Source organism: Ovis aries, chromosome 22 (genome assembly GCF_016772045.2).
Source record: "Ovis aries strain OAR_USU_Benz2616 breed Rambouillet chromosome 22, ARS-UI_Ramb_v3.0, whole genome shotgun sequence".
NCBI classification, from domain to species: domain Eukaryota; kingdom Metazoa; phylum Chordata; class Mammalia; order Artiodactyla; family Bovidae; genus Ovis; species Ovis aries.
In genome coordinates, this window is record NC_056075.1 from 3,992,187 (window position 1) to 4,064,275 (window position 72,089).

The window sequence follows — 72,089 nt, forward strand, 5'->3', positions numbered from 1 at the left end:
AATGAAAGTGATAGAAGGTAAAATAAATGCCAACTCTAAGTTTAAAGACATTTCAATAAAAATATTAGTACCATCTTAAAAATTATACTAATGAAAAGAAACATGTTATATATAGCATGAAAAGGGTCATTCCTAGAGTGGGCTTTTTGTGCACAGATTATCTGGTTGAATGTTTTGAGATCGATGTTTTATTTTTTAAATTTATTTTTAATTGGAGGATAATTGCTTTACAATGCTGTGTTGATTTCTACCATACATCAGCATGAATCAGCTATAGGTATACATATGGCCCCTCCTTCTTGAACCTCCGTCCCACCTCCTATCCCACACCACCCACCCTCTAGGTTGTCACAGGGCACCTGGTTGAGCGCTCTGCCTCATACAGCAAATTTCCGCTGGGTATCTATTTTACAGTTGGTGGTATATATGTTTCAATGCTACTCTCTCAATTCATCCCACCCTCTCCATCCCCCACTGTGTCCACAAGCCTGTAATCTATGTCTGATCGTTACCCTACAAGTAGGTTCATCGGCACCGTGTTTCTAGTTTCCGCACGCATGTATTAATATGATATTTGTTTTTCTCTTTCTGACTTACTTCACTGTGTATAACAGGCTGTACGTTCTTACACTTTGGTTTTTTTTTTAATTTTTATTTATTTATTTATTTTTTTAATTTTAAAATCTTTAATTCTTACATGCATTCCCAAACATGAACCCCCTCCCACCCCCCTCCCCATAACATCTCTCTGGGTCATCCCCATGCACCAGCCCCAAGCATGCTGCATCCTGCCTCAGACATAGACTGGCGATTCAATTCTTACATGATAGTATACATGTTAGAATGCCATTCTCCCAAATCATCCCACCCTCTCTCTCTCCCTCTGAGTCCAAAAGTCCGTTATACACATCTGTGTCTTTTTTCCTGTCTTGCATACAGGGTCGTCATTGCCATCTTCCTAAATTCCATATATATGTGTTAGTATACTGTATTGGTGTTTTTCTTTCTGGCTTACTTCACTCTTATAATCGGCTCCAGTTTCATCCATCTCATCAGAACTGATTCAAATGAATTCTTTTTAATGGCTGAGTAATACTCCATTGTGTATATGTACCACAGCTTACACTTTAGATCAGTGTTTCTCAAACTTTAGCTTGCATAGGAATTACTTGGACAGTTGTTGAAATGCAGAATCCTAGTTTTACTTCCAGAGATTACAATTCACTAGATTTGAGGCAGGGAGGTGAGTTTGCCTTTCTCTAAAGTTTTCAGTTGATGTTGATCATGCCAGTTTGAACATAAGACACAATCGATGCTACTTTAGATAATTTTAGACTCTTTAAATGTCTGTGTTGTGCTGTGCTTAGTTGCTCAGTTGTGTCTGACTGTTTGTGACCTGGTGGACTGTAGCCTGCTAGGCTCCTCTGTCCATGGAGATTCTCCAGGCAAGAATATTTGCGCTGGTTCCCATGCCTTCCTCCAGGGGATCATCCCAACTCGAGGATTAAACCCAGGTCTCCCACATTGCAGGTAGATTCTTTACCATCTGTGCCAACAGGGAAACCCAGGAATCCTGAAGTGGGTAGCCTATCACTTTTTGGGGTATCTTCCCAACCCAGGAATCAAACCGAGGTCTCCTGCATTGCAGGCAGCTGCTATACCAGCTGAGCTACTAGGGAAACCCCTTTAAATGTCTACTTTAATTCAAATCCACATTTTAAAAATGTGTGTGTGAGTATAATTTTTTCCTCTACAAGCAAATTTCCTTTTTTTCTCTTACATGTAATTTTCTCTGTAAAGAGGGTAGCCTTATTTCTCTTAGAATTAGGTAATAGTAGGCTTTTAAAGTAATTAGTTTGTGTTTGTTGCGGGTCAGCTGTGGTTTGTTTTTCTTTGTCTTCATTTCATTGTATTGTCTGAAAGAATAGCCCCTGTAAGGGACAACATGTGTCTCATTGAAAAGGAAAAGTTATCATTGAAAATATGTATTGACTCTTAAACAATTTATTCAGAAATGACACATTTTCTTGGCCAAAGAAAGTCCTTTGGCAACTTCTAACACAACTGGTAGAAACATAACTTTCCCACAGAATGAGGCATCATAAGTGACTAACCAAGTCAGACACCAACTGGACAAAGAAATAAAATTCTCCCACGGGGAGAGGCAGCAGATATTTCTGATGCTTCTCCTTTTGGAACAAATATTAAACAATTAGTTACTTATTACCTCTGTTTTTTAACCTCTTATTATAGAAATTGAATCATATATAAATATTTATTTTACCAAAGTGAGTTACCGTGAGTATGACTGATATCTTTGCAAATAATCTTTCTCAAAGATCAGTTCAGTTCAGTCGCTCAGTCGTGTCTAACTCTTTGCGACCCCATGGACTGCAGCACTCCAGGCTTTCCTGTCCATTGCTAACTCCTGAAGCTTACTCATACTCATGTTCATAGAGTCGGTGATGCCGTCCAACCATCTCATCCTCTGTCATTGCCTTCTCCTCCCGCCTTCAGCCATTCCCAGCACTGGGGTCTTTTCCAAAGAGTCAGTGCTTCACATCAGGTGGCCAAAGTATTGGAGTTTAAGCATTAGCATCAATTCTACCAAAGAATATTCAGGACTGATTTTCTTTAGGATGGACTGGATGGATCTCCTTGCTGTCCAAGGGGCTTTCAAAAGTCTTCTCCAACAACACAGTTCAAAAGCATCAGTACTTCAGCGATCACCTTTCTTTATAGTCCAACTCTCATACCTATACATGACTACTAGAAAAACAAAAACTTTGATTAGACCAACCTTTGCTGGCAAAGTAATGTCTTTGCTTTTTAATATGCTGTCTAGGTTGGTCATAAATTTTCTTCCAAGGAGAAGCATCTTCTAATTTCATGGCTGAAGTCAACATCTGCAGTGATTTTGGAGCCCCCCAAAAATAAAGTCTGTCACTGTTCCCATTGTTTCTTCATCTATTTGCCATGAAGTAATGGGACTAGATGCCATGATCTTTTGCACTCTCCTCTTGCACTTTCATCAAGAGAATCATTAGTTTTTCTTCCTTTTCTGCCATAAGTGTGGTGTCATCTGCATATCTGAGGTTATTATTTCTCCCAGAAATCTTGATTCTGGTTTGTGCTCCATCCACTCTAGCATTTTTCATAATGTACTCTGCATATAAGTTAAATAAGCAGGGTAACAATATGCAGCCTTGACATAAACCATTCCCAATTTTAAACCAGTCTGTTGTTCCATGTCCAGTTCTAACTGTTGTTTCCTGACCTGCATACAGATTTCTCAGGAGGCAGGTCAGGTGCTCTGGTATTCCCATCTCTTTAAGAATTTTCCACAGTTTATTTTGATTCACACAGTCAAAGGCTTTGGTATAGTCTATAAAGCAGAAGTAGTTGTTTTTCTGGAACTCACTCTCTCTTTTGATTATCCACCCTTTGCTGGCAATTTGATCTGTGATTCTTCTGCCTTTTCTAAATCCAGCTTGAACTGTTGCACCCTGGCTTGGATATTTTTGAGCACTTCTTTGCTAGCATGTGAGATGAGTGCAGTTGTGCAGTAGTTTGAACATTCTTTGGCATTGCCTTTCTTTGGGATTGGAATGAAAACTGACATTTCTAGTCCTGTGGCCATTGCTGAGTTTTCCAAATTTGCTAGCCTAGTGAGTGCAGCACTTTCACAGCATCCTCTTTCAGGATTTGAAATAGCCCAACTGAAATTCCATCACCTTTACTAGCTTTGTTTGTAGTGATGCTTCCTAAGGCCCACTTGACTTCGTATTGCAGGATGTCTGGCTCTAGGTGAGTGATCATACTATTGTGATTATCCGGGTCATGAGATCTTTTTTGTATAGATCTGTGTATTCTTGCCACATCTTCTTAACATCTTCTGCTTATGTTAGATCCATACCATTTCTGGACTTTATTGTGCCCATCTTTGCATGATAAATGTTCCCTTGGTGTCTCTCATTTTCTTGAGGAGATCTCTAGTCTTTTGCATTCTATTGTTTTCCTCTATTTCTTTACATTAATCACTGAGGAAACCTTTCTTATCTCTCCTTGCTATTCTTTGAAACTCTGCATTCAGATGGGTTTATCTTTCCTTTTGTCCTTTGCCTTTTGCTTCTTTTCTTTTCACAGCTATTTGTAAGGCCCCCTTAGACAACTATTTTGCCTTTTTGCATTTATTTTTCTTGTGGATGGTCTTGATCCCTACCTCCTGTACAATGTCAGGAACCTCCGTCCATAGTTCTTCAGGCACTCTGTCTATCAGATCAAATCCTTGAATCTATTTGTCACTTCTACTGTATAATCGTAAGGCATTTAATTTAGGACATACCTGAATGGTCTACTGGCTTTCCCTACTTTCTTCAATTTAAGTCTGAATTTGGCAATAAGGAGTTCATGATCTGAGCCACAGTCAGCTCCTAGTCTTGTTTTTTTTGGCTCTATAGAATGTCTCCATCTTTGGCTGCAAAGAATATAATCAATCTGATTTTGGTGTCGACCATCTGGTGATGTTCATGTGTAGAGTCTTCTCTTGTATTGTTGGAAGAAGGTGTTTGCTATGATCAATGTGTTCTCTTGGAAAACTCTATTAACTTTTGCCCTGCTTCATTCTGTACTCCAAGGCCAAAGCTGCCTGTTTACTCCAGGTGTCTATTACTTCCTGCTTTTGTCTTCCAGTCCCCTATAATGAAAAGGACATCTTTTTTGGATGTTAGTTCTTGAAGGTCCATTCAGCTTCAGCTTCTTCAGCATTACTTGCCAGGGTATAGTCTTTGATTACTGTGATATTGAATGGTTGACCTTGGAAATGAACAGATCATTCTATCATTTTTGAGACTGTATCCAAATACTGCATTTCGAATTCTTTTGTTGACTATGATGGCTAATCCATTTTTTCTAATGGATTCTTGCCCACAGTAGTAGATATTATGGTGATAGAAGTTAAATTCACTCATTCCAGTCCATTTTAGTTCGTGATTCCTAAAATGTCGATTTTCACTCTTGCTATCTCCTTTTGACCAGTTTCAATTTGCCTTGATTCATATACCTAACATTCCAGATTCCTATGCAATATTGCTCTTTACAGCATTGGATTTTACTTCCATCTCATCACATCCACAACTGGGTATTGTTTTTGCTTTGGCTCTGTCTCTTCATTCTTTCTAGATTTAATTTTCCACTGATCTCCAGTAGCATATTGGGCACCTACCAACCTGGGGAATTCATCTTTCATTGTCCTATCTTTTTGCCTTTTCATACTATTCATGGGGTTCTTAAGGCAAGAATACTGAAGTGGTTTGCCATTCCCTTCTCCAGTGCACCACATTTTGTCAGAACTCTCCTCCATGACCTGTCCATCTTCGGTGACCCTACACAGCATGGCTCATAGTTTCACTGAGGTAGGCAAGGCTGTGGTCCATGTGGTCAGATTGATTAGTTTCTGTGATTGTGGTTTTCAGTCTGTCTACTCTCTGATGGAGAAGGATAAGGGGTTTAAGGAAGCTTCCTGATGGGAGAGACTGACTGAGGGGGAAACTGGGTTTTGTTCTGTTGGGTGGGGCCATACTCAGTGAATCTTTAATCCAATTTTCTTTTGATGGGCATGGCTGTGTTCCCTCCCTGTTTTCTGACCTGAAACCCAACTATGGTGGAGGTAATGAAGATAATGGCAACCGACTTCAAAAGGCTCCATGCACTCACTGCTGCACGCAGTGACCCAACCCTGCAGCAGGCCACTGCCAACCCATGCCTCTGCTGGAGACTCACAGATGCTCATGGGCAAGTCTGGATTAGTCTCTTGTGGGTCACTGCTCCTTTCTCTTGGGTCCTGGTACACAGAGATTTTGCTCGTCCCCTCCAAGAGCCTATTTCCCCAGTCCTGTATAAGTTCTGGCAGCTCTATGGTGGGGTTAATGTCCAAGAGGGCTTATGCCATGCCCAGGTCTACTGCACCCAGAGCCTCTGCCCCTGCAGCAGTCCACTGTTGGCCCGTACCTCCACAGGAGACACTCAAACACAGGTCTGTCTCAGTCTCTGTAGGGTCTCTGGGTCTTGGTGTGCAAAAGGTTTGTTTGAGCCCTTTGAGCATCTCTGGTGGGTATAGGGCTTGATTCTAAATGCAGATTTGTCCCTTCTCCCATCTTGCTGGGGCTTCTCCTTGGCCCTGAACGTGGGGTATCTCCTCAGTCCAGCTCCTCATAGCTGCTGCTCGAGTCCTGGGCAGCTGCCACTCCAGTGTCTATCATGTTGCCGGGGCTTCTCTGCCCTTGGACGTGGGGTATCTCCTGAAAGTCATTCCAGTGCCGCCCCAAAGATCAGATATTTATATTTATACAGATGTAGTAAGTTCGCTTGAAAAACATGCTCTTTATTTTCAACTAATAATGCTTTAGCTTTTCAAAGTTTGAAGACAATGGAGCATGACACTTTTGATGAGAATTTGTTATATAACATTTTGTTTCTTCATGTAATTTACTAAAACATTTCTAACAAATCTTAAATACCCAACTAGCATGAGACTGTCTAGATAGTAAAGGAAGGAGAAAAGAGTGCTGCAAGCTGTCATATTTTACTAAGAACAACACTGAATATAGAAGACATTGTCATTTTAAAAGAGCCATTTGCCTTTGCTTTTGACCTTATTATTTTAAATTAATAATGTGTTGGTATGTAACCTATATGACCCTAGTCATGTAAGACATCAGGAAATCACAATGATGTGATGCTATAGGAAGCTGATGAACCCATATCATTAAATTGTAAAAAAAAATAATAATAATGGCTTTCTGCACTACTTCTTCACATACTCTTCACTCTGTAAGTTCTTCAATTAAATTTCAATAAAAATATTAAATCCAAAGTGGTTTTGAATTCCTCATCTGCCTTTTGTAAAATGATTCCGTTTCTGTGCTGTGGGAACTACTTATGTTGCTAAGTATGTTGCTGAATCTGCAACTATAATGAAGTCAACAGTCTGGAAATTTTCTCAGATCTAGATAATTTAATGTAATTTTTTTTTTTTTTTTGCCTTTTCATAGCCCTGTATTTTATTAAGTGCTTGTTAAAATTAGGGTTGACTTCCTTTTTTTCTATTAGACCTAATGTGATTTCTTACAAAATACAATATGACTTACAATTATGCAGAGTTTTAGAATCAGTTAAAAGAGGTTGCTATTACTCTTTTGTTCTCTATTTAAAACATTAGTACACACAACTTAAATATCACCCTCAGAGGTTTGTGAAATTTCCGAGCTTTTTTTTTTTTTTTTTTTTTGACATATCTGAGAAGCTTTGAATCTCCTATTTTTGGCCTGATGAACACAGAATTTCATCACAAAGAGGTTTCTCCTTTTAGCGAAGGTAGTCTACTTCTTCTAAACTCTATCTTAAGGCAGAAATGAAAATGATTATCTATATGAGCATAATAAAACCTCTGTTACTTTCAAAATGGTTCAAGAGGAGGATGTGCCTAAGACAGTACTCCCAAGGAAAATAAGCAGAGAGACACTATGCTGTGTATGCCCTTGGCCTTGCTACTGCTCAACAAGATTCCCCAGAAAGGGGAGCCCACATTTTACAGCTATCATCCAGGGGCCATCTCCAAAATCTGGTCTGGAGGCCAGCAGGAGTTGTGACTGTGGCTTGCAGAATGGTATATATCTTCACACTTTTAAAGCTGCTGCCTGAGAATCTGGAATTTAATCAGCCTGCATTAAATGTTAAATAAGATTCCTCCATTTGGGTCACTGACAGGTCTCTGCCCACCTTCAACAATAAGGCCATATTAAGAATAAATCACGTGGTATATACAACCAAAGAGATTCAAGAGATAACCAAGAGCTATGGCAGGCTTAGTTAAGAAGGACCTGTACAAATCCACTCCTACAAGACTGAGAAAAATAAGTTTTGCCTAATACATAGAATCAAGCACAGAGAACCAAGCAAAATGAGGAAAAAGAAAAATATTTTCCTAACAAATAACAAGACTAAACCTCAGAAAAATATATTTTAATGGTATTTTTAAAAAAAATTGGCATGTAGTTGATTTACAATGTTGTGTTAGAGTCTGTTGTATAGCAAAATGAGTCAATTATACATACACATGTTCCACTCTTTTTTTGTTCTTTTCTCATATAGGTCATTATGGAGTATTGAATAGTTTCCTGTGCTATTCAGTTGGTTCTTAATAGTTATCTATTCTATATATAGTAGAGTGTATATGTCAATCCCAATTTATCCCTCTCCCACTTACCCCATGGGAGCCACAAGTTTGTTTTCTATATCTGTGACTCTACTCCTGTTTTGTAAATAGGTTCATGTGCACCATTTAGATTCTGCATATAAGGGACATACAATATTTCTCTTTCTCTATCTGTCTTACTTCGCTCAGCATGGTAAGCTCTAGGTCCATCCATGTTGCTGTAAATGGCATTGCTTTATTCTTTTTAATGGCTGAGTAACATTCCATTGTATATACGTGACACATCCTTTTTTCCATTCCTCTGTTGACGGAGATTCAGGTTACTTCCATGTCTTGACTATTGCAAATAGTCAAGTGCTACAATGAACATTGGGGTGCATGTATCTTTCAATTATGGTTTTCTCTGGATATATGCCCACAAGTTGGATTGCTAGATCATATGGTAGCTCTATTTTTAGTTTGTTAAGGAACCTCGATAATTTATCCATAGTAGCTATAACAATTTGCATTCCAACCAACAGCGTAGAAGATCTCCCTTTTCTCCACATCCTCTCCAGCATTTATTGTTTGTGATTTTTTGATGATGACAATTCTGATTGATGTGTGAGGTGATACATAGTGTAGCTTTGATAGAAAAAGATCATAATGATACAGAGTCAGAAACTACAAGAAAAAAAAAAAATCAGAGCTGAAGAATACAGTAACTGAAATGAAAAGTACCCTAGAAGAAATCAACAAGAAAGTAGATGATAGAGAAGAATGGATCAGTGATCTGAAAAGAACATAGCAGAAATCACCCAACTGGAATACAAAAAGAAAAATAATTTAAATGAGGATAGCATAAAAGACTTCAGAGACAACATTAACCATATTAGCATTTTCATTATAGGAGTCCCAGAAGGAGAGAAAATAGAGAAAGGAGTCAAAAACTTATTTGAAAAAATAATGTTTAAAATCTTCTCTAACCTGGGGAAGGAAACAGATATCCAGGTCCAGGAAGGACAGACAGTTCCAAACACTATGAATCCAAAAAGAACCACATCAAGACACATTATAATTAAAATGTCAAAAGTTGGAGAGAGAATTTTAAAAGCAGCAAGAGAAAAAACAGCAACTATCAGCAGATTTTAAGATTATATTGGCTTAGATGTGAAATTGTATTCCCAATTCCCTCCCAAAAAAGAGAAGAGGAAAAAAATCTCTGCTTTCCTCCCAAATAATCTGAAAACTCTGCCAGAGCAACTCATAGGATATTTCAGATCACCAGCAAAGAGTTGATAAGAAAAGTCATGAAAATGAATGAGCTCTCAGTGGGAAAAATAGACAAGACAAGCAGAAAGTCAAGGGTGAGAATGCAATGCAAAACAAATACACAAAATAAATTATTTTTAGCTTTAATATATAGTCCAACCACAGATTTAATGTTCACGCAAATTAAATATGGCTTCTAGTAGTCTTCAGGGATCAAAATGCATTTAATAAGTTCATACTGAAACATGAGGAGGTAGGCTGCACCTAGGATTTGTTCAATTATGCTAAATCATAATTGGCCCCTGCTCTGGCACTGCATTGACATAGCATTCATTTTCTCATGTAGCTAGTGCTTATGTGTTAATTCCCTGAGAGGCATGGCTTTGAATGACTTAATTTAATAAAATTAACTCTTTGACTTGCTTGGGTCAAAACAACTACCATTAGCACTAATGCATTTTGAATTACTATAGGGGAGTGTGTCCTAGTGTTCTATGACTAAAAAGCAGGCTTCCATACATAAATAAATAAAATATCTTGCCTTTACTCCATGTCTATAAAATAAATCTCTTGAAATGAAATGTGTATCACTAACTCTTCCTCTCTGTTAGTAATTTTTCGGCTTTGATGGGAGTGATCTCACTGTGGCCTATGTGATAGTCCAGTTTTCATCAACCACTTTGCTACTAATACTTCTTAAGCACCATTTTCAGTTTCCATGTCCTACCAAGATTTTTCATTTGCTAGCTTCTATTTCATACTGCCCTAAGTTTTCAAGACACTTCCAAACAGCCCACTCTCTATGTTAGCAATAGAGTTTGCTCCTGCTTTATGGAGTCAATGCTGTCACAATCTCACAAGTATATTCATTTCAGTATATTCATTTCTGCCTGGAGAGATGCATAAGCTTCTTTTATTTTGTTCTGAATTTCCAAGAGTCTTAACTTCATTTTTTTGAATCTTGCTGCGGCTACTGCTGTTTAGTCACTAAGTCGAATCCTACTCTCATGACCCCATGAACTGTAGACCACCAGCTCCTCTGTTCATGAGATTTCTCAAGCAGGAATACTGGAGTGGGTCACCATTTTGTTTTCCAGGGAATCTTCTCATCTCAAGGAATGAACCTACATCTCCTGTATTGGCAGGTAGATTCTTTACCACTGAGCCACCAGGGAAGCCCTCAAAAGGCTATAATATCTTCTACTATCTCTGAATAAGTAAAGTACACAGCAAAGGCCAAACTTGAGAATGAATGGTCTTACAGTGTGTACTTTGGATATATTAGTTTGCTTGTTCATTAGATGTAACAGTATTGGTTAAGGACCTGGATTTATAGATTTCGCTGTTCTATTTAGGTCTTGGGGTATGAGTGTTCCTGTGCAGAACATGCGTGTAATTTAAAAGGGAAGAAGGACAGAATGTGATTTCCTGTAAGATGTCTCTTCTTCTGAATTCCAACTGAAGCAAAATTATTTTGGAACAACACAATTAATCCAGTTTGTTTATATTCTCAGATAAGAAGATAGATCTTTAGACAAAGAGTTTTGTTTAATGAAAACAACCAGGCTCAATAACAAAATCCATGTTGCTATTCTGCTTAGAATAGATTTGCCTGATGTCATTCCCAAACATCCGTGATTAGGAACACTGCAAGAAAAATAAAATGCAGGACATTTCACAAAATCATAATGGTTTTAATATCGGAAAGCAGCAGAAATTCTATTCTTCCTGTTGCTTTCAGAAGTAGGGTGTTGAACACAGCCATTGTGATTTTAGTTGCATTGAGTCAAAATCACTTATATTACTTTCATTTTTGCTAAATATTATCTCTAGTTACAAACTATATGGAAACTTCCTTGAAAGAAAGGAAGTAGATATTTTGTTGTTGCTAAACAACAACAGTAATATTGTTATTACTAAAACTTTTATCATTTTTCCTAAATATTAAGATTTTCAATATAGATTGATGATAACTGCTTGCTTTGCTGTATTTTCTTTCATAAGGTTCAAGAAGTTCAGTTCAGTCGCTCAGTTGTGTCTGACTCTTTGCAACCCCATGAATCGCAGCACGCCAGGCCTCCCTGTCCGTCACCGACTCCCGGAGTTCACTGAGACTCGCGTCCATTGAGTCAGTGATGCCATCCAGCCATCTCATCCTCTGTCGTCCCCTTCTCCTCCTGCCCCCAATCCCTCCCAACATCAGAGTCTTTTCCAGTGAGTCAACTCTTCGCAGGAGGTGGCAAAAGTACTGGAGTTACAGCTTCAGCATTATTCTTTCCAAAGAAATCCCAGGGCTGATCTCCTTCAGAATGGATTGGTTGGATCTCCTTGAAGTCCAAGGGACTCTCAAGAGTCTTCTCCAAAACCACAGTTCAAAAGCATCAGTTCTTCAACGCTCAGCTTTCTTTATAGTCTGATTCTCACATCCATACATGACCACTGGAAAAACCATAGCCTTGACTAGACGGACCTTTGTTGGCAAAGTAATGTCTCTGTTCTTAAATATGCTATCTAGGTTGGTCATAACTTTTCTTCCAAGGAGTAAGCGTCTCTTAATTTCATGGCTGCAGTCACCATCTGCAGTGATTTTGGAGCCCATAAAAACAAAGTCTGATACTGTTTTCACTGTTTCCCCATCCATTTCCCATGAAGTGATGGGACCAGATGCCATGATCTTAGTTTTCTGAATGTTGAGCTTTAAGCCAACTTTTTCACTCTCCACTTTCACTTTCATCAAAAGGCTTTTAAGTTCCTCTTCACTTTCTACCATAAGGGTGGTGTCTTCTGCATTTCTGAGGTTATTGATATTTCTTCCAGCAATCTTGATTCCAGTGTTTCTCATGACATACTCTGCATATAAGTTAAATAAGCAGGGTGACAATAGACAACCTTGACGCACTCCTTTTCCTATTTGGAACCAGTCTGTTGTTCCATGTCCAGTTCTAACTGTTGCTTCCTGACCTGCATATAGGTTTCTCAAGAGGCAGGTCAGGTGGTCTGTATTCCCATCTCTTTTAGAATTTTCCACAGTTTACTGTGATCGACACAGTCAAAGGCTTTAGCATAGTCAATAAAGCAGAAATAGAGATTTTTCTGGAACTCTCTTTCTTTTTCAATGATCCAGCGGGTGTTTGCAATTTGATCTGTGGTTCAAACACATAACATTTTAATTAAAATATTAACAAGTTAAATAGAAATTTCTTTAATCATATTGGTTTATATAGGATGATAGATTTAGGGTTAGGATTAAATATTAGTAGAACAAAACATTTTATTTTTGCCTGGAAAATACCATGGGCAGAAGAGCATGGAGGGCTACAGTCCATGAAGTTGCAAAGAATTGGATACGACTGAATAACTGACCACATTCAGTTTTAACATACAACACAAATATTCAAGCATACGTTTAATGATATGAAAATAATGTTTATGTAATAATGATTAGATTACTAATTAATATGATAAAGTAATCTACTGGTATCTGTTCTCTGTGTTATTTTGAATTTCTTATTTCAAATTTATCATCTAAAGAACATGGGAATTACTTCACAACATTGATCCAGTCATTTCTCTATGCAGATACAAATAGAGTAGAAGTAAAATGAGGAAAAATTCATATAAATAAGATTTACTTAGAATTATATTTAATTTTCCTTTACAGGACATGAGACTAAAATGAAAGTGTGTTGAGCTTCTGAAATATTATTTCTTAAGATATTATTGTCTAAAGTAGTTTTTGTCTTTTAGAATAGCATTGTTCTTAAAGATCATGTGTATGTGTACATGTAAATGTTTAAACCATAATTTTCAGTTGTATACAGTATGATCTGACTCCTTTCCTATAGAAAACAAAATAAGGAAAAATAGCATGTTGATTCCTCCTATTCTTTCTTTCCTCCTAAACTTTTATTTTCAATTATATTATTCAGCTGCTTCTCAAATCTCTGCATTGGAAAGTTCCACTCCTTAGACATTTAAAACAGAAGAAAAGTTGGTACTGCATTTCCAATCCAGTCTTGTTAGAACCACCAGGCGAATGTACTCACCACTTTCACTTTGGGGGACGCCCATTTGTTTTCTGGACATGGTTTGGCTGTGTATAATATTCTTCAATTATGTATTAGACTTATATTGCTGCCATGACAAATTACAATCAATTTAGTGGCTTTAAAGAGTACAGATTTGTTATGTTACAGTTCTGTAAATCAGTGACTCAGTATTGGTCTCACTGGGCTAAAAATCAAGATGTTGGCCGGCAAGTTTGTGTTTTTCATTTCCTTATTCATTCTGGTTTTGGCAAAATTTACTTCTCTAAGGCTAAAGTACTAAAGTCTCTGATTTCCTTGATGACTCTCAGTTTGGGGTCCCACTTACTTCCTAGAGGCTTGCCTCTACTTTTTGCACCTTTCTTCCAATATCTCAGAATTGGCAATGGGGCATTAAATACTTCCTTTCTCTGTAATCATAATTTATATTGAGCTTTTTTGCTCTATCTTTTCTTAAGCTTTAATTTAATGAATCCATTGTTCTGTTAAGCTCTATAGCACAGAACTGTTGCTGTTGTTCATCCACTCAGGTATGTCTGACGCTTTGTGATGCCATGGACTGCAGCATACCAAGCTTGCCTGTCCTTCACCAACTCCCAGAGCTAGCTCAAACTCATGTCTTTAGTTGGTGATGCCATCTAACCATCTCATCCTCTGTCGTCCGCTACTCCTCCTGCCTTCAGTCTTCCCCAGCATCAGGGTCTTTTCCATTGAATTGGCTCTTCTCACCATGTGGCCAAAGTATTGGAGCTTTACCTTCAGCATCAGTCCTTCCAGTGAATATTCAGGGTTGATTTCCTCAGGATTGACTGGTTTGATCTCCTTGCAGTCCAAGGGACTCTTGAAGGAATTTTCTTTTAATTTTTCATTATGACGTCAAGTTTTAAATGGATCTATTTTAATATATTTTCATGAATGCTATTTGCTTACATATTTAATATATTTGCACGTTGCCATTTATTATTAATATTTTTCTTGCATATGTTGCATTTGACTAATTCTGCCTACATTTCCTTTAAAAGAGTGTGAGTGAATTCTGTGACTCCTTTCTTATCATGAGTTATTTAAAATTTGAAGGTTGGGTTGTGTGTTCTATACATTTTAATGTAAATCTAACACTTGCTGGGTTGAGTATGATCAATACACAGAGCCCTCTGTTTTTTCTTTTTCAGTATATCGGTTCAAAAGTCACTTTATTTTAAATAAAAATCAATCACTTAAAAGTACTGTAAATGTATCTCTCATTGAACCTGTCCTGTGTTCTGCAGTTTCTTTATTTCCCACTAGTGTCTCTGAAGTTGCCACTGTTGCTTTCTTCTCCATCTACTTTGGACTCTCACAGAGAGAAAAAGGCTATTGTATTCATTGGACCATTTCTCTTTAAATTTGCAAGTCTTAAAGAATTTATTAGAATTTTCCTAAATTACCATTTGGGAGAGGTGGGCCAATGGTTGAGAACTATGATAAAAACATCATCATCTTGTGGTCACTTTAATTTCAAGTTTTGAAAAGAGAGATTCTTAGAACTCGCTTCACTCTTTCATATTTACCTAGAGATCAGATCCTTACATTCATCTAAGGACTCATGTCTTTTCCTATCTATTAAATTATTCTTTGATTGTGTCTACTCATGTCTCATTTGTTTCAGTCTCTTCTTCAGAATCATAAATTATCATGTATTAAGCTCAATATCTTTTATCTTATTTCTTAAACTTATTCTTTCTGTATTCTGGTAGAACTTTGTAAGTTTGTCCCAACCTACTGTACTTCAGTTTTCTATTCTATATTGATTTTTTGGACCTGAAACTGATCTGTTATGACTTTGTTTTTATTTTTATTTCAAATCTCTAATTTTACTTTATTAACTTGTCCAATTCTCTTTTCACTTTCTTTGATTCTCAGCCAGTTCACCTTTATCTTTGTCTGGTGTATTATTTTAAATATTTCCTTGTTTATAAACATCCTGTGTTTTTTCCAAATGGAAGCCAATGCAAAGCAAATTAGGTTTAAAACATGTTTCTTTAATAAATATGCTTAAGTAATATATAAAATAGTACTTACATATAAATATTAAATTATATATATAATACTTAGATATTTGTAATAATGTTTATTTTTAGATTATAACTTTTTTCAGAATTGTTTTTTTTTTAATTTCTTGTTTATATAGTTTATCTTTAAGAAAAGTTGTTTATCCATGTAGATGTTTTCCTAATGGCATGTTTGGAAACTTTTTATGAACTAGCCTTAGTACCATTTCTGCCAGTCCCTCTCTAGATCTCTATAGTTGCCAGGTAGACTTGTTCCTAAGACTTCTAACTGGTGATACAGTCTGCTTCATAAAGGAGAGACTATTATGCTCAGTGAAAGCTATATTTTCTTGCTGGGTTTCATATAGCCACTTAATTTTAGGCTTTCATTATAGGATTATTTTAATGCTGGTAATTCAAGATAAAGAAGGATGTTTTATTTATTTTTTAATATAAATTAATTTGTTTTAATTGGAGGCTAATTACTTTACAATATTGTATTTGTTTTGCCATACATTGACATGAATCTGCCACAGGTGAGAAGGATGTTTTAAATGATGTGCACTAAGTATATTCCATGGTTTGTTCTTTCTAAAATCCCTAGCTTCGTATCTATCATGAAATGTTATCTGGGTGCATTTTCAGGAAAGTTTAAATTTATTTTGGTATATCACAGTGCTTCCTCAGTGGGGAAATGTGTCTCTACACAGATAACTATATCTTGATTTCATTCTGTCCTGTTTGATATTTCATATAACATCTCTGTAATATCTGAGATATAGATGATGTTGTTTTCTCAGTTTCAGGGATGACATAGATATTTTCCTATTTTCATATTATTGTTATGATTTCTGAAAAGGTGTCTCTTCTAAATTTATCTTAGCTAAAAGTTATAACAATTTATTTTTCTTGGATACAATTTCAGAAAATTCAAATATGGGATCACTTTTCATTTGAGAAAAGAAGATGATCAAATTCAGAATTAATTTTTTAGCCAACTATTTTAAAACTTGAAACAGAGGCTCCTCTGTAGAAATTCAACTTTAATAACTAGAATGGAAAATAGCACAAAAAAGTTATAATAAATTAGTAGGTTTCTAATGTCAACAAAGGTCCGTCTAGTCAAGCTATGATTTTTCTAGTAGTCCTATATGGAAGTGAGAGTTGGACTATAAAGAAAGCTGAGTGCTGAAGAATTGATGCTTTGAACTATGTTGTTGGAGAAGACTCTTGAGAGTCCCTTGGACTGAAAGGAGATCCAACCAGTCCATCCTAAAAATCAGTCCTGGGTGTTCATTGAAAAGACTGATGTTGAAGGTGAAACTCCAATATTTTGGCCACCTGATGAGAAGAGCTGACTCATTTGAAAAGACCCTGATGCTGAGAAAGATTGAGGGAAGGAGGAGAAGGGGATGACAAAGGATGAGATGGCTGGATGGCATCACCAACTCAATAGACATGGGTTTGTGTGGACTTTGGGAGTTGGTGATGGACAGGGAGGCCTAGCGTGCTGCGGTTCACGGGGTCACAAAGAGTCAGACATGACTGAGCAACTGAACTGACTGACTAATGTCAAATTAAAATTTCTAAACCTATTGCAAAGTGATTTTAAACTTTTATTCTATTACAGACTGAAATGTTTTGGAAATTACTTAAAAATCTATACAGTAGATCTTTTTTTAAAAGCTTCTTATTTGGGTATGACTGAAAGGTCTCTATCAATATATATGGTAATGGAGGAGACTAGTAAATAATCAGATAGTGCAAAGTGCTATCACATGTGAATTGAAATGGAGTGTTGGATAGGAAGTGAATGCTAGGGTGAACAGTATGGTGCACATGATCAAAGAAGGTCTATGTAAGAAAATTGTATTTGAGCTGGTACCTTAATTATAAGGGGGTGGAGGGTGAAGACATACAACATGCAAAATGGCTGGTCTGGATATAAGGCTATAAAATAATTCTGAATTAAAGGAATTCGAGAAGATAGCACATGTGTCATTCATATTTAGCACTGAGTCTCTAAGAAAAGAAAAAGTAAAAACAACAATAATAAAGAAGTCTATATAGTGATTGAATTAGAAAAAGAAGAACCTGACATAAACTACTTTTTCTTCTCCTTTCTTCTCATTCTTGATTTAAGATCAGTGAATTTTCACATTTGTGGAGTTTTCTTCTTTAGGCAGCTGTGGTTTCCTACAGATGAGAATTCAGTAACCCTCACTCCCAGCCTTGATATATAATGATCGTGTGGACTTCCTTCCAAATCTCTTACCTTGAAACATTGAAGATTTCATCACACACAGGGGATAGATGTGCCACTGAACCGTGGGGTCCTCCTCCCACAGCTATCCCTCAGAGTAGGAATTCCATGGTAACCCATCTATTATCAGGCTCCTATATCAGAAGGGGACAATTGTAGCTGATTGTTTTTCATCCAAGTCTTCCTTATTGAGACTGACCCACAGCATAAAAAAGCTAGTCGTTCTTGACCCTCCTTGATCAGCACAAAGTACTTTCTGATCCATGTGTATTCAAAACATCACATTCTAAATCAAAACAGTAACAATGAGCTTACTTCTCCCATGATGATTATGTACTTCAAGCAAATCTATTGTGAGTCATTTGCAGAATATCTATAGAAAAACTATGCTTTGGAAAAACTGGCAACTGTTTATTATGCAATTATTGATCAAATGCAAAACTAAATATACACACAAGCATATGGATATAATGGATATATATTTATACTTAGTTTTTGACATTTAAACAAGTAAACATGTATGTGTAATATGTATGTATTATATATGTGTGTGTGTGAAATGTACATGTATGCGGGCATCTAAATAACTAGTTTAGGGGCCATTGGTAATCAGTAAGTTAAGAATAAATATTGGGTTATTTGACATCTAGTCTAATGTTCTGTATACTTTGTCTGGACTAGTGTTGTTGTGTAGTCACATTGTAATTAATTTAATACCTATGTATGAGTTTTAATTTTTAAAGTTTCAGGCAGGTTAAATAGTAAGGAAACCAAATTCTGAAGATCACGTGCATTAACTGTTTCAGAAAATCAATATGATTTTATAAGATAATCACTAATTATGATAAGACCAAGGATCTGAAGGTTAAGATAAAAGATAATCAGCTTGATGCTAAATAACTATCAGATACAAAACTAAAACATGTCAGTGTAATACAAATGATAAAGAAAACACAATAATTCATGAGAGTCAGGTATAAAGATGAAACCACCACAAGTTCTCCAGACGTCCCCCCCGACCAAGTTAAAACTCCAGCTTGTTTTTAATTTCAGATATGTGGTCAGAAATGCCCTGTTGTAAAGGTATTACTGTATGTTTTTCAAAGACATTTATGATTAATTTTTAAAATTAATTGAGATAGTTAAAAATTGACCTATTTACCTAAATGTGAAAAGATAGGATCTCATGCTATTTTTCTTCTTTGTGCTTGGAAGGGATAATTCTTCCAGTCTGCTTGAATTTCAGCTACCAGTCCTATGAGGAATAACATTATCTCCTATGGTTCTATGAAGGCAAGAAAAATCAAACCAATTATTTCTCTCTAGTGGTGAAAGGTACATTTTCATTGCCCTATAGTTTTCTGAAGATCTGATATCCAATCCATGAGATACAGAATTCTGCTGGGTGTATATTTAATTGAAACAAAAGGAAGAAAATGCTAGCTCAGACTTTAGTTCCTCTGTAGACAAACATAAATTAAACACAGATACTTAAGCACCCTTTAATTCTTCATAGGTAAAGTGAATTTTATGCAATTCACTTAAAATAATAGACAATAATATTTCATTCAACCCATTGACAATGCTTTTGTTGTTTGACTTTATTGTTTGTAGCTTATATCTACAAAATATAATTTGAAATCACGTGGAAAGTGAGAATTAAACATTGACTAGTAGATCTGAGAAGAGTCTTTTCTGGTTGGGTGCAGAGCGAGTCATGAGAATTTATTTTCGAGTCAGAGCCTGAGGAGTGACTGAGGAAATATAGATGGCTATATCTTCCATAGGGGTGAAATGAGGCCTTGACCACAAGCTCAGAGCTTAAATATTCTAGTACCTGGAAGTGGATTAAGTTTCTCTGTCACAGAGTGAGAAACCATATCCTGTCCAAGCCAACACTTACAACTCAAGAGGGAATTCCACATTCTTAAAATGATGCATGATACATTTTAGGCAGTGTTTTTTTTTACACAGTAAATAAAATGATGTAGAAACAAGCAGTAATTATTAAAAGAGTGAATACAACCATTGCTTAATTTCTTATCTTCATTAATACATCTATTATATCATGTATTATGACCAAATAATTATAAAAATACATTGGATATAAAAGGGCTTCCTTGGGGGCTCAGATGGAAAATAATCTGCCTGTAATGCGGGAGACACGGGTTTGATCCCAGGGTTGGGAAGATCCCCTGGAAGAGGGAACGACAACCCACTTCAGTATTCTTGCCTGGAGAATTCCATGGACAGAGGAGCCTGGTGGGCTCCATGGGGTCGAAAAGAGTCGGACTCAACTGAGCGATTGACTTTTCAAGGAATTCTCAAGGACTTTGTTGGATATAAAAACACTAGCCACTACCTAGGTTCATTAGTTTGATAATTTTATCTGCTATTTTGATTTTATTGTTATACTCTTTCATACAATATATTCAGAACTTTTCTTCATCTTTGCTTAGTCAAAATTTACATAAGGCCTTTAACTGTTTGTATAATTATTCTTCCTCATTAATTGAATGTATTTTTATTGAGCATCTACTCCTTCCTGAGTAATATATGAGATTAAAAGAATGTAAAAAAAATGCAGTCTTACTCCTGGATTTTGTGTCAAGAAGTTCGGAAAGTAGAAGATAAAATGGACCATTAACAGCTAACTCTACCATAAAGTGGTGCATAGTATAGTAACATTCATGAACATGTTGAGAGAGCAATCACTTTATTTGGTTTACCAGGGAAGTCTATGGAGTGCATATTATGGGTTGGACTTTTCATCAATAGGAATTCTGAAAATGAAAAAGAACTAGAATGACATTTCAGAAAAGAATGGATCAGTAAGGAAAGACAGGATGGTATGTATCCAGCAAAGTTTTAATGGATGGGAGAGTGTTGGTTGGGGGAGTAGTGTAATTTTAAAATGGAATGCTAGTTGTGTGCCTGAGGAATGCTATTAGCACTTAATTTGATTAATTTTCACCCATATCAACTAGGCATGCCCATGTTTGCCCTACATTTTGAAATTAGATTTGAATCAAGACCTTCTGACTAAAAAAATTCATTCTAGATAGTGTGTCTTGATCATTGTGTTAAGGTTCTCTTTGTTACAATTAATTTATAATTTCTAATAGATTATATCTATACTCTGTATAAAGATACATAAAGACATTTCCTTTTTCGATAAACTGGACATTAAGTCTTTGTGGCTAAAGGAAAGAAAATGCTTCCTCCTATTCTTATCTCCAATCCAACTGTTATTGTCTATCAGCCTCTTTATTCACACTTCTTTCTCCAATATCCTTGTCATTATTGTGTGTTTAATTTAGAATTTAATGTTAGATAATTTTTTATATATAGTATGAAATTTAATTCACATGTATATACGTTAGTAAATGTGAACATTTCTTTATAAAGTATGTTTTTCAGAGTGATATAGTACAGATTTCATAAAATTTTGAGTTTCTGCTGTCTTCTGTAAACTTTCTTTGGAAAATGTATTTTATTCAAGAAGTAAACTGTAAATGTACCATTTTATATATTCTAGTTGGTTTTATGTTCCTGCCAGCTTCTAAACATTGCAAACAGGAAGTGACCTTCAGCACCTTTTTGAGTTTATACCTAAATATAAATGTCTTTGTAATGATTGGTGTATAATGGATCATCAGTAAATATTCATTTGATAAGTAATAGATTCTAAAGGAAAAAAAGATCCCAAAGTAATCTAAGAAGATTGTTATACATTTTTCAAGTTCCTAAATCAGCTTTCTAAACCTGCTACAGTATCTGCAGTTGGTAGCTTTAACACTGCCTTCAATTTCATGAAATAGCATTTCATTATTAAAAGTGCTATAGAAATGCTTTTTCATTCAACAAATCTCCCTGTCTCTCACTCTCTCTCTCTCTCTGCCTGACACACACATACACACACACAAAACGAAACAACACTCCAGATCATTTTTATTCATTACAATCTTTCATTGTTGGTCATTGGGTAAGTCCTTTGCTTCCCCAAAATATTAGTTTAAGGAAAAAAAAAAAGCCTAATTCTTTCTGTGGACACATATTTCCTGAATTTGACATTAAATACTACAGTAGCAATTTTAATCCCAACCTGATTCCTATCTACAAAAATGAAAGACTGATTTTTGAGGAGATCTTTGAAACAACCAGGTTTTATACCAACCATTCCTGAAGGCTACTCTGCTTCCAGTTTTATGGCATAATGAGTTCTTTATATTCTGCACTAATTTTGTCAATCGATATTCTTACTTTTCACCTGTGTTATTCCAGTTAATATCACATTTGTCAAATCCAATTTATTTAGATCTTGAGTTTATACACGAAGTTATAAAATGTATACCAGTGTATTTCTGGACAAATTTTTAAAACTTTTTTTTTCCCCCTAATCAGGAGAATATGATAAATGTACCCATTCAGGATTCAGTGTTCAAATGAATTACTAGCTTAAAATATAAAAAGATAGAAATAAGCTTCAACCCAGGTCTCTCTACTTTTAACCTCCAAACTGTATATGGCAAATATAAACACTTCTTGTCACTTTGTCAATTTGTTTAAAATGCAGGACTTCCACTAGGCAAGATCTTATGTGCCTACCTTGAATCATTTTATTTGGTTGAAAAAATAAATCTGCATTTCTTTCAAAACTCTGGTACAAATTAGAGTTTCCTCTAATTTTCACTGTCCTTGTCCTCAATTATATTCATTTAGTATATTTTTGCCTTGTCTTGGATAGGTAACCTTTTGTTCTAATAGTCATTTTCCATCCACATGTATATAATTCTGTCTTCTTCAACTTCTGCAAACATTAAAATTCTAATCCACTCATTTGACATGCTTCCATTACTTCTAATAGAATTATTTCATCCTTTTGAATAAAAGAGCAAAACTTCTCTTTGTTGCTGTCTGTGGCAATTTGTAATTTATTTTTAACATTGTTTATAAAAAATGAAAAGAGAATTCTCTAAGTTTCTGATATAATGGTCTATTTTAAAATATAGAATTGAGGACTATAGTGTATATCTAGGTTAGTTGATTGATCTTTTATCTTAATTTATTTCAATTCAAATGATATTTTTATACCTTTCCAGGTTTCTTTCTCAAAGTTCAACTTGTTTCTCTTAAATCATTACTTGATTTGCTAAGCCCTGCTATTCAGTTGTCCTTTGTAGCTTATTTTAATCTTTGGAATGTTTTGGATTGTGGGTTTATTCCTGAAGATGTCCCTCAACACAGTGGTGAAATTATAGAAGCCTTTAAGGGAAAGTGGAAGAAGGACATTTTGAGGAACCCAAAGTCTTACTGTCTGTATCAGTCCTCTGCCCCCTGCTACCATTTGCAAACCTGTAAATGGTAAGATTGATGGCCTTTTGCATTAAGTACACCATGAGAATATAAAAAGAGGCACATGTTGGAACCTACCTGTCAGTCTGTAATAGCCGCCTATACACTCACTTTTTTGGAAGGAGGCTAAATTCATCTGTGGCCAGCACGTTGTGAAACTATAACCAGCTTATCAGCCTAACTTCTATAAGACAACATATTTTCAACTCAGAAGCCCCCAGTCTTTTTAAGAGAATAGTTGAACAAAAAAATAATGTTTTGAATGTGGGCTTTTATTCACTTGTTTGGAATCTTATGTGTATCTAGGTTTTCATTCTCCTCTTAGGAGTCAGAAAATTTGCTTTTCTTTAAAATGTTAATCATTATTGGCAGTCTTTTCTTTCCAGGAGCCAAGCTCATTTGGACTCTGAGGCAATGGCTGCTTCAGTTCTTGCTCTTTAGCTGGTCTCTCATCTTTTCTCAACCACATTCTCTTAACCCCCATTGCCCCCAAAGAAGTGGCAAGAATAAAGGGAGGGAAAAGCTTGTACAGCACTTATTTGAATTGTTGTTGTTGTTGTTCAGTTGCTGAGTCAAGTCCAACTCTTTGCGACCCCATGTACTGCAGCACACCAGGCTCCTCTGTCCTCTACTGTCTTCCAGAGTTTACTCAAAGTCATGTCCATTGAGTCAGTGATGCTATCTATCAGCATCCTCTGCTCCCCCCTTCTCCCTTTGCCTTCAATCTTTCCCAGCATCTGAGTCTTTTCTAGCGAGTCGGCTGTTTGTACCAGGGGGCTAAAATATTGTAGCTTCAGCATCAGTCCTTTCAATGAATAGTAAGTGTTGATTTCCTTTAGGATTGACTCATTTGATCTTGCAGTCCAAGAAAGTCTCAAGGTCTTTTCCAGCACCACAATTCAGAAGCATCAACTCTTTGGCTCTCAGCCTTTTTTATGGTCAACTCTCATATCCGTACATGACTACTGGAAAACCATAGCTTTGGATCTACAGGCCTTTTTCGGCAAAGTGATGCAGCTGCTTTATAATACATTGTCTAGGCTTATCATAGCTTTCCTTCCAAGGAGCAATCATCTTGGATTTCAAGGCTGCCTTCCCCATCTGCAGTGATTTTGGACACCAAGGAAATAAAATCTGTCACTGCTTCCACTTTTTCCCCTTCTATTTGCTGTGAAGTGATGGGACTGGATGCCATGATCTTATTTATTTATTTATCTCAATGTTGAGTTTCAAACCAGCTTTTTTGATGCATTAAGGCTGTAATCTATGAAGGGGTTATCTGAATTTAAAGTATACAAAAATAATGAGCAAAGGAGTACTAGAATGATGGTTACCATATATGATTTAATAATTTCCTATGAGAGTGCTTTCTAGGTAATTAGGAGTTTTACCTTAATATTCTTTAACAGATTTTTCTCCACCTCTGCAGTTTTTTCTCTATTGTCTATGTCTATCTATACTCCACTTCAGCCCAGCACAGAAGTATTACTTTTGTGTCTAGCATACATAGAGAAAAGTTATGCCAGTATGCTTGCTTTCAGAATACTGTACATCATTTATTAAAACCTGATTCCTAGCACCAACCTGGATTTGCTGAAGCAAAATTATCAGTGGGTAGGACAATTCAATAAACACACAATTGAACATGCCAGACACTACTGTAGTAGTTGAAATGTATAAAGGAATAGCCCAACATTCTTATCCAGTGAATCTTTGTTCTAGGGACAGAGACAGGACATCTGTTTGGAAATTGTATTTGCAAAACACTACCAGGTGGTGCTTGTAGTAAAAAGCCTGCCTGCCAATGCAGGAGACTTAGGGGAGACAGGTTTGATTCCTAGGTTGGGAATATCCCCTGTGGGAGGACATGGCAACCCATTCCAGTATTCTTGGCTAGAGATATGACTGAAACAACTTAGCACACATAAACCCACATTAGAAAGTAAAAATGCTGACCCACAACAATATATTATTAATTGAAGCTTTCAATTTTTAAAACTTGGATGGTTTCAGTTCAGTTCAGTTCAGTCGCTCAGTCGCGTCCAACTCTTTTTCACCCCATGAATAGCAGCACGCCAGGCCTCCCTGTCCATCACCAACTCCCGGAGTTCACTCAGACTCACGTCCATCGAGTCTGTAATGCCATCCAGCCATCTCATCCTCTGTCGTTCCCTTCTTCTCCTGCCCCCAATGCCTCCCAGCATCAGAGTCTTTTCCAATGAGTCAGCTCTTCGCATGAGGTGGCCAAAGTACTGGAGTTTCAGCGTTAGCATCATTCCTTCCAAAGAACATCCAGGACTGATCTCCTTTAGGATGGACTGGTGGGATCTCCTTGCAGTCCAAGGGACTCTCAAAAGTCTTCTCCAACACCACAGTTCAAAAGCATCAATTCTTTGGCGCTCACCTTTCTTCACAGTCCAACTCTCACATCCATACATGACCACAGGAAAACCCATAGCCTTGACTAGATGGACCTTTGTTGGCAAAGTAATGTCTCTGCTTTTCAAATATGCTATCTAGGTTGGTTATAACTTTCCTTCCAAGGAGTAAACGTCTTTTAAATTCAGGGCTGCAATAACCATCTGCAGTGATTTTGGACCCCCCAAAAATAAAGTCTGACACTGTTTCCAGTTTCCCCATCTATTTCCTGTGAAGTGATGGGACCAGATGCCATGATCTTCATTTCCTGCATGTTGAGCTTTAAGCCAACTTTTTCACTCTCGTCTTTCACGTGCATCAAGAGGCTTTTTAGTTCATCTTCACTTTCTGCTATAAGGGTGGTGTCATCTGCATGTCTGAGGTTATTGATATTTCTCCTGGCAATCTTGATTCCAGCTTAGCATTTCTCATGATGTACTCTGCATAGAAGTTAAATAAGCAGGGTGACAATATATAGCCTTGATGTACTCATTTTCCTATTTGGAACAAGTCTGTTGTTCCATGTCCAGTTCTAACTGTTGCTTCCTGACCTGCATATAGGTTTCTCAAGAGGCAGGTCAGGTGGTCTAGTATTGCCATCTCTTTCAGAATTTTCCACAGTTTACTGTGATCGACACAGTCAAAGGCTTTGACATAGTCAATAAAGCAGAAGTAGATATTTTCCTGGAACTCTCTTGCTTTTTCGATGATCCAGCAGATGTTGGCAATTTGATCTCTGGTTTCTCTGCTTTTCTAAAACCAGCTTGAACATCTGGAATTTCACAGTTCATGTATTGCTGAAGCCTGGCTTGGAGAATTTGGAGCATTACTTTACTAGCGTGTGAGATGAGTGCAATTGTGCAGTAGTTTGAGCATTCTTTGGCATTGCCTTTCTTTGGGATTGGAATGAAAACTGACCTTTCTAGTCCTGTGGCCATTGCTGAGTTTTCCAAATTTGCTAGCATAGTGAGTGCAGCACTTTCACAGCATCCTCTTTCAGAATTTGAAATAGGTCAACTGGAATTCCATCACCTCCACTAGCTTTGTTCATAGTGATGCTTTCTAAGGCCCACTTCACTTTCTAGGATGTCTGCCTCTAGGTGAGTGATCATGCCATCGTGATTACCTTGGTTATGAAGGTCTTTTATGTACAGTTCTTCTGTGTATTCTTGCCACCTCTTCTTAATATCTTCTGCTTCTGTTAGGTCCATATCTTTTCTGTCCTTTATCGAGCCCATCTTTGCATGAAATGTTCCCTTGGTATCTCTAATTTTCTTGTAGAGATCTCTAGTCTTTCCCATTCTGTTGTTTTCCTTTATTTCTTTGCATTGATTACTGAGGAAGGCTTTTTATCTCTTCTTGCTATTCTTTGGAACTCTGCATTCAGATGGGTCTATCTTTCCTTTTCTCCTTTGTTTTTCGCTTCTTTTTTTTTTTCCACAGCTATTTGTAAGGCTTCCCCAGACAGCCATTTTGGTTTTTTGCATTTCTTTTCCATGGGGATGGTCTTGATCCCTGTCTTCTGTACAATATCATGAAGCTCTGTCCATAGTTCATCAGGCACTCTATCTATCAGATCTGGTGCCTTAAATCTATTCCTCACTTCCACTGTATAATCATAAGGGATTTGACTTAGGTCATGCCTTAATGGTCTAGTGGTTTTCCCCACTTTCTTCAATTTAAGTCTGAATTTGGCAGTAGGGAGCTTATGATCTGAGGCACAGTCAGCTCCTGGTCTTGTTTTTGCTGACTGTATAGAGCTTCTCCGTTTTTGGCTGCAAAGAATAAAATCAGTCTGATTTCGGTGTTGACCATCTGGTGATGTCCATGTTTAGAATCTTCTCTTATTTTGTTGGAAGAGGGTGTTTGCTATGACCAGTGCATTTTCTTGGCAAAACTCTATTAGCCTTTACCCTGCTTCATTCCGTACTCCAAGGCCAAATTTGCCTGTTACTCCAGGTGTCTCTTGACTTCCTACTTTTGCATTCCAGTCCCCTAAAATGAAAAGAACATCTTTTTTGGGTGTTAGTTCTAAAAGGTCTTGTAGGTCTTCATAGAACCATTCAACTTCAGCTCTTCAGCGTTACTGGTTGGGGCATAGACTTGGATTACTGTGATATTGAATGGTTTGCCTTGGAGACGAAGAGATCATTCTGTCATTTTTGAGATTGCATCCAAGTACTGCATTTCAGACTCTTTTGTTGACCATGATGGCTACTCCATTTCTTCTAAGGGATTCCTGCCCACAGTAGTAGATATAATGGTCATCTGAGTTAAATTCACCTATTCCAGTCCATTTTAGTTCTCCGATTCCTAGAATGTCGCCATTCACTCTTGCCATCTCCTGTGTGACCACTTCCAATTTGCCTTGATTCATGGATGTTACATTCAAGGGTCCTATGCATTATTACTACTTACAGCATCGGACCTTGCTTCTCACACCAGTCGCATCCACAGCTGTGCTTTGTTTTTGCTTTGGCTCCATCCCTTCATTCTTTCTGGAGTTATTTCTGCACTGATCTCCAGCAGCATATTGGGCACCTATGGACCTGGGGAGTTCCTCTTTCAATATCCTATCATTTTTCCTTTTCATACTGTTCATGGGGTTCTCAAGGCAAGAATACTGAAGTGGTTTGCCATTCCTCTCTCCAGTGGACCTCTCCATCATGACTGGCCCATCTTGGGTGGCCCCACACTACATGGCTTAGTTTCATTGAGTTAGACAAGGCTGTGGTCTGTGTGATTAGATTGACTAGTTTTCTGTGGTTATAGTTTCAGTGTTTCTCCCCTCTGATACCCTCTTGCAACACCTACCATCTTACTTAGATGGATGGTTTAGTGGAAGATATTCAAATACTCAAAGTCTCAGTTCCTTATCAATACAATGCAATTTTAATAATAATATCCTTATTGCTTCCCTCGTGGCTCAGACAGTAAAGCATCTGCCTGCAATGCGGGAGACCTGGGTTCAATCTCTGGGTTAGGGAGATCCCCTGGAGAAGGAAATGACAACCCACTGTAGTACTCTTGCCTGGAAAATCCCATGAATAGAGGAATCTGGTAGGCTACAGTCCATGGGGTTGTAAACAGTCAGACACGACTGAGCAAATTCACCTTTACTTATTGTTTTACCCCAGTGGTGTTAGTGGTAAAGAACCCAACTGCCAATACAGGAGACTTAAGAGATGTTGGTCAGTCCCTGAACTGGGAAGATCCCCTGGAGAAGGACATGGCAATCCACTTCACTGTTCTTGCCTAGAGGATTCCATGGACGGAGGAGCCTGGGAGTCTGATGTCCATAGGGTTGCAAAGGGTGGGACACGACTGAAGTGACTAACACTTTCAATAACTAGAAGCAGATTAACATGTGGGTTCTTCTTATAAAGTTTCATGTGACTCGGGATATCCAATAAAAAGTTAAAGGCAATTTTCCAAAGAATCTTAAACATGGATATGGTTCCATTTGTACGCGTTGTCAATCTCGTTTCTGTTCAGATGAGCAGCATTGGAAAATGACTAGCAGGGAGTGATCTTCAATGATTACAATTTCAAGCAAACAAATGGAAGTCATGATCTTGGTTAGCCGATATGTTTAATACTTTTTGCTTTTATCATGCTACTGCTGTGTTTCTCAGTTATATCAGACTCTTTGTGACCGCATGGGCTGTAGCCTGCCAGCCTACAGAATTTTCCAGGCAAGGATACTGTAATTGGTTGCCATTTCTTACTCGTGGGTATCTTCCTGACCTAGAAATCAAACCCACGTCTCCTGCATTGGCAGGCATACTCTCTACCACTGTGTCATCTGAGAAGCTCTTTTGCTTTCATATTTAAAATTGAATTTAGCAATTTTTATAAACTCACAGTAACTTGTTGAACTTTCAGATGCTCAGCATTTGTCTTTCACTGACATTTAAATGCTTTGTTTTTCAGGCACTGTGAGTTTCTGTATCTGAGGAAATTTTGCTTGTTCATTTGCTTGTAGGTTTAGATATGTGATTGACCTCAGATATTATCTTTTCTCAGGCATTATCTATTCTCCACTTAGCTTTCTTATCTTTTATTTCCTTATGTGTTTATCTAGTGAAATATACCACTTTTGGACTTACAAAGACCTTGATTCAAATTGGTTCTACCTTTTTTAGCCTTGAGCAGTTATCATCTTTAAATTAGTTTCCTCATCTACAGATTGGATAGCAAAATATTACTATCTAATAAGTTTAACCTGAGAATTAAATGAGAGAATGGATGGAAACAATTAGTTGAAAATGTGTCATCAAGTAAGTGATCAATAAGTTACATCAATTACCTTTGTTAATATTGGTCTTTGCTTGGAGTTTTAAAGTAAAATCTGGCACAGACTGAGTTTTTTGAGGCTAATTGTACAACTGATATTTAAAATCATTGTGAGATGTCAGATATCCTGCTTTTTAAATTCCCAATGTTTAATAAATTTGGAGGCTAAAATTGAACACTAGGAAATGTATTCAGTGATTAGTTTGCTGAAAGATCAGTAAGTTGAAAATATGTATGAAAATATTGGCAAAATACTATTCAACCTCAACTTCTTAGATGATAAATGTATTATAACTACTAAAATATATTTGAGCAAGAGTTATAAATACAATAATTATACACACTAGTGTATTTAGAAATAGCCTTCTAAAATATCACTGATGATATTTTGGGACCATGATCTATACATAAATAGTAAAAAAAATAAAAATAAAAAGATAGTCATTATGACCCTGGTGCTTTAAAAAAAAAAAAAAATCAAGCAGTGCAGAAAATTAGAGTCAAAAAGAGAAATTCTTCATTTAACCCTCATTTGCATTGCATCGTGTGCATTTGTATGTTAGGTTGTATTACTTTTAAAAACTTTCTTACCGAAGAGTTGTTGACACGTATTATAGAACTTATGGGTGTACTCCTGGAAGAGGAAATGGCAACCCGCTTGAGTGTTCTTGCCTGGAAAATTACATGAACAGAAGAGCCTGGGCTGTAGTCCATGGGGTCACAAAGAGCCAGACATGACTGGGCACACACACACACACACACACACACACACACACACACACATGTTGAATAGCTAGAATGACTTGAGAGAGAAATTATGGGACTCTACTCTGTTATATTCCTCAGCTCATCTCTGAATGCTCCTTTCTACGTTTCTCATAATTCCTCTTACGGATCTTTTCTACCCTATATAATACCTGATGACTGTCCAACTCCATCTTCTCTTAATATGTCCCCAAATTCTGCCTATCTCAGCAATTCCATTCAACAGGAGTGTCTCTGCATTCCTCTCTTATCCAGATGTATCGTTAGTTGTAATCTTTTTGTCTCAGAAGATGAAACTAATCATTTGCTTAAATCAAGGCACTTTGACTGTGCTCTTAATTTGACCCACTTCTCTTCTGAGATCTTGCTCTACCAATTCTCTCTTATGTCTCTCTTTGCATTTTTAATATTCTTATTAGCAATTTATTATTTTATAACATTAAAAATATGACTACATCCCTATCTTATAGTGAAAAAATAAAGAAAATGGTTTAAAAAAAAGCTCCTTCGTACTTTTTTATCTCCAAAGTTACTGTAGTGATTCCTTTTTTTCTTTTTCATGATTTAAGAAATTCTTGAAAATGTTCTGCTATCTCTGTTTCAGTACTACCATTTAGCCTTAACCCACTTTCAGGTGCCTCTCTCATTCCCTCTTCCATTCTCCAAATTCAGACATTCCCCAAGAATTTGTCTTTGGCATATCTGTTTTGCTGTATACTCCCTCTATTAGGCTACAATAGTTTTAATTACCATCCCAGTATTTATACTTCTTAAATCCAAGTCCACAATAGTAACTTGTCATACCTTTCAATCTTAATGTCTTCCACTTCTTTAAATTCAAATATCATATTGCAAAACTCCTCTACCTGGGTATTGTTTTGGAATTTTAAACTGAAGATTAGTAATGCCATCTTTCTCCTCAGAGAAATATTCTCCAGATATTAACTTTCTCTCCTTCAAGCTTTTAGTCATCAAACCCTCCCTTCATTCTCTTTTTAAAACCATTAATATTAGTCTGTGTGATTAGTGTATTGGCTGAGACCTTCTTCATGTAGGTTTGATCATCTATTTCTGTTTTATCAATCTTATTACAATTTTTTAATCCCCACATATTTTTCTATAAAATAAGGTATGAATTAGAAATAAAATAATTCTGCATTTTGGATGTAAAAAATAAATAAAGCTATCAATAGTCCTGTTAATTCTCATCCATTCCTAAGGCCATTTTCCTAGCCCAGAGTTTGTATTGCTTGGGCTGTTATTTTACCCACCCACCGCACTATATTTCTGTTTATATTTTTTGTGTTTGAGTTCCAGATAAATCACAAAATTGCTTGATAAACTTATAGGTAATCCAGCTGATTCAGTCTCTTGTCTGTAAACCAGTGTGAAAGCACTAATTCTTAGGATGTTTTGAATACTATGTGTTATTATATAATATATGTAATATGTTTAATACTACACTGTGTGTATGCATCTCAAGCAGTATATATTATATATTTAGGCAAATTGCATACAGAATACTTATGTATTTTATAAATAGAGAATAATTATTATCAGTGACCTCCATAATTCTGCAAATATTTTATACATACTTCTATGGACTGCAGTTTCTTGCAATGCTATGTTAATTTTGTCATTCAGAAGCTGAAAACATAATGTGCCATAGAATAGTGCAAAAGCTTATTAGCTTGAAATTCCAAGCTCTCTGTAATTTGATTTCCATCAATTACCAGCTTATGTCCTACTTTTTTTTGGTAAATTAATTTATTTATTTTAATTGGATGCTAATTACTTTGCAATATTGTAGTGGGTTTTGCCATGCATTCACATGAATCAGCCATGGGTGTACAACTGTCTCCCATCCTGAACCCCGCTCCCACCTCCCTCCCCATCCAATCCCTCAGGGTCATCCCAGTGCACTGGCCCTGAGCGCCCTGTCTCATGCATCGAGCCTGGACTGGCCATCTATTTCACATATGATAATATGCATGTTTCAATGTTATTCTCTTAAATCATCCCACCCTCTCCTTCTACAGAGCCCAAAAGTCTGTTCTTTACATCTGTGTCTCTTTTGCTATCTCACATATAGGGTCATCGTTACCATTTTTTTTTTTATTCCATATATATGCATTAATATACTGTATTGGTGTTTTTCTTTCTGACTTGCTTCACTCTGTATAATAGGCTCCAGTTTCATCCACCTCATTAGCACTGATGCAATACGTTCTTTTTAATAGCTGAGTAATACTCCATTGTGTATGCTTTCTTATCCATTCATCTGCCTGTGGACATCTAGGTTGCTTTCATGCCCTGGCTATTGTAAACAGTGCTGCGATGAACACTGGCATACATGAGTCTCTTTCAATTCTGGTTTCCTTGGTGGGTATGCCCAGCAATGGAATTGCTGGGTCATATGGTAGGTCTATTTCCAGTTTTTTAAGGAATCTCCACACTGTTCTCCATAGTGGCTGTACTGGTTTGCATTCCCACCAAAAGTGTAAGAGAGTTTCCTTTTCTCTGGACCCTCTCCAGGATTGATTGTTTGTAGACTTTTTGTGTGGTTTTTATTTTTTCATTTTTAATTAATTTATCTTTTTTTACTTTACAATACTATATTGGTTTTGCCATACATTGACATGAATCCGCCACAGGTGTACATGAGTTCCCAACCCTGAACTCCCTCCTGTTTGTAGACTTTTTGATACCAGCCATTCTGACCAGCGTGAGATGGTACCTCATTGTGGTTTCAATTTGCATTTCTCTGATAATAAGTGATATTGTGCATCTTTTCATGTGTTTGTTAGCCATCTGTATGTCTTTGGAGAAATGTGTGTTTAGTTCTTTGGCCCATTTTTGATTAGGTCATTTATTTTTCTGGAATTGAGCTGCATGAGCCGCTTGTATATTTTTGAGAAGGATTCTTTGTCAGTTTCTTTGTTTGCTAGTATTTTCTCCCATTCTGAAGCCTGTCTTTTCACCTTGCTTATAGTTTCCTTCATTGTTCAAAAGCTTTTAAGTTTAATTAGGTTCCATTTGTTTATTTTTGCTTTTATTTCCATTGCTCTGGGAGATGGGTCATAGAGGATCCCTACTTTTAATCTTTTCCCTCAACTTTATTCAAAATGAATCAGTGATAATTCTCTACTTTGTCCTATGGTTTATCACTTTTAAGCAAATATTTTGCTACAGATATGCCTTCCATTTAGATATTCTACTAGTCTAAAAAGATGGGCTCCTCTGTCCATGGGATTCTCCAGGCAGGAATCTGGAGTGGGTTGCCATTCCTTTCTCCAGGGATCTTCCTGACCCAGGGATTGAACCCTGGCCTCATACATTGCAGGCAGATACTTTACCATCTGAGTTAGGAAAGCCTACATGTATGAGGTACTTAGATAGTCAAATTCAGAGACAGAACATGGAACAGCTTTTGTCAGGGGCTGGAGGAAGGGGAAATGGGAGTCACTACTTAATACACACAGGGTTTCAGTTTGGCCAAATGAAAAAAATTCTGCACAACAGTGTGTATGTACTCAAAGTCACTGAACTATACACTTAAAAATTATTAAAATGGTAAATTTTATGTTGTATGCATTTCACCAGAATTTTAAAAACCATAAATTAAAAAAAGAAAAAAAAGCCCTTTGTGAGGGTTAATTTTACTTGTCAACTGGCTAGGCTATTGCACACCTCTTGTTTGGTCAAATACCAGGTTAGATGTTGCAGTGATGATGTCTTTTAGGTCAGATTAACATTTAAATTAATGCCTTTGTTTCTGTTTCTCTGGAGACTAATACCTCAGTTTTTTCATAAGCATTATATGGTATTTACAGAAATTTTATGATTAAACAAATGCCCTCCTATTTGTGACTCGAGGATGTGGGACTCATGATTGTGAATCCCAGCAGGGCTGGACCTAATGCCCATGGAGTGGGTGGAAGTCACATAGAAACAGAGGAGGAAATGTGTGTGTTGGGAAAACCCTGCAGAGCTTTACCTTGGCCTGGAAGTCCCTTGCCTTACACATTCCTCTACTCTATGCTTTATCAAACTACTCAAAGCAATAGCTGGAATGACGAGCACCCAAACTATGTTCAGTTCAGTTCAGTTCAGTCGCTCACTCATGTCCGACTCTTTGTGACTCCATAATATTTCCTTTTATGTGGAGAAAGCTCTACAAGGGAAATAATCTGGTCTCTCCTTCCTCTTTCTTCTCACAGATAGTTAATTTAGAAGAAGAAATTGAGTTATTAGTCTCAGAATTGTTGTAACAATAACACAGATTGAGGGGCTTAAAACAAGAGGAGCTTATTCTTTTGCACTTCTGGAGGCCAGGGGTCTAAGCCAAGTTGTGGACGGTGTTGGTTCCTGTCAGAGGCTCCAAGGAACAACCTGTCCAGGGCCCTTCTCCTCACTTCTGATAGTCACCCACAATCCTGGGCTTGTAAGTATATAACTTTATTCTCTGACCTTCTCCTCTCTATCTTCTGTCCTTTTCTCTATTTTGGCAAAAATATTTATTTATTTACTTGTTTGGCTGTGCTGGGTCTTAGTTGTGGCACATGGGATCTTTAGTTGCAGGATACAAACTGTTAGTTACAGCATTGGGATTTAATTCCCTGATCAGGGATCGAACCCTACATTAGGATCATGGAGTCTTAGCCACTGGACCACCAGTGAAATCTCTGCCCTATTCTTTTAAGGATGCTTGCCATTTGATTTAGGGCCCACCCTACCACAGGACTCATCTCATTTCAAAATCCTTAATTATGTCTGTGAAGAAGGTTTTTTCCAATAAGGTCACAGTCATGGATTCTGGGTGGACATATCTTTTGCAGGCCAAGAACTGGAAGGTCACCATTCAACCTGCTACACGGAGCATGTATATTTCAGCCTCCTTTTCTCCATTTTTTTTTGTTTCCTGGAGTGGGGTAGGGAATAAGCCTGCCTGCTGAGAATATGTGTTCTACCCTGATTCTCCTATTGTAGGTTTTATCAGAGTTTTTCTGTCCCTCAGAAAGCCTGTGTGGCAATGCAGTCCTTGTGACTGTATGGATAAATCTAATTCAGGGTTTAGACTTGAAAACCCACTTACCCACAGTCATAAAGCCTTATTCTTCAGTATCAACTTCATCAAGTAAAGGTGATAGTTTTGTCTCCCATCTATCCTATTCTTCTATTCAGCTAGTTTAGTATTTAGGAATAGAAGTAAGGTGCCCTTTATCTAGCTCCCTTGAAAATTCAATTAATATTTCTTAAGGCTCCCATCAGATGTTCACAACTTTCTAAATTGTTCCCTTACTCTCACAGGCAGAATTAGGCATCTTTTCTGGGCCTTCACCCTTTTTCACATTATCTTCCATTAGTACTTTTTCCTTGGGATTACAGTTGTTTGCAGACCAGCTATTCCCCATTTTGCATCCCCTGAAACCCAATTCCATTGAGGTCTATGGATAAAGGATTGGGACAAGCAGGGACTTTATGTTGACAACCCAGACATCCTCTTAAAAATACTACAGCATCGCATTTGTGGTTAGCCACCACCACATGATTCTGTTATGCTTTTGATTTCATTGTTATCTTTGTTTTCTTAGCAATTACAAGTCATGAATAAGAAAAGAAATCGCTCTTTTTTTACTGGAAGCAGGATCCAAAGTATCATATATATAAATTAAAATAAATATATATATGTATTTATTTTAATTTAACTAAGTTATTTATTTTTGGCTGAGTTGAGTCTTCGTTACTTTTTTGTGGATTTTCTCTGCTTTCGGAGAGCAGGGCCTAATATCGTCAGTGCAGCGCACAGGCTTCTCATTGCGGTGCTTCTCTTACTGTGGAGCACAGGCTCTAGGGTGCACAGGCGTCAGTAGTTGCAGTACAAGGGCTCAGTAGTTGTGGCTCGTGGGCTCTAGAACTCAGGCTCAGTAGTCGTGGCACATGGGCTTAGTTGCTCTGCGGCATGTGAAATCTTCCCAGTTTAAGGACTGAACCCGTGTCTCCTGCATTGGCAGGCAGATACGTATCCACTGTGCCTCCAGGGAAATCCTTCCCGTATTTCTTGTAAAAGCAATTTTTGGGTTTTACCTACTAAGAAAGGATGGTCTTTTATGCTATTTTATAGATCTTACAATTGAGATGTGGGGTTTTTTTTTGCCTTTGAAACATTGAGAAATAAAATAGTGCGTATGAAAGAACATAAAAGTCACACATCACCCCATCATCCAGAATCCTTGTTAATTCATCTTTCTCAGTTCCAGAGGTGAATGTATAATTAATTCACTAATAATACTGTATAACTTATATGTACTGATTTTTATTTAACATTATATCAGTAAGCATTTTTCTTTGTTATGATATATTCTCCAAATCATGATCCTTTGGAAGGCTGTATAGTATTTCTTCTTATAGATACAATTTATTCAGCTATTTTCTTCTTATAGAGGTATTCAAATTGCTTTTAATTTTTACATATGTAAAGTAATTCAAAATGTGCCAACAATTTAATAATTGTTATAACATTTTGTCTGACATTATATGTAGCATTATTTGTAGCTGACATAGTCAAACTCAAGATGGCAAACAACACACTAGGACATTGCTCTGGAGAAAAGTCAGTCGCAAGCTGCTGCAGACAGTGCTCTATGCATGGGTTGACATGATGTAAGTCAGAGCCCTGCTTCCTTGGTTACGGCAGATTGAACCAAGAATTGATGTTTGACCCAGAGGCTGTGGTCCTCGGAATGTCCAGTAGCCAATGAGACTGGCTGATGCAAGGCCTCTGCCCAGCGCGGTCACTGTATCCTGGATGAAGACTGGCCAATCAAACACAGCCTCTTTCACACAGTGTGAATTTGAGACCTACCGGGAGTGCTAAGTGGAAAGATTGGGCAGAGATGGGCAGATACCCAGAGAGGAGTCCGGAAGCCCTGACTCCAGGCGGTGGGAGCCGTGACACAGCAGAGCAATGGAGTAGAGAAAGAACTACCGAGAGGCTGTGGCGGAACGAGCCGAGGAAGCAGATGCAGTGTCGCTGAGTCACTATATTGGCAGAGCAATAGAGAGGGAGCACCGGATGCCCGCTGCTGAAGCAATATCAAGAAAAACAGGAGGCTGGAGATGTGCTATGTCCTGAGTGACATTCCCACCTCCGCCAGGCAGCTGCTAAAACCGCTTTCTGCTCTTTCCCACTTCCTCGTGTATCCTTGCCACACACCGCATTCACCCACGTCACCAGAGCACGTCTCTTCTCCTGGCAGCCTGAAAGAGTCTCATCAACACCATGTAATGTTCATATCTCTCTTTTGGCTCATATCAGGTGGCATTATGATGACTTGTTTTCATGATTTGTCCTGACGAAACTTCTGAGGTCAGGGACTATGTGTTCTATGCCTTTTTAAAACATCCTCTGCGACTAGGACATCCATGATCATGTAGTAGGTGCATATTAATTGTTTCATGAATGAATGACTGGTGAGGATATGAATGTGCAGGTGCGCAAAGCAGCCTTCAAAGCACAGGGAACCCAATTAGAGAACATTTCTCTAAGGGAAGTACATTTCTGGTTTTTTATTTTGTCTGCAGTTAATAGGAGTAGCAAACATTTTAATCTCATAAATTTTATTTTTAACAATGGCTAGGCAAATATTATCCTTTAATTTTGGTGTAAATAGAAAACATGTTTTAAAAACTGTGAAGTAAAGCAAGAAGAAAGGAAAAGGAAAAAGGAAAGAGAAATAAAGATGAGAGGGAAGGTGGGAGGGAGGAAAGAAAGAAAAAAACTAGATGTAGTCTGTTATTCAGTCGCTCAGTCATGTCCAGCTCTTTGCAACCCCATGAGCTGCAGCAAGCCAGGCTCCTCTATTTTCTGCTATATCCCAGGGTATGCTCAAACTCATGTCCATTGAGTTGGTGATGCCATTCAACTATCTCATTCTCTGCCACCCCCTTCTCCTCTTGCCCTCAATCTTTCCCAACATCAGGGTCTCTTCCAGTGGGTTAACTTTCTATCAGGTCGCCAAAGTATTGTAGTTTCAGTGTTAGTCCTTCCAAAGAATATTCAGTGTTGATTTCTCTTAGGATTGACTGGTTTGATCTCCTTGCAGTCCAAAGGATTGACTAAATTCCTCTTATACTTGATCTGTACCTCTACTGTGTACATTTTTCTATGGTATATTGTAGAGCACTTATTATTTAAGATATGCTAGATACCAAACATGAATTTTAAATTCTAACCACGTTGTGTTTGATAAAATATTATACGCATGAAACCAGTTAATAAAGCATAAATAAATAATAATAGACTGCTATTATATTACATGGCATTTAATAAATTATTTATTTAATGACTCTTCTATAGATGTACAAATAAGTAATACTAAGCTATGATTCCCTTCCCTGTTGATTCATACGGTAAATTGTCTGTATACAGTGTGGGAGACCTGGGTTTGATCCCTGGGTTGGGAAGATACCCTGGAGAAGGAAATGGCATCCATTCCAGTATTATTGCCTGGAAAATCCCATGGACAGAGGAGCCTGGTAGGCTACAGTCCATGGGTTCGCAAAGAGTCGGACAGACTGAGCGAATTCACTTTCACTTTCAAGCTATGATTAACACACATTTTGTTTCAAAATCAGTATTTATTCACTGATGAATTATGTTTGATTGTAAAATAAGAACATTGAAATTCTACAAGTAGCCAACTAAAATAATTTCCAAGCAAACAAATTGATTTTTAAATGATTTTAAATAGAGCTCTAAATCTGTGAATTGAACTTTACAATTAAAATTCAAGGCAGTTTAGAAACAGCTCTTGAGCAGTGTAAGTTTATATACATATATACAAAATTTTGTTTCTTCAGGTTGTGCAGGTAACATGGCCTTTGATGAAATTTTGAAAAATAAGAGGAAACACAAAGAAGAAAATAAGTCACCAGAAATCTCATGAGCCAGATAAAACTACACTGACATTTTGATGTCTGTGCCTGTTCATTTCTCTCCTCTTTCTCTGTCTCTTCATCTTTCCTTCTCTCTGTCTTTCTCTATTGCTGTACATTTCTCTCAACACACAGGTGCAAATACACACACACAGAGAAAACTATGGAATTACTAGAACTAGAATATGGCTATGGCATGATATATGAAAGGTGGCATGTCAAGAGAATTTGAAGATAGAGGAAAGGAGGGTTATATGCTTCCTAAAGAGTTTTGAATTTATTCCATGGACCCCAGGGATTTTTAGTAGAAGATAATATAATCAGATTCTGCTGTCATAAAGGCATTTCAAAACTTCTATTTTGATATTTGGGGGAACATAAAGGTTTTTCCACAGCCTGGGGAATGAATTGAAGAGGAATAGCCATGACTGTTGGCAGGCAGCCAAGTTAGATGTTGTCACTGCAATCTAGAGTAGGAATAGTGAAAGCCTGGAATAAAGCCGAGTTAGTGGGGATGGCAAGAGGGAATTGCATTTGTGAATTTATCAAAGTATACCTGATGGGATTAGGTGCCAATGAAATGTGATCTGTAAAGAATGTTAAAAAGTATGGATAATAGCCAGAATTTGATAACTACCAGAATTTTGAATCAGTTGACCAAATAGAGGGTAATGCCACTTCTTGAAATGAGGTACGTAGAGGAAGAAAGAAAATAGATGATTTTAGTTCTAAATCTATTGAATTTTATGTGCCTGTGAGATAGTGATAATATAAATTCGGACATGTGGGTCTATCATTTATGTCTAATTCATAGAGTAAGAGTGCATGCCGGCAGACACACATGCACACTGTATATATAGTGTATATTAGTCCCAAATACACACACACACACACACACACACACACACACAGAATATTTAGGACTAAATCCCTGACTGCAGTTTGCCAGAGAATATTGTACTCCTTGTAATGATGACTAAATAATTAGCTTTCTAAAAAGCAGGAAACAAGTCTTCCATTTCAAATAATAAAATCTAAATTGCAAAAGTATTACCTTCTATCTTAGCTCTTGCTAATGTGTATGTTCAAGGAGAAGACAGTGGTTAACAGTTTACTTAGTTGGTTTTTTTTATCTTGGATGCTTACATTATAGCATCTTTCAGAAATATATGCTTATTTGTTGTAATTGTAAAATGTACTTAGCCTTTGTATGTAAAAATGCAGTATTTTGGAAAGAATGTTTCATGTCAGAATATTAAAATGGCTTTAAATGGTCTTAAATTGCAACTGAAATTTTATGCCTGATGATTTTTGTTTGAATATTACTTCCTTCACAAAATTAATGGTATATACTTGGCTATCTTTTAGAATAGAGAAGGAAATGGCAACCCACTCCAGTGTTCTTGCCTGGAGAATCCCATGCACAGAGGAGCCTGGCGGGCTACAGTCCATGGGGTCACAAAGAGTAGGACCTGACTGAGGAATTAACATATATTTTAGAAATTAAAGGTGTAACTATTATCAAAGTCGGTTTTCATCTTAAGCCATGAAACCTGTTCTAAGTGTGGATGGTGTTTTCTAAGTTTTTAGAAATATTCTTAGATGCATTTTAGGAATTTCTTAGGCTGTTCCTTCTCCTTGAGTTGATGATTTTAAAATATACTCTAAATTGATTTGATTTAAACTTATTTATTTTATTTTTAAATTTAAATTTATTTATTTTAATTGGAGGCTAATTTACAATATTGTATTGGTTTTGCCATACATCAACATGAATCCACCATGGGTGTACACGTGTTCCCAATCCTGAATCCCCTTCCCACCTCCCTCCCCATACCATCTCTCTGGGTCATCCCAGTGCACCAGCCCTGAGTGCCCTGTCTCATGCATCGAACCTAGACTGGTGATTCATTTCTTATATGATATTATGCATGTTTCAATGCCATTCTCTCAAATCATCCCACCCTTTCCCTCTCCCACAGAGTCCAAAAGACTGTTCTATACATCTGTGTCTCTTTTGCTGTCTCACATACAGGGTTATCATTATCATCTTTCTAAATTATGTATATACACATTAGTATACTGTATTGGTGTTTTTCTTTCTGGGTTACTTCACTCTGTATAATAGGCTCCAATTTAATCCACCTCATTAGAACTGATTCAAATGTATTCTTTTTAATGGCTGCGTAATATTCCATTGTGTATATGTACCACAGCTTTCTTATCCATTCATCTGCTGATGGACATCTAGGTTGCTTCCAATTCCTGGCTACTATAAATAGTGCTGCTATAAACATTGGGGTACATGTGTCTCTTTCAATTCTGGTTTCCTCGGTGTGTATGCCCAGCAGTGGGATTGCTGGGTCATAAGGCAGTTCTATTTCCAGTTTTTAAAGGAATCTCCACACTGTTCTCCATAGTGGCTGTACTGGTTTGCATTCCCACTAACAGTGTAAGAGGGTTCCCTTTTCTCCACATCCTCTCCAGTATTTATTGCTTGTAGACTTTTGGATCACAGCCTTTCTGACTAGTGTGAAATGGTACTTCATTGTGGTTTTGATTTGCATTTCTCTGATAATGAGTAATGTTGGATTTAAACTTTTATTTTAATATAAAAATAGATCTCCAGCTTTTTTCATCACTTCTAAGTGTACTTTTATTCACATGTGATAGTAATTCTTAGAAGCATTGTGGGTGTTTAATATATTTATAGAAAAGTACACAGATTTATACAGCTTACTGAGTTTTTATGAACTGACATTGCCCATAAACTGAACATCCACATTAATAAACAGAAAAAAATCTGATACCTTAATTTGATATATATTTTTAATTTTATCATATTCTGCCAGTAGTTTTAAAGATGAAAACAATTCTTTAAGGAGTAATCAAGAGAATTTCCAAGGAGAACACAAAAAAGGTCAAATTCTGAAAGATGGTGATGGAATGAAGTCTCCCCAAACACAACACATTTCATCCTTCATCTGTTCAGCTCTTTCTTATCTCTGCTTCACTTTCAAATTGATTTGTCCTGTTCAGTGAATTTATGATGGAAAACAATAGAACTTAATGTTAGAAAGATAGAGAGGAAACTAATTTTGTGGGGTTCTAAATGCCCCTATAAAGAGTGTAAATTGTCTGTCATTTGAGAAGGACCATTTTAAGGTTTTGAGGAGAAAAGTAACACCAAAACTTATAATTCAGTAAGATGGATTTAGTGGAAAAGTGTGACATTATATTGAACAAAGGGGATTAGATATAAAGAATGGCCAATTAAAAACCTGTTGAAATTAACTAAGTGTAAAGTTTAAAAAGTAGAGGGGAGGATCAAGTAGATTCTCTGGCCTTAGAACTGTGCTTTCCTTTCTGTTCTTTATCTGTTTATCTCCTCTTATCTCATTTGAAATCTAACCAGTGCTTTCAAAGCTCAGGAATCAAGTTTTATCTTTTTGCATCCTATTTACTTAATATTTATTTTTCATTTTTGCTCTTATCACACTGTGCACTTCAGTTAATCTTTACTACATACCCAAATTTATCAGCTGCTCAAAAGCAGGAATTATTTGTTGCTTTTGATTTCCTAGGCAATTTGCATACGATCTTTGTCATTGTAAAGTTTCACTGAAAGTGCTTGAATTAACTGTTTATTTAGATTAATGTATTAAACACCTGAAAGTTGAATATTCTTGATGTCATGTGTTCATGTAAGGTATAGACTAATGAACAAGACAGGTCATATATCAAAATACAGTTTTATTTTACTCTCATTAATTCTTTACAATTTGTTGTTTAGAATTTAGACATTTGATATCCTTAGATTAAAACAGACAGACCCATTAATTTTCTTGAAGCCATCAGGTAATAAATTTTCTGTGCTTTTTTAAGTCAAGAACATGATTTTAATTTGAAAATAAGCGTGTCCTGTACTGTGTCATAATTTTTAAATACCGAATTTTAATTAACTTCAAATTGCCCTTCTCTAGTCTCCTCCACGGTGAGATTGGATGCTGTGTTGATGAGATATGTTTAAGTTAAAGATAAAACTTCAGTTCAGTTCAGTCACTCAGTCATGTCCAACTCTTTGTGACCCCATGAAGTGCATCATGCCAGGCCTTCCTGTCCATCAACAGACCCTGAGTTCACTCAAGCTCATGTCCATCGAGTTGGTGATGCCATCTAGCCATCTCATCCTCTGTTGTCCCTTTCTCCTCCTGCCCCTAATCCCTCCCAGCATCAGTCTTTTCCAATGAGTCAACTCTTCACATGAGGTGGCCAAAGCAGTGGAGTTTCAGCTTTAGCTTTAGTCCTTCCAATGAACACCCAGGACTGATCTCCTTCAGAATGGACTGGTTGGAACTCCTTGCAGTCAAAGGGACTCTCAAGAGTCTTCTCCAACATCACAGTTCAAAAGCATCAGTTCTTTGGCGCCCAGCTTTCTTCACTGTCCAACTCTTACAACCATACATGACTACTGGAAAACTATAGCCTTGACTAGATGGACCTTTGTTGGCAAAATAATGTCTCTGCTTTTGAATATGCTATCTAGGTTGGTCATAACGTTCCTTGCAAGGAGTAAGCATCTTTTAATTTCATGGCTGCAGTCACCATCTGCAGTGATTTTAGAGCCGCCCAAAATAAAGTCTCACACTGTTTCCACTGTTTCCTCATATATTTCCCATGAAGTGATGGGACAGATGCCATGATCTTCGTTTTCTGAATGTTGAGCTTTAAGCCAACTTTTTCACTCTCCTCTTTCACTTTCATCAAGAGGCTTTTTAGTTCCTCTTCACTTTCTGCCATTGGGGTGGTGTCATCTGCATATCTGAGGTGATTGATATTTCTCCCAGCCATCTTTATTCCAGCTTGTGCTTCTTCCAGCCCAGCATTTCTCATGATGTACCCTGCATAGAAGTTAAATAAGCAGGGTGACAATATACAGCCTTGACATACTCCTTTTCCTATTTGGAACCAGTCTGTTGTTCATGCCCAGTTCTAACTGTTGCTTCCTAACCTGCATATAGGTTTCTTAAGAGGCAGGTCAGGTGGTCTGGTATTCCCATCTCTCTCAGAATCTTCCACAGTTTATTGTGATCCACACAGTCAAAGGCTTTGGAATAGTCAATAAAGCAGAAATAGATGATTTTCTGGAACTCTTGCTTTTTCGATGATCCAGCGGATGTTGGCAATTTGATCTCTGGTTCCTCTGCCTTTTCTAAAACCAGCTTGAACATCTGGAAGTCCACAGTTCATGTATTGCTGAAGCCTGGCTTGGAGAATTTTGAGCATTACTTTACTAGCATGTGAGATGAGTGCAATTGTGCGGTAGTTGGCACATTCTTTGGCATTACCTTTCTTTGGGATTGGAATGAAAACTGACCTTTTCTAGTCCTGGCGCCACTGCTGAGTTTTCCAAATTTGCTGGCATATTGAGTGCAGCGTTTTCACAGCACCATCTTTCAGGATTTGAAAGACCTTAACTGGAATTCCATCACCTCCGCTAGCTTTGTTCATAGTGATGCTTTCTAAGGCCCACTTGACTTCACATTCCAGGATGTCTGGCTCTAGGTGAGAATCACACAATCATGATTTTCTTGGTCATGAAGATCTTTTCTGTACAATTCTTCTGTGTATTCTTGCCACCTCTTCTTAATATCTTTTGCTTCTGTTAGGTCCATACCATTTCTGTCCTTTATCGAGCACATCTTTACATGAAATGTTCCCTCGGTATCTCTAATTTTCTGGAAGAGATCTCTAGTCTTTTCCATTCTGTTGTTTTCGTCTATTTCTTTGCACTGATCACTGAGGAAGGCTTTCTTATCTCATGAACAATATGAAAAGGCAAAATGATAGGATACTGAAAGAGGAACTCCCCAGGTCGGTAGGTGCCCAATATGCTACTGGAAAACTCAGCGGTGGCTCCAGAAGTAACTTCAGAAAGAATGAAGTGATGGAACCAAAACAAAAACAATAGCCAATTGTGGATGTGGATGTGCAAGGTCTGTTGCTGTAAAGAGCAATATTGCATAGGAACCTGGAATGTCAGGTCCATGATCAAGGCAAATTGGAAGTGGTCAAACAGGAGATGGCAGAGTGAATGTCGACATTCTAGGAATCAGTGAACTAAAATGGATCAGAATGGGTAAATTTAACTCAGGTGACCATTACATTTACTACTGTGGGCAGGAATCCCTTAGAAGAAATGGAGTAGCCATCATAGTCAACAAAAGAGTCCAAAATGCAGTATTTGGATGCAGTCTCAAAAATGACAAAATGATCTCTGATCATTTCCAAGGCAAACCATTCAATATCACAGTAATCCAAGTCTATGCCCCAACCAGTAATGCTGAAGAAGCTGAAATTGAACGGTTCTATGAAGACCTACAAGACCTTTTAGAACTAACACCTAAAAAAGATGTTCTTTTCATTGTTGGGGACTGGAATGCAAAAGTAGGAAGTCAAGAAACACCTAGGATAATGGGCAAATTTGACCTTGGGATACGGAATGAGGCAGGACAAAAGCTAATAGAGTTTTGCCAAGAGAACGCACTGGTCATAGCAAACATCCTCTTCCAACAACACAAGAGAAGTCTCTACACATGGACATCACTAGATGGTCAACAACAAAATCAGATTGATTCTATTCTTTGCAGCCAAAGTTGGAGAAGCTCTATACAGTTAGCAAGAAACAAGACCGGGAGCTGACTGTTGCTCAGATCATAAGCTCCTTATTACCAAATTCAGACTTAAATTGAAGAAAGTAGGGAAAACCACTAGACCATTCTGTTCAATTCAGTTCAGTCACTCAGTCATGTCTGACTCTTTACGACCCCATGAATCGCAGCACGCTAGGCCTCCCTGTCCATCACCAACTCCCGGAGTTCATTCAGACTCATGTCCATCGAGTCAGTGATGCATTCCAGCCATCTCATCCTCTGTCGTCCCCTTCTCCTCTTGCTCCCAATCCCTCCCAGCATCAGAGTCTTTTCCAGTGAGTCAACTCTTCGCATTAGGTGGCCAGTGTACTGGAGTTTCAGCTTCTGTATCATCTCTTCCAAAGAAATCCCAGGGCTGATCTCCTTCAGAATGGATTAGTTGGATCGCCTTGCAGTCCAAGGGACTCTCAAGAGCCTTCTCCAACACCACAGTTCAAAAGCATCTATTCTTTGGCGCTCAGTCTTCTTCACAGTCTAACTCTCACATCCATGACCACTGGAAAAACCATAGCCTTGACTAGACAGACCTTAGCAAAGTAATGTCTCTGTTTTTAAATATGCTATCTAGGTTGGTCACAACTTTTCTTCCAAGGAGTAAGCGTCTTTTAATTTCATGGCTGCAGTCACCATCTGCAGTAATTTTGGAGTCCCCAAAAACAAAGTCTGACATTGTTTCCATGGTTTCCCCATCTATTTCCCATGAAGTGATGGGACTGGATGCCATGCTCTTCATTTTCTGAATGTTGAGCTTTAAGCCAACTTTTCTCTCTCTTCCTTCACTTTCATCAAGAGGCTTTTTACTTCCCTTTCACTTTCTGCCATAAGGGTAGTGTCATCTGCATATCTGAGGTTATTAATATTTCTCCCGGCAATCTTGATTCCAGCTTGTGTTTCTTCCAGTCCAGCGTTTCTCATGACACACTCTGCATAGAAATTAAATAAGCAGGGTGACAATATACAGCCTTGACGTACTCCTTTTCCTACTTGGAACCAGTCTCTTGTTCCATGTCCACTTCTAACTGTTGCTTCCTGACCTGATTATTGGTTTCTCAAGAGGCAGGTCAGGTGGTCTTTTATTCCCATGTGTTTCAGAGTTTTCCACAGTTTATTGTGATCTGCAAGGTCAGACTTTGGCATAGTCAATAAAGCAGGAATAGATGTTTGTCTGGAACTCTTTTGCTTTTTCAATGATCCACCAGATGTTGGCAATTTGATCTCTTGTTCCTCTGCCTTTTGTAAAACCAGCTTGAACATCAGGAAGTTCACGGTTCACGTATTGCTGAAGCCTGGCTTGGAGAATTTTGAGCATTACTTTACTAGCATGTGAGATGAGTGCAATTGTTCGGTAGTTTGAGCATTTTTTAGCATTGCCTTTCTTTGGGATTGGAATAAAAACTGACCTTTTCCAGTCCTGGGGCCACTGCTGAGTTTTCCAAATTTGCTGGCATATTGAGTGCAGCACTTTCACAGCATCATCTTTCAGGATTTGAAACAGCTCAACTGGAATTCCATCACCTCCACTAGTTTTGTTCATAGTGATGCTTTCTAAGGCCCACTTAGATCATTCAGGTATGACCAAAATCAAATCCCTTATGATTATACAGTGGACGTGAGAAATAGATTTAAGGGACTAGATCTGATAGAAAAATTGCCTGATGAACTATGAACAGAGTTTCGTGACATTGTATAGGAAACAGGGTTCAAAACCATCACCATGGATAAGAAATGCAAAAAAGCAAAATGGCTATCTGGTGAGATCTTACAAATAGCTGTGACAAGAAGAGAAGCCAAAAGCAAGGGAGAAAAGGAAAGATATAAGCATCTGAAAGAAGAGTTACAAAGAATAGTAAGGAAAGATAAGAAAGCCTTCCTCAGCGATCAATGCAAAGAAAAGATAAAGCTTAGTCTTTGTTATTTCTTTCTGCCTTCCCTCCCTCTAAAATATTGTAACTTTAACCCCTTTGGAAATGCCTGAATAAGGAGGAGTGGGGAAAATGATCAGAAACATTCTTCCTTGCTGAAAGGAAGAGCTTCCTTTAAGCTCTTTGAGTCTCAAGAAGGTGTGTGTGTGTGTGTTTCCTTTCTTTTGTGGGAAATCTTTGTGAATTATTTTGATTCTCATCTCAAGAGCTACAGCTCTCACTCTCACGGCGCTACTGTTGCATCCCTTTTCTGTGACGGGATTTGCATCCTCACATCTGACTCACCAGTGATCTAGCCTATGCAGACTCTCATTGTAACAGTCCTTTTTCTGCCTAGGAGGGTTTTTTTTTTGGGGGGGGGGTAGGGGAGTGGGAGGCTATTTAATTAAAATGTATGCAATCTATTGTCTTTTCTCAAGATATCCAGTTTTGCTTTATGAGAAGATAGCAATTGTCTCTGGCTTCCCTGGTGGCTCAGATGGTAAAGAATCCACCTGCATTGGGGGAGAGCTGGGTTTCATCCCTGGGTTTGGAAGATCCCCTGGAGGAGAGCATGGCAACCCACTCTAATATTCTTGCCTGGAGAATCCCCATGGACAGAAGAGCCTGGCGGGCTACAGTCCATGGGGTCACAAAGAGTCCGCATGACTGAGCAACTAAGCACACATAGAGAAACAGTGATCAGTTGTTTTTACAACTCCAGAAGTACAGCACTTACCTTCCTCTGCCAGACAAGCAATTAGTTAGCCACTTTCTCAGCTGATTTCAGATCACTTCGGAGGAAGAGGTCAGACACTTTAGAGAGTTTCTAAAATAGTCCAAATAACCATGTTTATACTAGGCTTGGACTAGAAGGCAACAACCCACTGCCCTTTTCTCTGAGGCAAAAGAATGATTATTAACATGAGTTTTTCTAAAGAAATCTTCCACAAATCTGTATGGCTTTCTTGTAATGCCTTATAAAACCTTAATTTGGCTGTGTGTCCAAGGAAAGTGGGGATTCCCAGGTAGTGCTAGTGGTAAAGTATCCGCTTGTAAATATAGGAAATGTAGGAGATGTGGGTTCCACCCCTGCATCAGGAAGACTCCCTGGAGGAGGGCACAGCACCCCACTCCAGTATTCTTGCCTGGAGAACCCCATGGACAGAAGAGAGTGGTGGGCTACAGTCCATAGGGCCCCACAGAACCAGACACGACTGAAGTGACTTAGCACCAAGGGAAGTGGAAGAGGCTCTCGGACTTCTCTCCTGTTTATGCATTTAATGTTCATCTTAGTTATTTGGGGGGGCTTCCCTCATAACTCAGTTGGTAAAGAACCTGCCTGCAATGCAGGAGACTTGGGTTTGATCCCTGGGTCAGGAAGATCCCCTGGAGAAGGAAATGGCAACAAACTCCAGTATTCTTGCCTGGAGAATCCCATGGACAGAGGAGCCTGATGGGCTATAGTCCATGGGGTTGCAAGAGTCGGACACAACTGAATAACTTTCACTACTACTACTACTACTACAGTTATTTTGGTCCTAAGGGGAGGTAATATTCCTACTGTGTGTGTGTATATGTGTGTGTGTGTGTCTGCATGCATGATGAACGCACTCAGTCATGTCCAACTCTTTGTGACCCCATGGACTGCAACACACCAGGCTGTCCATCACCAAATCCCAAAGCTTACTCAAACTCATGTCCATACAGTCGGTGATGCCATCCAACAATCTCATCCACTGTCATCCCCTTCTCCTCCTGCCATCAATCTGTCCCAGCATCAGGGTCTTTTCTAGTGAGTTAGTTCTTAGCATCAGGTGGCCAAAGGATTGGAGTTTCAGCTTCAGCATCAGTCCTTTCAATGAATATTCAGGACTAATTTCCTAGGATAGACTGGTTGGATCCCCTTGCAGTCCAAGGGACTCTCAGGAGTCTTCTCCAGCACCTGAGTTCAAAAGCATTAATTCTTTGGCACTCAGCTTTCTTTATAGTCCAGCTCTCACATCATACATGACTAATGGAAAAAAAAAAAAAAACTTTGATTAGATGGATCTTTGTTAAAAGAAATATCTCTGCTTTTTAATATGCTATCTAGATTGATCATAGCTTTCCTTCCAAGGAGCAAACATCTTTTAATTTCATGGCTACAGTCTCTATCTGCAGTGATTTTGGAGCCCCAAAACATTAAATTCTTTCACTGTTTCCATTGTTTCCCCATCTATTTGCCATGAAGTGATTGGACCAGATGCCATGATCTGAGTTTTCTGAATGTTAAGTTTTAAGCCAACTTTTTCACTTTCTGCTTTCACTTTCGTCAAGAGGCTCCTTAGTTCTTCTTTGCTTTCTGCCATAAAGGTGGTATTATCTGCATATCTAGGGTTATTGATATTTCTCCCAGCAATCTTGATTACAGTTTGTGCTTCCTCCAGCCTGGCATTTCTCATAATGTACTCTGCATATAATTTAAATAAACAGGTGACAGTATGTAGCCTTGAGGTACTCCTTTCCCGATTTTGAAGCAGTCTGTTGTTCCATGTCTAGTTCTAACTGTTGCTTCTTGATCTGCATGCAGATTTATCAGGAGGCAGTTCAGGTGGTCTGGTATTCCCATCTATTTAAAAATTTTCCACAATTTGTTGTTATACACACAGTCAACAGTTTTTTGCATAGTCAATAAAGCAGAAGTAGATGCTTTTCTAGAACTCACTTGCATTTTCTATGATCCAACAGATGGTGACCATTTGATCTCTGTTTCCTCTGCCTTTTCTAAACCAGCTTGAACATCTAGAAGTTCAAGATTCGTGTACTATTGAAGCCTGACTTGGAGAATTTTGAGCATTACTTTGCTAGCATGTGAGATGAGGGCAATTGTGTGGTAGTTTGAACATTGTTTGGCATTGCTGTTCACTGGCAAGTAAATATATCTGCCTATTGTTGCAGAGCTATTTGTTATGCAAACCAACTTGAAGAATGGTGAGGAAAAAAGGAGAGTCACAACCTATTTGTAAACACGCAAGTTGCAAGAGAGCCATGGAGAAATATCTAAAATATAAGATGGCTTATACAAAAATATGAATTCAATTTTAATGTTGTTTTAATGAATTGATAGTTACATATCTAGATGTAAATTCTGTCTAAGCAATATGAAAATTTGAGATTAGAGTTTATTTTATTATTTCTGTAAGTTCCATAGAAATAAATTTATCAGTCTTAGGAAGCAAAGATTTGATCCTTAGGTAATATATAAATTTAAAATTTCATCTTTCTCTGTTAGTGACAATAGCATAGTATTATCATAAAATTAAGATTTGAAATATTTAAGATGATACAGACATAAAGTAAATTGTTATTTTTTTTAAATTAAGAGGATAAAATTACTTATGGAATCTTGTGAACTGATAATAACATTTTGGTTTTCATTATAATACTTGGTAACTGATGTTTTTTTATCGAGTAAGGAAAAAGTTGTTAAATAATATTATACTTTTGTTCTAAAATACATCTAGAGAAATCCACAGTATTCCATTCAATATGAAGTCTATGCTTTATCACTGAAATAACAGTTTGGGAATTCCAAAAAATCTAGCATCACTATCTACAAAATATTCTACGTGCTCTTGAAACAACAACAACAACAAAAATCTATAAATTTATTTTAACTTCTATTTTAGAAAATAATTCAACTTTCAATTCTGAACTTTTTAGAAATAAGACTGTTTCATTTCTTTAAAGATTGCCTTGGAATCATGCTACCTTCATTTCCCCCATCTTATCTTCATTCAGGCATATTTATTTGCTTATCCATAGACTATTATGAAAACAATAGTTTTCTAACTGTTCATCACAAGTAAACATTTTCACATGGATGTTTTGACCTTACACAGTTCTGTCAAGGCAGCTTTAAAATAACACTGGCCCTCAAACTTATATTGGATCAATGTAAACCACTATTTTTTTTTTTTTCTTTTCATTCTTCTATGAACTGTGACTGTGCCATCAACTTCATCTTGCTTCTCTTTTTCCTGGGGTGTTTTGGAATCTGATCACTTGAAATTTTCTTCTTTACTATTCAAATGAATGTTTTCACTTCAGGTTTACTTCAGCACCATCCCCTGTGGTTTCCTTACTTTCTTCCCATATCTTTTAAATAGAATTCAACTTTTTTCAGGTTATCCAATTTGAGTGTACTATTTTATACTTCTGCCAGTTATTCCCTTTGCTTTCAGTTGTTGTCCTTTAAACATGATGCTACAAAATAGCCTGCAGCCAGTCTGTTTTTCTTCACCTTTGACTAGGCTTCTCATGTATATCAAACAACATGGAGTGCTCAAATCCACGTCCTAAACACACTACTGGAAAAAAGTGGTTTGGTTATATTTCATTAAAATATATCTGCATTTGCCAAGTTTTATGTCTCTACAAGGAATAAGTATTATAAATGTGTTTAGTGGAGCACTCAGGTAGAGTAAACTCATATCATAGGAGAAAGACATAAAGATTATATTGTCTACAGAGGCCTCTGACAAAAAAAGAATGGATAGACAATTTAGCTCTGACACCGAACAGCTGAGGACATGAAGGCAGAATAGCTTTAAATATTTCTTGTAATAGAAAGCTTTTATGTAGTATGATCCTTGGAGGTCTAATTTCAGATACAAAAGTACTTCTAAAGTTGTGTACTTACTAAACACAGTAAAGTACCACATGTTTCTCTTTGTCAAGTTGTCTGAACTGTTTGGAAAAAAAACTTTTTTTTTTTTTCCATCAAAATCAACACAAGGATTCCTTTGATATTAAATGAGTTACAAAAAACAGGACTACACATTGTGTGCTATTGTTTGTAGTAAAGAAAATATAAAATATTGAGAACAAATTAATTCTCCCTTACTGATATTTTTGTTTTTGTCACTGTAGAAAATGCTATTCACTAATAAAGTAACTTGAGAGTAGATAATTTGGCTTTATAACATAATTTCTTTATATATTTTATAAATAAGAGCAGAACATATTTGCAGAATGATTTTTTTCTCACTGAGATGGAGTGAGAGGCCCAGAGATCATAATGGTAAATAATATAATGGTGGAAACCGACCTCCAAAGCTGAAGAAATAGTTATATTACACAACACATTTTTTATGTTTTATAAACAAATGTTTATTTTTATTTTAAACAAGGTGTAGCATGTTATTTATATTAAAATTTTCTTCATAATAAAATAAAACATTATCTCAGGCTGTTTATCCCCTTTTGGGAGGGCTAGTAGTATCCTATCAACTTTTAATACATCAAATTACTCTCTCATGTATGCAAAGATGGTAAATGTATTTTAATGAGTGATAGCCAATATTTTATTGACTATCATGTTAGTTTCAAGTATACAACAGAGTGATTCTGTTATACACATACATGTATCTTTTCAGATTCTTTTCCATTTTAGGTTATTGCAACATATTGACTGTAGCTTCCTGCACTATATATAAAACCTTATTTTTTATTTTATAAAATTTTTGTATAATTTTATTTTATAAAATTTTGTATATAATGGCGTGTATCTGTTAATCCTGTTTATGTCTTTCACTCCCCTCTTTTCTCTTTAGGAACCATAAGCTTATTTTCTATGTCTGAGTCTGTTTCTATTGTAAATAAGCTAATTTGTAACATTTCTTAGATTCCACATACAAGTGATAGCATATGATATTTGTCTTTCTCTGCTTATTGAGCCCAGTATGATAACCTGTAGGTCAATCCAGAATGTTTAGCTTTTGTATTTTGCTTTAAGTGATTTTATGTTATAGACTGTTAATATATTTCCATATCATAATACCTAAATGAGTACTAAAATATGAAAGAAAATTAAGTGATTAGATTAACTGCATAGAGGATAGGAGACTCAGTGAGATTAAAGTCATCAACATTTTACAAATATAATGAATACATTTGCATTGTTCTAATGTTGAAATTTGATGTTTTTTCATCCAATGTCTTATTCCTTCACATACTCATTGTTTGAGCACTTAAGTTGAGGCAAGCACTGTGTGATTTGCTAAGGACACAAAAATGATCATACTTAATGAATCTGACTTCGTGAATCTTACAATTTAGTAATGAAGACTGATGTTAATCAAATAATCAGCAAAATATTTAATTGCACATTAATATTTTCTTTAAGAATGTATAAGAAAGCATGCTACAAGGAGAGTATAAGTTATCTGTGGGATCAATGAGCTGAGGCCAAATGGGCTAGTACTAAAGCTGACTAAGCAGAGGGAGAGGGGAAAAATTGCTGAAATATTCTAACTTAAGAAAAAGATTTATTCAAATCCTCTGATGTGAGAAGAATCATGGTCACAATCTTGGGTAAATAGAGATTGATAGGAAGAGGTTCAAAATGGCAACCAGGTGCTGATTCTTATAGAAACCGAGGATTCTGATAAGAATTATATTCTTTATCTTAAGAAAAAATGGGATGGCATACCAAATTTTCTATTTCAAAAGATCTGTTTTAAGCATTACTTGCATAGCTGTTTGGAGGGGCCAATAGAAGATTAATATTGTTTCACTAATGTAAGGTTTCATTGACCATGTGAAAGGCTGCAACCAGATGGACAATTGAGACAGAGACTATAAGAATGGATTTGTGAGATACAGATCAGAAATAAAATCAAAGAGACCTAGTGCTTAATTATATAAAGAAAAATTCATCAAACATGATTTCTGTGTTTTCATCTTGGGGAAAATAAACCCATAATGCCACTATATATTAAGCTAGAGAACATTTGAAGTGATTCAATTCTTAGAGTGAAGTACATTTTGTTTTTAATTTAGGACACATTGCGTTTGAAGAATTTTTGACAAATGCAAAGAAATGTTAAATATCAGTTGGTTATATTAGTCCTTAGTCTTAAAAGTGTGGCCTAGGTCCATATACTGAAAAGATATCCATATAAATATTACTATTGTGGATAATTTTTTCCTTGGAGAGAAGTCTAGAGAGAAGGGACAAGGAGATCTTTCATTGTTGCCTGAGATATGTCAACATTTAATAGCTGATAGATTTAAGGGACTAGATCTGATAGAAAAAGTACCTGATGAACTATGGATAAAGGTGCACGACATTGTACAAGAGACAGGGATCAAGACCATCCCCAAGAAAAAGAAATGCAAAAAAGCAAAATGGCTGCCTAAGGAGGCCTTACACCTAGCTGTGAAAAGAAGAGAAGCAAAAGGCAAAGGAGAAAAGGAAAGATATACCCATTTGAATGGAGAGTTCCAAAGAATAACAAGGAGAGATAAGAAAGCCTTCCTTAGTGATCAGTGCAAAGAAATAGGGGAAAACAATAGGATGGGAAAGACTAGAGATCTCTTCAAGAAAATTAGAGATACCAAGAGAACATTTCATGCAAAGATGGGCTCGATAAAGGACAGAAATGGTATGGACCTAACAAAAACAGAAGATATTAAGAGGTGGCAAGAATGCACAGAAGAACTGTACAGAAAACATCTTCACAACCCAGATAATCACGATGGTGTGACCACTCACCTAGAGCCAGACATCCTGGAATATGAAGTCAAGTGGGCCTTAGAAAGCATCACTACAAACAAAGCTAGTGGAGGTGATGGAATTCCAGTTGAGCTGTTTCAAATCCTGAAAGATGATGCTGTGAAAGTGCTGCACTCAATATGCTAGCTAATTTGGAAAACTCAGCAGTGGCCCCAGGACTAGAAAAGGTCAGTTTTCATTCCAGTCCCTAAGAAAGGCAATGCTCAAACTACCAAAGACTGCCAAAGAATGCTCAAACTACCACACAATTGCACTCATCTCAAACGCTAGTAAACTAATGCTCAAAATTCTCCAAGACAAGCTTCGAGAATAATTGCACTGTGAACTTCCAGATGTTCAAGCTGTGTTTGGAAAAGACATAGGAAGCAGAGATCAAATTGCCAACATCTGCTGGATCATCGAAAAAGCAAGGGAATTCCAGAAAAATGTCTATATCTGCTTTATTGACTATGCCAAAGCCTTTGACTGTGTGGATCACAACAAGCTGTAGGAAATTCTTCAAGAGATGGCAATATCAGACCACCTGAACTGCCTCTTGAGAAATCTGTATGCAGGTCAAGAAGCAACAGTTAGAACAGGACATGGAACAGCAAACTGGTTCCAAGCAGGAAAAGAAGTATGTCAAGGCTGCATATTGTCACCTTGCTTATTTAACTTCTATGCGGAGTACATCATGAGAAACACTGGGCTGGTTGAAGCACAAGCTTCAATCAAGATTGCTGGGAGAAATATCAATAACCTCAGATATGCAGATGACACCACCCTGATGGCAGAAAACAAAGAACTGAAGAGTTCTTGATCAAAGTGAAAGAGGAGAGTGAAAAAGTTGGCTTAAAGCTCAACATTCAGAAATCATGGCATCCGGTCCCATCACTTCATGGCAAATAGATGGTGAAACAGTTGAAACAGTGACAGACTTTATTTTCTTGGGCTCCAAAATCACTGCAGATGGTGACTAAAGCCATTAAATTAAAAGACTCTTGCTCCTTGGGAGGAAAGTTATGACCAACCTAGACAGCACATTAAAAAGCAGAGACGTTACTTTGTGAACAAAGGTCCATCTCATCAAAGCTATGGTTTTTTCAGTAGTCATGTATGGATGTGAGAGTTGGACTATGAAGAAAGTTGAGCGCCAAAGAATTGATACTCTGGGGTGTTGGAGAAGACTCTTGAGTCTCTTGGACTGAAAGGAGATTCAATCAATCCATCCTAAGGGAGATCAGTCCTGAGTTTTCATTGGAAGGACTGATGTTGAAGTTGAAACTCCAATACTTTGACCACTTGATATGAAGAGCTGATTCATTTGAAAAGATGCTTTGAAAGATTCAAGATAGGAGGATAAGGGGACAAGAGGATGAGATGGTTGGATGGCATCACCGACTCAATGGACATGAGTTTGGGTAAACTCTGGGAGTTGGTGATGAACAGGGAGGCCTTGCGTGCTGCTGTCCGTGAGGTCATAAAGAGTCAGACCCAACTGAGCAACTGTATTGAATTCAATAGCTGATAGTAGTGAGTTAATCTTTAAAGAAACAGAAATTTGAGAGAAATTAAAAAAAAAATGTTTCAGAAAGAAATACATGCATGGCTCTGACAAATATTGAGTGAAGCACAAGTTCACAATGGCCTGTTTATTTTATAAATCAATGGTATTTTTAAAGATTGTCATCTTGGCAAGAATTGATTCCATTTGGTATAATAGGCTACTAAGTACACTAGAGTGAATCACTAATAACCAATGAATCTTTTAATATTTGCATCTATAGAGGAGAGATATATGTTAACAGATACTTGGATGACTACATTGCAGTTTGACAACAGTAATTTGCAAGACAACTTACTATCATAAAAAAGGGCTTCTATAATTCAAAAATTCAGTTATAACCACATTCCCTAATTTTGAACATTTTTGGAAAAAAATGTATATTATGATATTCCCAAATATGTGCTACTGAGTTATTATATCACTATATAATGTTTGAACTCACATCTTTTTCAAAAATAAGAATAATTTATAGCTGTAAATAATAATACAAAGGATAAATAGTTAACAAATATAGTTTTTTTTTTCTTTTTTTAGATAAAAGAGTAACTGATACAAATCCAAATAACCTTCATAAAACATCAGAGGAAGATGGATGTCTTCAAATCTAGTTTCAAAAGTAACTTTGGGTAGAGGGAGAAATAGTTTTTAAAAGGCAATTGTAATTGACTTTTCCTGTTGTCAGTTATAGACTGAAATATTTAATGTTGCTTGAAAGTTCTGGAAGTTTCCAACATTGATTTCTCATCTTACAGTCGAGTTCCACATCTGTTTTAGTGTTTTTCATACACAATGGTTAAGACTCTAATTATGCCACTTCTTTGATTTAATCTGTAATATGATTCTCCATTCCACACTGGTACCATTTTTGTGATCTCTGTCATTTTTAATTTTATTTCAGATTATGTTCTTTCCTCCTCCATCCACCCTTCTTGAGTTCATGGCCTATCTTACTATGATAGCTCTAAATATTATTACTTTCCTAAGTGTTGTACTTGTTTTGTTTTAATTGAGAAATCAAAAGAATAATACTCTAATTAAATCTTAAGCTTTAAGGAATTTTTCAATTTTAAACCATGTGTTATTTAAACTCTTTAGAATCTTAATCTTGAAGTCTCTATGTGTGAATTTTTATATGAGGGATTTAGAGTTCCAAAATCATTATAGTTAAGAGATATTATTTTTCTATATATCAAGAAAATTATTTCATTGCTTTAGTTTTAAACTAATCTGCATGTTTAAGTATATTTACCTTTAGAAAGTTCTTCCAGATTTGAATTTCATAATTTAAGTAGTTTTCTTCTAAGATTATACACTATCTCAAATTCAGAAATAGAAGCATTGATTCCCTACATAATATCTCTTCAGATCTGAGCTCTTAATTCTGCATTTTTAACAATCTCTTCTCTATTTTCATACTCAAAAAATTGAACAGTTTTTCACTAAGCCTGCTCTTGCATCTTTCCCTATATCCTACATTAGTATTGCTATATCTTATATCCTAAATCCTATATCCTAATTCCTATATCCTAAATGGCACTTCTGTGGTGGCTCAGCAGTAAAGAATCTGCCTGCAATGCAGGAGATGTAGGAGACACAGGTTCAATCCCTGGTTGGGAATATCCCCTGGAAAAGGAAATGACAACCCACTCCAGTATTGTTGTCTGAAAAATCCCATGGACAGAAGAGCCTGGTGGGCTACAGTTGGTTGCATAGAGTCAGATACGATTAAGCGACTGAGAACACACACAAATTAGTCATATTTTAATTCCCTAAAATGTATGTATCTGCATGTTTGCATATGTGTGTATATATGTATATATATATATATATATATATACATGTTTGTATATGTGTTTGTGTGTGTGTGTATATATATATATATATTTGTATTCTGTATCCTTCCTCTAATTCCCTGTTTTAAAATTTTTGTGGGTTTTTTGCATATTATTGATTCAGGGAAGAATATCCTTTAGTATTGTTTTGGTTTCTTTCGAAGCTTGATTATTTTGTATGGACTTCTTTCTGTACAAGAGGAGAACTCTGAAAGCTCTTTGAGAAACAACCTAAAAGAAAGGAAGATCCCTGAAGTCTAGGGAGGAGATGCAGCTCTGATGCTTTCAGATGAATGGTGATATAGACCTGACTATTTTGTTGTATTCCAAAGAGTTAAAGGCACCCAGGGCTAGTGTCAGCAGATACCTACAAGATATCTAGGGAGCTTGTGTCCTGGGCACAGGTTTTCCAGTCAAAGATATTCATGCCCTGTACATGTTGAAGAACTGAGTAACTTGACCTCGAGGGGCCAAGGCTGGCTTGGACAGTGGGCAACACAGTGGAAAACACTTGAAAACCCAGCTCTAGGAACCTCTAAATATACTGGACACCTCCATAATGACGGAATTTTTCATCAGCCTAGTGAAATGGAGGACAGGGAGTCACATTTAATTCCAGTTAATTTTTTAAAAGTTAAGTTTTATTTACTACACTGATAATATTTTAAAGAAAGTAATAGATGGGTTGATAACATAATATTAATAAGATAATGAGTCTTTTCCTTCCCATTTGCCATGCATCAGCAAGATTACCCTCCTTTTCCTTTTTATTTGCACTAAGAATATTTCTGTATTAGGCCTGCAGACCTGCTTTCCCCTCAACCTGAATGACACAGCAGTTCAGTTCAGTTCAGTTTCTCAATCGTGTCTGACTCTTTGCGACCCCATGGTCAGGCATGCCAGGCCTCCCTGTCCGGCACCAACTCCCGGAGTTTACCCAAACTCATGTCCATTGATTTGGTGATGCCATCCAACCATCTCATCCTCTGTTGTCCCCTTTTCCTCCTGCCTTAAGTCTTTTCCAGCATCAGGGTCTTTTCAAATGAGTCAGCTCTTTGCATCAGATGGCCAAAAGATTGGAGTTTCAACTTCAACATCAGTCCTTCCAATGAACACCTGGGACTGATCTCCTTTAGGATGGACTGGTTGGATCTTGCAGTCCAAGGGACTCTCAAGCAGTTCAAAAGCATCAATTCTTCGGCACTCAACTTTCTTCATAGTACAACTCTCACATCTATATATGACTACTGGAAAAACCATAGCCTTGACTAGATGGACCTTTGTTGGCAAAGTAATGTCTCTGCTTTTTAATATGCTGTCTATGTTGGTCATAACTTTCCTTCCAAGTAGTAAGCATCTTTTAATTTCATGGCTGCAATCACTGTCTGCAGTGATTTTGGAGTCCCCCCCCCCAAAACAAGGAATGACACAGTAGACTCCTTGCTGTTCAACTGTGACTCAGTTAACACACCCCGTCCTCAGTGAGGCTGTCACTGGAAGCTAAATTTATATTATTCCCCCTAGCAGGAGTTACTGTTTGTTATCTTTGTAGCACTTACTCTAAATGAAGGTATCTTAGTAATTTATCGATGAGCTTCTGTATTGTTTAAATTGCCCACTAGAAGGCGATTCCCATGAGCCCAGGGGTTTTCCCTATTTTTCCTGCTTATCTAAGCCAATCACAGAGTTAGAACTCCGTGAATAATTCTTAAATGGATGAACATTAGCCTTCTAGTTTATTTCCATACTGCCAGCCTTCATGAGTGTATTCTTTTTTTTATGAGTTTATGAGATTTTTGTTTCTTTTTTTTTAATATGATGACACACTTTCTTAGATTCCATAATACATGATCCATAATCACTGAATGGTCTGTTCCTAAACTTATTACTATTGTAAAGTTTTGAACAGACAGAGAGTCTTGTAAAAAAAATTTTTTTTAATTCTTGGGGCATCCCCAGTGGGTCAGCGGTAAAGAATCTGTCTGTAATGCAAGAGATGTGGCTCTTGATCCCTGGGTCAGAGAATATCCCCTGGAGAAAGGAATGCCTACCCACTCAGCATTCTTGCCTAGAAAATCCCATGGACAGAAGAGCCTGGCAGGCTATAGTCCACAGTGTCTCAAAAGAGTCAGACATGACTGAGCGACAACAACACCATTGCATAAAATATATGAAGATACCTATATTTTTATCTTTGTTTGTGCAGACTTAGAGAAAGACTAAGACACATAAGAACAAAAGAGTTATTAAGACTCCAAAAGAAAAAAAAAATTAAGTCTTGTGCAGTTTTCCAAAGCAGGCTGTTATTTAAAAGAGCTAATGGACTAGAGATATGTAATTCTGAGAAAAATACAATTAAGCAAAGTATTGATTTACCCATTAGAAGACCATTAATCATTTTGGCTGTAAACAAAATGGGAAACTTGAGTTGTTAACCAAGAATTTTGTTTCTTACTATGACTTTAGATAGTAAGATTAAGCTAGAGTTTTCCAAGTTTCATAATACCATAGATATATCTCCTAGTCTTGGAAAAAGTGATACATGGATAATAAGAATCCTTGTAAATAATACGAAAATGGTCCAACCTAAAATGTTTGTTAATAGAGAAATTACATACCACAAGGAATCAACTTGGGTAATAACTATTATTAACTTTGTTTATGGTCCTGACAAATGAAAGAGAACATGGTTTCTGTGCCTTTTCCTTAACTTCACAACTGTTGAGAGGAAAAAAACAATTTTGTAACCCCCAATTTAATTGTTAGATGGGTTTAATAAGCCCTCAATCCCTTCTTCTTAGAATAGAAAAGTAGAAAAAGGACCTAGTCCTATTATTCTGTTATCCCTTCAATTATTAGAAACTTCAAACATTTTTAACTGTACCCTGATGTAATAACAAATTGCCATTGCCACCCAGCACACATGTTTGTGTGTATAATTAAAGCAAAATTTCAAAAGACAATTTTTTTAACAACATAAGGCATGTTTTGTTAAATTCTATTTCATATTAAAAAGTACTCGGTGAATGACTTGAAATTTGAAAACTCTCATCTTAGGTTGAAGGAAGGCTTTGTTGTTTGTGTGGCCTTATGTGGATTTATATAGCGCTTTGTTGTATAGAATTCTCTTGGCATTGGGAGGCCTTTGTTATTTTTCTTTCAGGGTGGGAGACTCTGAAAGAAGGTTGGCATTCTGCAAAGATTCCCTTTCTGCTATTAGTTTGAATCATGAGAGAATTTTAACTAATATCAAGGACAGGGCATGAGCAAGCATTGTAACTGTTGATATTTAGTAATTTCAGTGTTCATTAATTCCAACTAACCTTGAACAATTTTTCAGAAATTACTTGACTGATCACAAGCACAATGACAAGATAACTGAAGGTTCCTTAGTTTTAGTCCCTGGGGGGATTAATTGGAGGTCTAAATGCCTTTGTTGCCACTGTTGTATTTTTTATTAGGGATATTATGCTATAAATCTGATATCAAGTGGAAGTTTACAGTGGGTTTGGGGTTTAGGATAGTTACTCTGTCACAGAGCAATACTGCAGGTAGCAGGACTGATTCAATAATTGATTCATGTCATTTCATAAATATCAATATAGACCTTCCTTTAAGCTATAGGGGGAGAACAGAGACATACAGATGATTGTAAAACATCCAAATGACCCATAACTGTATCAGGTCATTAACACACAGCTGAAGATAGAACCAGTATATCCTTGTGACTCTTCACAGGAAACAATCTTACTCATCTGAAGATCCTGCCCATAGATTCTACCTCTTTGGTAGTTCTGATACTAAGTCTATTACTTACTTGTGCTCATAGAGTTAAATGTTGTTTCTAAGAGCTTTATCTACAACGTGATTGAGAATATATCAGCATGATATCCATGTTTAAATTAGCTGATTCCTCAAGTAGAATATTGACCTAATTATTCCAGATTTACAAGCTTAGTCTGTAAGAAATTTACAGTTACTTATAATCAGCAGGTGTTTAGACTTTCAAATCTATGGCAAATATTACTTCAGATAACATACTGTTTTGCTAATATTAAGGAATATTGGAAAGTAGTTATAACTTCAAATATCAATACTTTTGTAAATGGCGAATGCTTACTTTAGAATCAGCAAAAGTATTCTAAAATGTCTTTTAAAGTTGTTTTTTTTTTTTTAAATAATCAACTGCAGTCTAGTCTCATTTATACAGACAGGGTTCATATATGACATATAGTTTTATCTCTTTAGTCCCTTGCCATTTACTTTTTGAAGAAAGCAGCCTCGTTGTCCTCCAACATACCATATTTTAAATCTGTATAGTTGCTTCCTTGTAGGATTTTTCAACTTCCTTCTGAAGAAGGACGAGTAAAATATGAATTATGTGTCATGTCCATCCTGTAGCTCACTTTTATACAGCATTCGAGATAAAAACCAGCTTTATATGTTAAAGGTTATAAAGCAAACAAGAAAAATAATATGTAATAGAGATATTATGTGGCCACAAAACCGAGATATTTGCTATGTACATTTTAGGCAAGGATTTTGCTGACCAATGCCTATTTATAATAACTATGTAAATAAAACATTTTGACAAGATTATTGACTATGCCAAAGCCTTTGACTATGTGGTTCACAATAAACTGTGGAAAATTCTGAAAGAGATGGGAATACCAGACCACCTGGCCTGCCTCTTGAGAAAACTATATGCAGGTCAGGAAGCAACAGTTAGACCTGGACATGGAACAGCAGACTGGTTCCAAATAGGAAAAGGAGTACATCAAGGCTGTATATTGTCATCTTGCTTATTTAACTTCTATGCTGAGTACATCATGAGAAACGCTGGGCTGGAAGAAGCACAAGCTGGAATCAAGATTGCCGGGAGAAATATCCATAACCTCAGATAGGCAGATGACATCACTCTTATGGCAGAAAGTGAAGAGGAACTCAAAAGCCTCTTGATGAAAGTGGAAGAGGAGAGTGAAAAAGTTGGCTTAAAGCTCAACATTCAGAAAACGAAGATCATGGCATCTGGTCCCATCACTTCATGGGAAATAGATGGGGAAACAGTGGAAACAATGTCAGACTTTAATTTTGGGGAGTCCCAAATCACTGCAGATGGTGATTGCAGCCCTGAAATTAAAAGATGCTTACTCCTTGTAAGAAAACTTATGACCAACCTAGATAGCATATTCAAAAGCACAGACATTACTTTGCCAACAAAGGTCCATCTAGTCAAGGCTATGGTTTTTCCAGTGGTCATGTATGGATGGAAGAGCTGGACTGTGAAGAAAGTTGAGCGCCAAAGAATTGACACTTTTGAACTGTGGTGTTGGAGAAGACTCTTGAGAGCCCCTTGGACTGCAAGGAGATAAAACCAGTCCATTCTAAAGGAGATCAGTCCTGGGTGTTCTTTGGAAGGAATGATGCTAAAGCTGAAACTCCACTACTTTGGCCTCCTCATGTGAAGAGTTGACTCATTGGGAAAGACTGATGCTGGGAGTGATTGGGGGCAGGAGGAAAAGGGGACGTCAGAGGATGAGATGGCTGCATAGCATCTCTGACTCGATGGACGTGAGTTTGAGTGAACTCCGCGAGATTGTGATGGACAGGGAGGGCTGGCGTGCTGCGATTCATGGGTTCACAAAGAGTTGGACACGACTGAGTGACTGAACTGAACTTATGGTGGTGGTGGTAGTAGTGTCCAACTTTTGCAACCCCATGGATTGTAGCCCTCTAGGTTCCTCTGTCCTTGAGATTTCCTGAGGAAGAATACTTCAGTGTGTTGTCATTTCATTCTCCGGAGGATTGACGATTAGTTTATCAGTTTGATGTGCTCTGTGCATTACAATACCTCAGAAACCAAAGTTGTCCTAGTGTGAAATATTCTATTTCTGAAGATTTGGTTAATTTATCTTCTTTGAATTAACATGCCTCTTAATGGGTTTATTTGGATGCCTTAAATTTTATATTTGGGAAGTTTAGTTGTATTATACCCAGTGAATTTCTTATGATTAAAAAAAAAAAAAGATTCTTAATTTGTCTCAGCTTTTTCTTTTCAAAAATTCTTTGCCAAAGTTTTTACTGCAAAGTATTAGAATTTGATCTCAATGATGTATAATGATCGTTTTCTGACATTAAACAGCTCATTTCGAGCCTAAATTCAGTGGGTAACCCACTAAGTTAAAATAGATGCTGATAAATAAACAATTTTGGATGAAGAAAATAATAAAATACAATAAGAATGAAAGTTATACTGTAGTTTTCATTTTTTATTATGCATGACAAAAAATTAGCTTCTAGTTAAGCTAGATTTTAAAGCTGTGGTAAAAATCTTACTCTTTGTTTCTAATTGAATTGTAATATGTTTCCTTGTTGAGTTATCACATATGACACAGCTTTAGAACTGTTATGGTTATTTAACAGGAAAGATAATTAAGTCAGCATTAATGATATGGAGTGTTAGCAATGAATGAAATAAGTGATGAATTGAGGATAAAGAGAAAAGAGAAAAAAATTAAGAGCCAGTTTAGAGAATTAAAATGCAATTGGAGGAGCTGGAAAACTGGAAAGAATAAATCTATGAACTAATTAGAGATAAGCCTCTCAGGAAATGGCTTGAATCTAGGGACCAATCAGTAAGAGATATGTACCCAGGTATAAACTAAATGAATCTTAGAATAAATTCCTTAATAAAAACAAATCTGAGGATTCAAAAGTTACTAGAATTTTTACCTACTGCTAAAATAATTCAGATTTACCTTCAGTTCAGTTCAGTTCAGTTCAGTTCAGTCACTCAGTGGTGTTCGACTCTTTGCGACCCTAAGAATCACAGCATACCAGGCCTCCCTGTCCATCACCAACTCCTGAAGTTCACTCAAATTCATGTTCATTGAATCAGTGATGCCATCCAGCCATCTCATACTCTGTCGTCCCCTACTTCCCCTGCCCCAAATCCCTCCGAGCATCAGGGTCTTTTCCAATGAGTCAACTCTTCACATGAGGAGGCCAAAGTACTGCAGTTTCAGCTTCAGCATCATTCCTTCCAAAGAACACTCAGGACTGATCTCCTTTAGAATGGACTGGTTGGATCTCCTTGCTGTCCAAGGGACTCTCAAGAGTCTTCTCCAACACCACAGTTCAAAAGGATCAATTCTTTGGTGCTCAACTTTCTTCACAGTCCAACTCTCACATCCATACATGACCACTGGAAAAACCATAGCCTTGACTAGACGGACCTTAGTTGAAAGGTAATATCTCTGCTTTTGAATATGCTATCTAGGTTGGTCATAACTTTTCTTCCAAGGAGTAAGCAACTTTTAATTTCATGGCTGCAATCACCATCTGCAGTGATTTTGGAGCCAAAAAACTAAAGTCTGACACTGTTTCTGTGGTTTCCACATCTATTTCCCATGAAGTGATGGGAACAGATGCCATGATCTTCGTTTTCTGAATGTTGAGCTTTAAGTCAACTTTTTCACTCTCCCCTTTCACTTTCATCAAGAGGCTTTTTAATTCCTCTTCACTTTCTGCTATAAGGGTGGTGTCATCTGCATATCTGAGGTGACTGATATTTCTCCGGGCAGTCTTGATTCCAGCTTGTGCTTCTTCCAGCCCAGCGTTTCTCATGATGGACTCTGCATAGAAGTTAAATAAGCAGGGTGACAATAGACAGCCTTGATGTACTCTTTTTCCTATTTGGAACCAGTCTGTTGTTCCAAGTCCAATTCTAACTGTTCCTTCCTGACCTGCATGTAGTTTTCTCAAGAGGCAGGTCAGGTGGTCTGGTATTCCCATCTTTTTCAGAATTTTCCACAGTTTATTGTGATTCACACAGTCAAAGGCTTTGGCATAGCCAATAAAGCAGACATAGATATTTTTCTGGAACTCTCTTTCTTTTCCATGATCCAGCGGATGTTGTCAATATGATCTCTGATTCCTCTGCCTTTTCTGGAATCAGCTTAAACATCTGGAAGTTCACAGTTCACTGTCATCCTGAGTTAAATAAATTGACTGATTTTGAAAATGTGATAATATGTTATGGAAGAGAATTTCTCTAAAACTAGAGTCAGAGATTGGTGGTCATATGGTAATGGACAATTTGGGATAGTGTGAGGTAGAAGCATTTTTAACAAGAAGTTCCGCTCATTATTATTGATGAATTTGAAAAATGCTTTCCACACTGTATTCTTCATTGGCCTGTTATCAATTCTGAAAATTCTAGTATTTCTATGATTCAAAAAGTTATATAGTGTAGAAATACAAATGTGTTCATTATGGGAGTGAACAAATTTAAATTTCACCACCCATCCTGATATAAAAATACTACCTCATTTTGTTATTAAAATCCTAAATCTATGCTCATTCTCCAACTTCAAAATTGATGTTCTTAGTATAAAATCATAATGGAAATTAAGAGTGACATCATTTAGCTAGGAGAGTATTAGTAGATTTTCATGGGCCACATGGCCCCTCCTAAACCATGGGATTTGTGCAATATACCAGGTCTAAAATATCTAAGATATTCACAGAACTTGCATCTTTGATAGTATTAAGATAATTCCTCTTTCCCACAATATTCCATAGAGCCTAAATAACTCTAATCATCTCTACTTTTATATTCAGATGTGCAACAGAAAAGCCTACTCAACATTAAAGTGATCTTTTTAGAAAAAATCTTGAGCTTGAATATAATTTATATAATTACTTTTATTTCTAAATGGTTATTAAATAATTTATACTGCAACACACTGCAATACCAGTGATCACATATAATCCATAGAAATTGAATCCAAGAAATGAAATGAAAACTACAATATAAGAGGGACAAACATCAAAGTTCAAAAGTGATTATAGTTTGTATTTTTCTCTTTAAAAAATGCTTACCAAATAAAAAACTATTATAAATTTATTTAAAGTGATAATGGCATTCACCCCCAAAGAAAACCTTATATATGCTTGCAGGTTTGTGTGGATTATCACTTGTAATAAATCTTGGACTCATATAAATCCTATTTTTTACCATCTTAAAATATGGAAATGAATAAATTTGTAAGGACTCATAGAGATCTCTGCTAAGTTTGCAGTATGTCGGGAGCCAGCACAGGAGATCCCACCCATGACAAGGTCATGCGGAGGAGACCTGACAGGCAAGGCAGATCAGGACTCTAAGGGACTCCCTGGACCTGCTCGAGCATCTACCCAAACCAAAATCTGTCTGTCTACTGTATACTATATTATGCCTTTCACCAACTCTTCTGGCATTAACAGGGAGCTATCCCCGATCACCTTTCTCTGGAGAATTCAACTTAGGGCTCTAGTTGATAAGTCTCCTGGGCATGAAAGGAGCATTTCAATTCAAACCCCCCATTAGCATTCTAGCTTGCTTGGCAGGTTTATCCAGACTCTTGCAACTATGCATATGATTGTTCACAAACCATGACACGGGAAGCCTAAGCATTCTAAAAATATAGAGCCATTTGAGGGGTGAAAAATTTTTATTAAAATAATGCTGGTGAAGTGTTTCATTGTTGAGCCAATGCTTGCTGCCAGGTTCCCATATCCCTTATCCATTGTGTGCCTGGGAGTGCATTAGTTAATATAGTTGGAATGTAAGAAAAACAAGTAGTAGCCTTGGTATTAACCACATCAGACCTTTGAGCTAATAAGTACTTTGTTGTTGTTATTGTTGTTGTAACCCACTCCACCTTTGCTCCATGAGAATGTAACTCAAGAAACACCTGGAGTAACAGGCAAATTTGGCCTTGGAATGCGGAATGAAGCAGGGCAAAGACTAGTAGAGTTTTGCCAAGAAAATGCACTGGTCATAGCAAAAACCCTTTTCCAACAACACAAAAGAAGACTCTACACATGGACATCACCAGATGGTCAACACCAAAATCAGATTGATTATATTCTTTGCAGCCAAAGATGGAGAAGCTCTATAGAGTCAACAAAAACAAGACCAGGAGCTGACTGTGGCTCAGATCATGAACTCCTTATTGCTAAATTCAGACTTAAATTGAAGAAAGTAGGGAAAACCACTAGACCATTCAGTTATGACCTAAATCAAATCCCTTATGATTATACAGTGGAAGTGAGAAATAGATTTAAGGGCCTAGATCTGATAGATAGAGTGTCTGATGAACTATGGAATGAGGTTCGTGACATTGTACAGGAGACAGGGATTAAGACCATCCCCATGGAAAAGAAATGCATAAAAGCAACATGGCTATCTGGGGAGGCGTTACAAATAGCTGTGAAAAGAAGAGAGGCGAAAAGCAAAGGAGAAAAGGAAGGAAATAAGCATCTGAATGCGGAGTTCCAAAGAATAGCAAGAAGAGATAAGGAAGCCTTCTTCAGAGATCAATGCAAAGAAATAGAGGAAAACAACAGAATGGGAAAGACTAGAGATCTCTTCAAGAAAATTAGAGATACCAAGGGAACATTTCATGCAAAGATGGGCTCGATAAAGGACAGAAATGGTATGGACCTAACAGAAGCAGAAGATATTAAGAAGAGGTGGCAAGAATACATGGAACAACTGTACAAAAAAGATCTTCACGACCCAGATAATCATGATGATGTGATCACTCATCTAGAGCCAGACATCTTGGAATGTGAAGTCAAGTGGGCCTTAGAAAGAATCACTATAAACAAAGCTAGTGGAGGTGATGGAATTCCAGTTGAGCTGTTTCAAATCCTGAAAGATGATGCTGTGAAAGTGCTGCACTCAATATGCCAGCAAATTTGGAAAACTCAGCAGTGGCCACAGGACTGGAAAAGGTCAGTGTTCATTCCAATCCCAAAGAAATGCAATGCCAAAGAATGCTCAAACTACCACACAATTGCACTCATCTCACATGCTAGTAAAGTAATGCTCAAAATTCTCCAAGCCAGGCTTCAGCAATACATGAACCGTGAACTTCCTGATGTTCAAGCTGGTTTTAGAAAAGGCAGAGGAACTAGAGATCCAATTGCCAACATCTGCTGGATCATGGAAAAAGCAAGAGAGTTCCAGAAAAAAACATCTATTTCTGCTTTATTGACTATGCCAAAGCCTTTGACTGTGTGGATCACAATAAACTGTGGAAAATTCTGAAAAAGATGAGAATACCAGACCACCTGAACTGCCACTTGAGAAATCTGTATGCAGCTCAGGAAGCAACAGTTAGAACTGGACATGAAACAACAGACTGGTTCCAAGTAGGAAAAGGAGTACTTCAAGTCTGTATATTGTCACCCTGCTTATTTAACTTCTATGCAGAGTACATCATGAGAAACGCTGGACTGGAAGAAACACAAGCTGGAATCAAGATTGCTGGGAGAAATATCAATCACCTCAGATATGAAGATGACACCACCCTTATGGCAAAAAGTGAAGAGGAGCTAAAAGCCTCTTGATGAAAGTGAAAGAGGAGAGTTAAAAATTTGGCTTAAAGCTCAACATTCAGAAAACGAAGATCATGGCATCTGGTCTCATCACTTCATGGGAAATAGATGGGAAACAGTAGAAACAGTGTCAGACTTTATTTTTTGGGGCTCCAAAATTACTGCAGTTGTTAACTGCAGCCATGAAATTAAAAGACATTTACTCCTTGGAAGAAAAGTTATGACCAACTTAGATAGTATATTCAAAAGCAGGGACATTACTTTGCCGACTAAGGTCCATCAGATCAAGGCTATGGTTTTTCCTGTGGTCATGTATGGATGTGAGCGTTGGACTGTGAAGAAGGCTGAGCACCGAAGAATTGATGCTTTTGAACTGTGGTGTTGGAGAAGACTCTTGAGAGCCCCTTGGACTGCAAGGAGATCCAACCAGTCCATTCTGAAGGAGATCAGTCCTGGGATTTCTTTGGAAGGAATGATGCTGAAGCTGAAACTCCAGTACTTTGGCCACCTCATGCGAAGAGTTGACTCATTGGAAAAGACTCTGATGCTGGGAGGGATTGGGGGCAGGAGGAGAAGGGGACGACCGAGGATGAGATGGCTGGATGGCATCACGGACTCGATGGACGTGAGTCTGAGTGAACTCCTGGAGTTGATGATGGACAGGGAGGCCTGGTGTGTTGCGTTTCATGGGGTCACAAAGAGTCGGACATGTCTGAGCAACTGAACTGAACTGAACTGAAGTGAGGCTGACACAGATTAGAGGTTTAAAGAAAAAACACTTCAAGGGAAAACAAGTTTTCTGGTTGATCAACTTTTATCAAAAAAGGGTCATAAAATGTCAACAGGCCTCCAAGGTCAGAAGATAATGTACACAACATAAAAGCCTTTTTTATGAGAATGGTATGCAGAAAAAATCGTGGATTCGATAAGGGCAAACCTGCTGGAATGTTTGAGCTGACTCTTCATGACTTTGCATCTTTCATTTTCCTCTATGTACAAGTCAGGATATAAAAGCTCTTTTGAAAATAAAGTTACGGGCCTCGCTCACCGAAGCTTGGTCTCCCTGTGTCATTCTTTCTTTCGCCGATGCCGTTCATCCTGAGGGTATCCCTGGACTCTGCTGAGGCTGGACCCCAGCAGCAGTATTCATAAACTATGAAGAATTTGTTGTTGTTCAGTTGCCATATCTGATTTTTGTGACCTCATGGACTGCAGCACACCAGGCTTTTCTTTCCTTCACTCTCTCCAGAGTTTGCTCAAATTCATGTCCATTAAGTAGATGATAACATTCAACTGTTTCATCCTCTATTGCACCCTTCTTCTCTCGCCTTCAATCTTTCCCAAAATTAGTCTTTTCCAATGAGCTGGCTCTGTGCATCAGGTGACCAAAATATTGGAGCTTCAGCATCAATCCATTCAATGAATGTTTAGGGTTGATTTCCTTTTGGATTGACTGATTTGTTTCCTTGCAGTCCAAGGGAGTCTCAAGAGTCTTCTTCAGGATGACAATTCAAGAGCATCAGTTCTTTGGCACTCAGTCTTTACAGTCCAACTCTGATATCCATACATGAC